The sequence below is a fragment of the Camelus dromedarius genome, chromosome 12 (genome assembly GCF_036321535.1).
Source record: "Camelus dromedarius isolate mCamDro1 chromosome 12, mCamDro1.pat, whole genome shotgun sequence".
NCBI lineage: Eukaryota > Metazoa > Chordata > Mammalia > Artiodactyla > Camelidae > Camelus > Camelus dromedarius.
The window spans coordinates 12,319,823-12,380,770 of record NC_087447.1 but is presented as its reverse complement, the minus strand read 5'-3'; the positions used below and the strand labels follow the sequence as shown (position 1 = coordinate 12,380,770).

Sequence of the window (60,948 nt, the reverse complement as noted above, 5' to 3'; positions counted from 1 at the left end):
ATAGCTAATGGTCCATGGCAACTTCCCCAAACTATAGATGAAAATATCTAAGTCAGGTTCAAGGTTCAGCCTTTCAACTCGAGGTCAGTTATGTCATGGAAAATATTCTCTGACTTACCTGTAAAATTAAATATACCATTTCCAATTCCATGATTAGATAAATATTCAGAATGGTCTTACATTCTCTGCTCTTCTTTCTTTGCACCTTTTCAGCTAATATTTCATCTTTGCTACCCATGGAACAAAACAATGGCACCAAAGTCACTGAATTCATTCTCCTGGGATTTGCTGGTCAACACAAGTCTTGGCATGTCCTCTTCATAGTATTTCTAGTGATCTATGTGGTCACCCTAGTGGATAACATTGGCATGATCCTACTTACCAAGATTGAGTCTTCCCTTCACACTCCTATGTACTTTTTCCTCCAAAACTTGGCTTTTGTTGATCTCTGCTACACCTCTGCTATCACTCCCAAGATGCTGCAAAATTTTGTAGTGACAGAACAGTCCATCTCATTTGTAGGATGTATAGTGCAATTACTTGTCTATGGTGCTTTTGCAACAAGTGACTGCTTCATCCTGGCTGCTATGGCAGTGGACCGTTACGTGGCCATCTGTAACCCACTCCGCTATCCAACAGTCATGTCCCAGAGAGTCTGCATTCAACTTGTAGTCGGCTCATACTTCATGGGTTTCCTAAATGCTTCTGTAAACACAAGTTTTATTTTCTCACTGAATTTTTGCACATCCAATAAAATTAACCACTTCTTCTGTGATGAACCCCCAATTGTTGCCCTCTCCTGCTCCAATATTTACTTCAGCGTCACGCTACTAGCAGCCTTTGTGGGGTTTAACTTGATGTTCACTGTAGGCGTCGTCATCTTTTCCTACATATTTATCCTGGCTGCCATCCTGAAGATCTCTTCGGCTGCAGGGAAGAAAAAAGCCTTCTCTACGTGTGCCTCCCATCTGACAGTGGTCACCATTTTCTATGGGACGCTTTCTTACATGTATCTGCACCATAGTACCATAGAGTCTCAGAGCAAGAAAAAATGGCTTCTGTGTTTTATGGTGTTATGATCCCCATGTTAAACCCCCTCATCTACAGCCTGAGAAACCAAGACATGAGAGAAGCCCTGAAATGGGTTAGAAAGAAGTTCTTCTAGATTGAACATCAGTTACTAACTCAACGTGGTTCAACAAGCAAACCAATAGTTCTCTCTCATTTCTCCACCACAGAAGAGATGGCAAATATCTGTGGGTTACAAAGGCATTCCTTGATTTTATCAGTAGATCTGAAATGTAATGAAAACATCTTAAATGAGTAAATAAGTTTCTAATTCATGTATTTCTTACAGAGAAAGCATATGAAAAGGTCTTTTATATTGCTTTTGTATCCTTTGAGGAGCTCTCTTTTCAAATACCTGCCTTTAAAATAGAAAAGAAAAATAAAGGAATGTGTGCAATCAATGTTATAAAATACCCCCAACAGCTGTAGTGTAAATACGCAACAGAGCAAAAACTTTTCTGATTTCCCTTAAGAGGTACTGTTACTCTTGCTATTACTCTCTAAGCCATTTTAGTATTGCAAGGAATTATTTAAAGAAATTCCCCATTTCTTTGGAGAGAATGTACAGAAAAGAAAGTGGAAAATAAGAACAGTTTGATGGATTCTCAAAATGTTACGGAAAAATGTGTTACAGCTCCGTGTTACAGCTCAGTTGTGACAGCAACCTGGATCCAGGCGAGAGACCAAGCAGCATTCGGAGAATTGGAGAACTCAGGTTTATTACACCAGCGGGCCCAGAGGAGTTAACACTCCAAGCTCTGGACCCTGCTTGTAGGTTTACACGGGCCTTTATAGGCTGCCAGTTTTACACTTTGCAACATCATATGCAAATAAAGTATAACAGAAGTTGACCAACCAGGAACAAGCTTTGTAGAAATAGACCAATCAGGAGTGAGAGAAATAACCAATCAGGAGTGAGCTCCATGCAAATAAAGTACTACAAATGGACCAATCAGAAGTTAGGGAAGTGGACCAATCAGAAGTGAGAGTAATAACCAATCAAGAGTGAAGGAAATAACCAATCAGAAATGAGCTCAGGGAACCAACAGAATTTTAGGAGTAAGTAAGCCGTTTCAAAGGCAAAAAGAGATAAAGCCTCTGGGCCAGGGAACTGGATGGTGCTGGCAGGAGAGTAGTGGCCCTGCTTGGGGGTCCTGCCTGTCGTTTTTATAGGGCTTCCCGCTTCAATACATATTTGCACATTAGGGAGCAATATCCCTCCTTTCTATGCATGGTCTCTAACCAGCTAGAAAACTGGCACAGTAAGTAGGCAAATATGGATCATATCAATTCATTATCAGTAAAATTTTATTTTAAATATAACCCTCTTGCAAAAGTACAAATCTAATGCAGAGTTTGGTGCTACAGAATAAACTCATATATCTAGAATTGATGCTTTATTTCCCTCAATCTCCAAGAGTGGGGAGGGATGAAAGAATCCAAGTTAAATATGAGAAGTCATACCTGGGCTTGGACATGAGTGTTCTGTTGACTTGGGAGAAGATAGAATCAAGCACACACCCATCATATGGAAAGGCAGTGTTAACAAAAAGATTGAGGTCACATATATTTCTTCTCTCCACCTCACTAATCAATTAAACTGTAGGAAGTTGTGAGTGAGAGGATTGGCAGGATGGGAGTTCTCTGCCTTTCTCAACATTTCCAGAAGCTCCAAATAGATGGGCTGATGCCATATCACTGTGATTTAGAGCCAGTCATAACCCAAACAATACCAATAGAAACCAAGTCCATGCAGCAGGGTGCAGTACCAGAGAGGACTCCCAAAATTTGGTAACTGATTTTTCTTAGGGTTGCCAGTGACCTGCCCATATTTCCCTCTGCAGAAAGAGACTCCGTTTTCATTCTGGAATGTAAGCAAATCCTTTCCTGCGAGTGGAGGAGAGGTCTTCATCCTTACTACCCTGAACCATCCCTGGAGATGGGGACAGTTCTAACTTTCGCTATCCTCTTGTGACTCCTTATAGAATCATTCTAAAATGCACTGTCTATAAATGCCTTGAAGAGGAATTGGACTGTGCATAAATATGAATGGAAAAAAATATATGCTTTCAATAATATTCATAAAGTGAAAAGTAGGAAATACATGGATGAAGAAAAATGCAATAATAATAGTAAATTTACTTCTTCCAGTCCATGACAGATCAAATTGAGAAAAAAAGTTTTTAAAAAGTTACAGAAGATCTATTTGAGATAATTAGTGAGAACAAACCCACATACAGAAATTCTATATTATTAAAGCCCACCAATCAAACATGCCTGGAGTCGAAGTTTAGGAGACACAATTTTGCTTCCGCAACACACACTCCATAGGGGCTGTGGACAACTTAGCAAGAGGGTATAGGAAGGAGCTTTTTATAGGGTGTGGGCTTTGCTGAATGTTTCCAAGTATGGATTACAAATGCAGGTACTCTCTCTTTTGGATACTGTCAAAGAGCTGGGATAGATCAGCAACTTGGTATCTCAGTAAGCATTGCTCAAGAGGTGGAAGGAATAAAGTAGAAAAAATTATGTCATTGGCAAGAAGGAGTCTCAGTCACTTAGAAGAAGGAGTTGTTAGTCTTTTTATCGTTGCCTTGTGGACAAGGGAGGTCCGGTTAGAAACATTTTCTCATTGGCTTTTTGTGACCATTAACATCGTGTTAGACGTACCACAGTCTGATATATTGGCAGAACTGATTTTCATCTTCATAATAACTTGAAATCAGAAAAACATCTTTTTTCCTTCTCTTCTTTTTCTTTCTTTCTTCCATTCTTTCCTTTTCTTCCTTCCTCTCTTCCTCCTTTCCTCCTTCCTTACGTATTTTCTTTTTATTGTGTGCCCATGGAATAATTATAGAAATACAATAAATTGCAAAAGTCAGAAAGAGTGTATAAAATTTCCTCTGCTTCAAAGACCTAGAACTAGAGTTTAATAATAAAGCTTGCAAGTGAAAACACCTAAAATTCTACACCTTATAACTGAAAAGTCTGATTTAAACAAAACTTAAGTGAAGATGAAATAAAAATAATATTGCCAAATATCTATAAAACAATAATTCAGAACCATTACATAAATATCTATAAACTACAAGAGGTTTTCAAATAAAATTTTATAACTCTATAAATACTACTTTTAATAAATAGGAAATAATAATAAATTAATTAAGCATACATTTTAAGACGAGAAAATAATGTAAGGAAAGGAGAAGAGAGTAATAATTATTTTTACATTAACATTTAAAATCTCTTAAATTACAGAAATAATAAATCCAAGAACTTATTCTCTGAAGCTTAAATTAACAATAAAATATATAAATCATTTGCTAATTTATCAAGCAGAGTAATACTGGAGAACAAAGAAGTTTTTTAAATGAGAGAATACATAACAATATACAAATGTATTACAGAATCTGATGGAATTTTTCTAAAGGATCACTAATTGCAAAAAACAATTACCATTGAAGAGATTCAAGAGGAATTAATTTGTAAGGAATAAAGTAGTGAAAGTGCAACTCTCTCCCCAAAAAAACACCAAGCCCTGGAGTTCTATACAAATATTAAGAAATAGACAATATTTCTTACAAGAGAATGATGCTTGAACTGTTGGAGAACATGGGAAAAGAAGGAATGTTTCAAAATAATTTTTATAAACTAAGCAAACAAAGACAGCTCAAAAACTATAGCCCAGTGCCAGTCTCAAATATTAATATAAAAATTTATAATAAAAATGTCAGCACACACAAAGAAAAAATTTCAGCAGCATATTAAAAAAATAAGCCATAACCAAGTTTAGTTGTATTATAGGAGCACAAAATAATTTAATATTAGTTCATATAATAATGTATTAATTAATTTTTAAAAGATAAAGCATGAAATATGTTCAAAGATACTGAAAAATATTTGCTAAGAAAAACATTATTCTTAATCTCAGTGTTTAAGTAAAAGTTAAAATACCTCAACCCAAAGACTTGATTACATTTATAGGTAAACACTGAGAACATTCCACTTAAAGTCAAAAACAAACAAAATATGGTCTTGCTCAAAATTATCCTCAAAATTGTTCTGGAGCTACTGATCAAAGCACTTGGATTATAGAAATCAATAAAAATCAATAAATCAAAAAGGAGTGAAAATTATTATTTGAAGATGAGGATTTTTTTCTGGATATTACAGAGAATTAATTATTATAAACAACATAAGTCAATCATGTGGCTAGACAAAATTATTGTACATAAATCATTAAATTAATTAGAAAAACAATAAACTATAATAAATGAAAACATCAGTCTTATTCCTATACAACAGCAAATGTGGAAATGAATTTTTAATACCACTCACAATAACATCCAAAAGCATGAAATACATAGTGTTAAATTTGACAAAATATGTGGAGCATCTATGTGGTGATACCTCAAACGTTTCTGAGAACATCAAGAAATCCTGTATAAGCAGAAAGATATATCATGTTAAAAGAATTGGAAAACCCAATATTGTTAAAATGCCAGTTCTCACAGGATTGATCAATACTTTCGTGAAATTCCACCCAAAATGCAAGCAGGTTTTCTACAGAGATTGATAAGCTAATTCTAAAACTTAATTGGAAAAGAAAAAAACCTGGAATAGTCAAAAACATGTTTTAAATAAAGAGCAAAGTTGAATGATCTTTGCTACCTGATTTCAAGATTAACTAAAAGATGTAGTACATAAACCAGTCTTGTAAATCACAAGGAAGGTATATTGGCCAATGGGAAAATATAGAGTGAAAAAAATATATCAACAAATGCATGGCAAGTTAATTTTCAACAAAAGTACTAAGCCAATTCCATGATGATATTGGAAAAAAATAACTGTACAGTTGATCCTTTCTGCAATTTTCGAATTCATGAATTCAATCAACCACAGATAGAAAATACTATTTGACCCATATGGTGATTCCCTGGAAGACCATACTTGCAAGGCTGTCATTATTTGACCTAACTCAAAGCTCATTCAATGCAAAGAGACTTTTTTCCTGAGGGCATTTGTTAAAAACAAAATGATACAAGTGAACTAATTTATAAACCAGAAATAGACTCACAGACATAGAAACAAACTATGTTCCAGGGACATAAGGATGGTTCAACATATACAGATCAATCAGTGTGATACACCACATCTACAAAAGAAAGGATAAAAATCATCTCAATAGATGCAGAAAAAGCATTTGATAAAACTCAACATCCTTTTTATAATAAAAATTCTTACCAAAGTGGGTATAGAGGGAACATACATCAACATAGTAAGGGCTATTTATGACAAACCCACAGCCAGCATAAACTCAATGGTGAAAAATTGAAAGCTTTCCCACTAAAATCTGGAACAAGACAAGGATGCCCAATCATCACTTCTATTCAACATAGTATTGGAATTCCTAGCCATAGCAATCAGACAAGAAAAAGAAATAAAAGGGACCCACATTGGAAGAGAAGAGGAAAAATTGTCACTATATGCAGATGAAATGATATTATATATAGAAAACCCTAAAGAATCCACACAAAAACTACTAGAGCTGATAAAAGAATTTGGCAAGGTAGCAGGATACAAGATTAACATACAGAAATCTGTTGCATTTCTTTACAGTAACAATGAAATATCAGAAAAGGAAATTTTAAAAACCACCCCTTTTAAAATCACATCAAAAAATGAAATACTTAGGAATAAACCTGACCAAGGAGGTGAAGGACTTATACATGCAAAATACATGCATTAAATAGGAAATTAAACATGATTTAAAGAAATGGAAAGATGTCTCATGCTCTTGGATTGGAAGAATTAATATTGTTAAAATGGCCATACTACCCAAAGCAATCTACAGATTTACTGTGACCCTATCAAATTACCCGGGATTTTTTTCACAGAAATAGAAGAATTCTAAATTTATATGAAATTACAAAAGACCTAGAATTGCTAAAGCAATACAGAAAAAAAAAATGAAGCTGGAAGCATTATTCTCCAAGACTTCAGACAATACTACAAAGCTGCAGTAATCAAAACAGTGAAGTATTGGCACAAAAGCATATGGATCAATGGAATAGAATAGAGAGCCTCAAAATAAACCCACAGACCTAGGTCATTTAGTCTTTGACCAAAGAATCAAAAATATACAATGGAGAAAAAACAGTCTATTCAGCAAGTGGTGTTGGGAAAACTGGACAGCCACATATAAATCAATGAAATTAGAACAAACCCTCATACCATACACAAAAATAAACTCAAAATGGCTTAAAGACTTAAACATAAGACAAGACACCGTAAGCCTCCAAAAAAGAACATAGGCAAAACATTCTCTGACATAAATCATAGCAATGTTTTCCTAGGGCAGTCTACCCAGGCAATAGGAATAAAAGCAAAAATAAACAAGTGGGATTTAATTAAACTTATAATCTTTTTCACAGCAATGGAAACCATAAAGAAAATGAAAAGACAATCTATAGAATGGGGCAAAATATTTGCAAATGATGTGACCAACAAGAGTTTAATTTCCAAAATATGCAATTCATACAACTCAGTATCAAAAAAAACAAACAACTCAAGCAAAAAAATGAGCAGAAAACCTAAACAGATATCTCTCCAAAGAAGACATACACGTGGCCAAAATACATATAGAAAGGTGATCAGTATTACTAATTATTAGAGAAATGTGATTCAAAATGACAATGAGGTGTCACCTCACACCAGTCAGAATGGCTGTCATCAAAAAGTCTACAAATAAATGCTGGAGAGAGTGTGGAGAAAAGGAAAACACTGTTGGTGAGAATGTAATTTGTTGCAGTTACTAAGGTAAACAGAATAGGACTTCCTCAAAAAACTAAAAATAGAGCTACCATATAATCCAGCAACCCCCCTCCTGGTTATATATCTAGAAAAAGTGAAAACTCTGATTCAAGAAGATTTGTGCACCGTTGAAAACTCTGATTCAAGAAGATTTGTGCACCCTAGTGTTCATATCAGCACTATTTACAGTAGCCAAGACATGGAAACAACCCAAGTGCCATCAACAGATAATAGTTTAAGAAGATGTGGTATACACAAACAATGTAATATTACTTAGCCATAAAAAAGAATGAAATATTGCCATTTGCAGCAACTTGTATGGACCTAGAGAATATCTTACTAAGTGAAGTAAGTCAAGGGAGAGATAAAAATATTATATAGTATCACTTATATGTGGGAAATCTAAAAAAATAACACAAATGAATCTATGTAAAAAACAGAAACAGACTCACAGACATAGAAGACAAATTTATGATTACCAAAGGGGAAAGGAGGAGAGGCATAAATTAAGAGTATGGGATTAACAGATACAGATACAAACTACTACCACAAACTATAGTAACAGATACAAACTACTATACATAAAATAGATAAGCAACCAGAATTTACTCTGTATCACAGGGAACTATATTCAATATCTTGTAATAACCCATAATGGAAAATAATCTCTGTGTGTATGTATATATTTCTGAATCACTTTGCTATGCACCTGTAATTTTAAAAATATCATAAATCAACTTTACTTCAATTTAAAAAAAAAAAAGTATCTCTGTTTGCCTGAAGGCTTTGGCCACTGGACAGTCTAACAATGTGACTTATAATGGAGCTTTGGGTATCGGTTCCAACCTCCAGAGGGACGAGGGACTAAAGGTATAACCCTGAACCTCCAGGAGGGAGTGAGAACTAAAGATCAGAGACATAAGCAATGACATAGAGCCCCAAAAGGAACTGTGGACACTGAAGGCTGAAGTGAGCTTCCTGAGGTGGCCCACTCCATGCGTATTACCATATGTTGACACCCAGGTGGGAAATGCATCCCTGGGGATGATGGAAGCTTCAAGTTTGGAACCTCACAGACCTTACCCTCTAAGTATCTTTATTTAGGTGGTGATAATTTGTATCCAGTAGCTATAATTACTGTAGTGGTATGTGTAGTACATTCCAGACTTTGTTAGTAACTTCAGGCTCAGTTACAAATTACATAGATTAAGTGGCTTCTAAACAACAGAAATTTATGTCTCACAGTTCTGGATGTTAGACGTTTGAGATCAGGGTGCCAGCATGGTTCAGGTCTGGTAAGAGCCTCGTTCTGGGTGACAAGACTGCCAGCCTCTCATTATGTCCTCACGTGTTTGAGAAGAGCTGGAGAGCTCTCTGGAGGCTCTTTTATAAGGACACTTGTCCAATTTATGACATCTGCATTCCATGACTTAACTACTTCCCAGATGCCCCACCTCCCAATACCATCACACTTGTGGGTTAGCATTTCAACAGATGAATTTGGGAGGGACACAAACATTCAGTCCATAACATTGATTTATTATAGTGAATTATCAACCTGAGGGTGACTGTAGAGACCCCTAATTGTAGACAGGTAAAAATGAGAGCAATTTCTGGTGTACAGCATAATACATATATTGTTTTCATATTCTTTTTCATTATATATAAGATACATGATGTTGTATGAGCTATTTATATATTCTGGAAATTAAACCTTTGTCAGTCACATTGTTTGCAAATGTTTTCTCCCATTCCATAGGTTGTCTTTTTACTTTGTTTATGGTTTCCTTTGCTGTGCAAACACTTATAAGTTAAACTGGGTCCCATTTGTTTATTTTTGCTTTTATTTCCATTGCCTGGTAGACTGCCCTCGGAGAACATTGCTAAGATTTATGTCAGAAAATGTTTGCATACGTTTTCTTGTAGGAGGTTTATAGTGCCTTGTCTTATATTTAATTCTTTAAGCCATTCTGAGTTTATTTTTGCGTATTGTGTGAGGCAGTGTTCTAACTTCACTGATGTATATGTGGCCGTCCAGTTTTCCCAGCACCACTTGCTGAAGACACTGTCTTCTCTCCATTGCGTATTCTTGCCTCCTTTGTTGAAGATTAATTGACCGTAAGTCTGTAGAATTTTTGTCTAATATCTGAACTGACATCAGCCCTGTGGAAAATGTTCTCTCAGACTATGCAGTTTGCCAGACTCTTTGAAAGGGTTTATCCCAAGCAGCACAGAGAGGAGCAGGAAGAGTGAGGTACAGAAGGACAAAAGCAAGGAAAGAGTGAATAACTAGCTGCCTTACACCCTGGGACCTGGACCTCAATCCCACAGGAGACTTTGGTAAACTACGTAGAATGTCCCCACAGCTGTCCCTCTGAAGGACAACGGCTGAAGACAGTAATTTGCTTCCCCTCCCCCATTGCTTGGTGGTCACCCAGCATCTTCCACAGCTTCTGAGATACTCCTGAGGAGCAGGGAGCAGAGGTGCCACAGGAAGCCTGCCCCTGGCAGCACAGACACGGCCGCACACACGGATGCACTGAAACCCAGTAGCTGAGGGTCTGTGGTGCGGGACAGAGATTTCTGCTGCTCCGTGTAACACAGTTCACGCCAACGCAATGGAAGTAGAAGTCCACTAGATGTGGGCAAAGCTTTTGTCTTCCTGATCAAGAGTGTGCATGTGGTTGTCACCCTGTCCTCCTGGATCTTTACCTCCCGAACTCCTCTCACCTGCTTTGAAAGAGTGTGTGATGTCTGGCACCGTAGCAGACATGATAGACTGTGAGGCAACCAGCATGTGGGAGAGACCAAGCACATCACAGAAGTGCGAGTCCTGACTTCCAGGCTGTGGCTATGAAGGAAAAATAAGTCCTTGTTTTTATAAAAATAACAGCCAAAGTTAAGTTGGGTTTTTCTTTATTGCAGTCGAACATATTCCTAACTAAGACGCTGGTCATGCAGGAAGGAATAGTGAGTGTCAACTCACCAGACTTTTAACAATAGCTCTCCTTCACAGGTATACTTGTTAATCAAAAAGTTACAGACTTGGTTAAACTGCTTTCTCCTTTCACTGATTGAAGGTTTAATCCTCGCAGCATTATAGCCAAACAATACTCAAGATCTCTTTCTCCACAAATGACCAAAATATTCTGAAGCTGTAAACTCTAACCAGAAGAAAAGGTGTCTTTATCCAGGGACGGTTTTTTTAAGATACACATTTTTACAAAAAGTGAAGAAGGGATCAAAAGTAAATTTTTTCTTCAAATAAATAAACAATGGTCAAAATGATAATAAAAAATATATTTAAATAGTAGTGACTTACATTAGGAACATAGGAACTTAAATTTAGATTAGCTTTGGATTTCTTTTTTCCAGATAGCCCTATTTGTTGCTGATTATGGTGACAAGGTAGATTTTCTAGACCTGAACACAAATTTTTAGACATAATAAAAATTGCTCAACCTGATTCATAACAAGAAAAAGTTTTAAAGGAGTTATTCTATAACAAGGCCACACAGACAACAAGAAGTCCCTGATGACAGTAACATGATTAAATGTATTTCTCTAGAGAAAACTTAAATGTTCTTCAGCTGAAAATAACTACTGAACATTGTTTATTCCAATTCCATTACAGCCCCTGGAAGCCCAGGTTCTCAAGGGAGCAAGTATTGATCCCTCAGGCTCCAGCTTTAAGCTCCCCAGTTAGAAGGAAGCACACAGAGAGCCTGGTGGCCATCAGCCTGTACCAGTTGCAGAAAGAAAATCTGGATGCAGCCCCAGTGTAAGTAAAACAAAACACAGCCCATTTTTCAAAATGGGCCGTGTGCCCTCCCAGTGTGTGCTGGAAACGGTGGAGCAAAGGGGTCAGAGACAAAGTTCTAGTAAGTTTCAGCCAAGACCAGGGGTAATCACTTCTCCCTGGTGACAATAGAAATGAATGGATGAATGAACGAATGAATGAATGAGTATTCTATGGCTTTTGTGTGTTATTTGTAAGTGTTCTGACCAACTTTGAGTTCCCATTCAGTGCCTGGCCCCATGCTGGGGCATTTACATAAATCACCTCACGGCATTAAGAAGCAGACTTTACTTGTCTCCCTTCCTCTTCCTTCTTAAAACAATTAAAGCTATTTTAAAATGAAAGGTGACAAAGTTTACAAGTTTAAAGAATTTCTCTCCCTACCCCTTTGCCCAAGGATAACCATTAGAAGTTTGGCATGAATCGTTTCAGAGCTTTTTCATGGATAATTAAAGAAAATGAGGAAAAGAGAACACGGAAGTAAAAGAAAATTTTATTTTAAATGGGTCCAGGTCTACATATTATTCTCCAACTTGCTTTGTTCTTTTGACAATATGATATGAGCTCCTTTCCATAAGAGCATATTATTTATCTTGTAGTTTTTGGACTACGTATTCATCCATAATATAAATCCACTCTGACTTATTTAACTCTATTTCCAAACTTTAACTATTGTACACAGTGTTACAATGAGCATTGTTACCTTCTCATAGTTCTGTGACCCCCATTTTGTAGAGCATGGAACTGAGACCAAAGGGAGTTACATGCTCTGTCTATATGAGGTGGTGCAACCAGAATCCAAACCCAGGGCAGTCTGTTTCCCTTCTGCTGCACAGTGCTGAATATAAATGAAGCCCCAGAAGCACAGGGTTCAGTACAGGATAAGCACGTTCAAAATGCTGGGTACTTGGCTTGAGTGCATGTGTTTGTGTGTGTGTGTGTGTGTGTGGATGTGTTATGTGCCTTGTACTGGTTTTCTTTAAAAATGCCCCATGATGTCATACGTTTTATTTTAATTCGAAAGGATGGTAAATTACCTCATCAAGATTCTAGTTTAAGTGGACTCACGACCAATGCTAGCTTCCCCTGACAAGTGTTTTTACCCACTGAGTGGAAGCCTCCTTGAAAGGATTGCATTTGCTCTGTTTACAGCGAATTTACTTGAGGAGGCAACTTATACTTGTTGGCCCGTGGCCATCACTAAATGTTGAAAGAAGAGAGTTGTTTCTTGTTCTGGCACCACAGAGTTAACCCACTCTGTTTATTTCTCAAGATGTTTGAAAGAACCAGATTGCCCACATCCCCACAGGTGTGTTTACCGTACTCCCCACCACTAAAGGCACCTTCTTATCCCAAACTGACCCTCCCGTCCATGGAGCTACAGCTCTGCCGGGAGTTACTGACATCAGAGTAAGGAGATGTCTACTGATGCGTAGGAGCGTGGTATTTTTCTTTGTGACAAAGCATTTAAGGTGCATAAAAATGTATTTAAAGTAATGTATTAAACATTCGCGTAGCCATCATCTAACTTCTACAACTTGCTTTTTATTACTCAACATCCTCTGAGATATTTGTCCCACAGATGTTCTAGCACCAGTGTACTGAATTCTCACTGATTTATTTAATAGCTTATACTTTTTCTCTGTTCAAGAATGCTGCTGTGAACCTTATATGTATATATTTACATGTACACATATTCATAAAAATACAGGTGTATGGATGTGTATGTGTGTCTGTGTATCCTTGTTCATGTGGTCATAGATTTATCTAGAATGTGTACCTATAATGGAAATTTGGGACCATAGTGAGGCACATATTTAATTTTATTAATATTTCCAAATTTGTCTCCAACATGACTGCCTAGTTACCATTCCACCAGAAATATGTGAGTTGACATTCTCACTTAAAATTTACATTTGAGACTGAGGAGTATAAAACTACATTTCAATGCAGTATTAATATACAGTTATGTGATTACTAATGAGTTGTGTGTATCTCCATATTTCTATAACCATTTAAGTTTTTCCTTTTATAATTATTCTGATTGTATCTGTTGTGAATTTTTCCCTTTGGGCCATTTATAGAAATTACTTAAATGTACTGGCCACTAATTCTTTCACATTTATGTGTTTTAAACAAATTTACCCGAGTAAATTTCCAGTCAGTATCTGTTCTTTCTCTTTTTTATAATGTTGATTTTTTACTTCAGATACAGTAGAATTTTCAGTGTTTTCTGTTTTATGTACTCACGTCTTATTTAAATTTGTTTCTGCATAACTAGATTATAGATACTCTGCTATGTTTTACTCTCCCAGCTTTACAATTTCATACTGTGATCCACTTGGAATTGTAAAATACAATATAGTTTTTTCATATGTATGAGCATTTTTAGCACCACAGTTTATGGGGCCATTTTTCATGGATGTTCATGCTACTGCTGTTATACATCAACAGTCCAGAGACTTGTGGGCCTGTTTCTGGTCTTTCTCACAGTTCCATTGACCTGCTTGTCTCTCCTCACACCAGTGCCACACTGTCTCTATTACTGTTGCTTTATAATAAGTTCTGATTTCTGATAGGGCAAATCCCCCCACTTGTATCCATTGAAATTCTCTTAGCTATGTTTAGCTCTTTTCTCTTCCATATAAGTTTTACAAGTTTGTGAAGGTGTACGTGAAATTGTCCCAAGCATTTCATTGAAATTACATTGTAAATTAATATGAGGGGAGATACCATGTTGGTACAACTTGGTCGTGACTGCTGCTGGAGAATACTTTTTCCCTGCTCCTGCTGTTTCTTTCCTGTAAGCAGAGCTCAGTCTGTGTAATCACGGCCACCCTGTCCCCATTTTATTCACTTGGTTCCTAGAAAGGTGGAGGGGCTTATCTGATTGTTAAATCTGAGAACAACCTGGCACGCCCTGCTCTGCCCTCACCCTCAGGAGCAGAAAGGCTGTTGAAGCCCACGGGCCCCTGCATTTCAGAGGTGCTTCCCCACAATGTGCAAGAGGGCTGCCCCATCACTGCCACCAAGACTGGGTGGATAAGCCTGTCTGTTTATGGTGTTCATTGGGAGCAAGCAACTTGATTAATAAGCTTGAAGTTTTCCCCCAGGTGTCTGAAGGTGATATAATGGTCTCCATATATACACGCCATCTTTTATTTCTCAACTTGTTCAAATCCTGGGAAAGGAAGAAAATACCTATTCACTGAAGCGTCCTTTGAAACCCTAGCATTGCTTGTTTATTGGATGGATGGACTTGATTACTGAATGTGTATTTTCTTAAAACTGTTTGCATCTGTTTCCACAAGTGAAATTGGTTCTAATTTTGTCTCAAACTTTACTTAATCAGGTGTCAAGGTTGCACTAGCCTCATGAAATGAGTTGGAGAATGTTTTCTTTTGAGACTTATAGGAAAAGGTTGTATAATGTTAGAATTATTTGTTCCATAAGTGATAGAACTTTCCTATTACATAATTGAGTCAAGTGTCTATGTGTAAATTTTTAAATAACAAGTCAAATCACTTAATGGTTTAAAAATATTTAATATTTTGACCAAATACCCACTGACTACTATACTCTAAATCTTGTCAGTGTGCTTTCTTTATTAAAACATAAATATGGAGAAAACACAAACAACATTTATCAAATTATATGTATAATATAAAATGTGATAGTGCCACAGATACCACACGCCAGCAATTCAGTATAAAATGGAAAAAAGAGTTTTATTACTGCTTTTTACTATATGGAGAAATAAACTCAGGAAATAAATAAATGTTATTCAATTATTTTTTTCAAAATAACAAACTAGAAGGCCAAAAAATTGAATTACAATACAAAATTTAAGGATTTCTATTCTATGAAGGCTATCATAGACAAAATTAATAAATGATAAAACATAAGAAAGATTTGTTAAGTCAAAAAATTACAAGAAACTCAAATTTTGGATAAACAAAGAGCATCTGCAATCAACTCAATACAAACTTTTACCCAAAAATGCTAACAAGGAATTTGCAAAACAATAGACCCCCAAAATTCTAAGAACTTTAGACAGTGATCAAATTTACTTTTGGTTAAAGGGGGAAAAACAAAAATAAGATAACACTTCATACCTATTTTTCCAGCTAAAAAAATAATTTGAAAATACCAATATTCACTAGGAAGTGAGGACTTGGAAACCCCATGCATAATTAGTAGTAGTATACATGGTACATCCATTATGGAAAGTGTTCTGAAAGAACTTGGTTAAGTTAAATGTGTGCACACCTCCAGACTCAAAAATTTTCTCCCTAGGAATATGCTGTAGAAAAAGTTCACACTGAGTTCTTTGTAGTAGAGACAAATTGTAGGCCATTTGCTATCCACCACTAAGAAAGCACATAGGTAAATTATGATGGACCGACACCCTAGAGCAGTGCTACTAAATGTGTGGTCCATGGACCAGCTCCAGTCCTTGGACTCTGCTTCCATCCTATGATGGTATAACTACTGAAAGTGAGATTGAGCATTTAAACTATCACAAAATTTTGACAATTTAGAGATCTTTTTATTGCTTATTACAAACATACTGGGTCACAACAGATTGGAAATTTTACAAGGAAAATTATCCCTTATAATATATACTTTGATAAATACTTGCATAAACAAGTCTACATATCCATGAGTCCACCATGGCAGAGAAGTGTTACTAAGGAAGGAAAAAGGATAAAATGAGAATATGGAGATAAATGGGAGCAAGATCACATAGAACTTACTGGGTATGTCAAAAATTCAAATATAGTGTTTAGTATTTAGGCAAATTAGGATCTATAATTAAATTATATACAGCAAAAAAGAAAGCATAATTACAAAGTATATTTTTAAGTATATCCCATTGCTTCCTGAATTGATAGATTTATGATATACCAATCACTCTGGACCCTGAGAATACAGATACTGATCCATGACAGCTTCCCCAAATTATAGATGAAAATATCTAAGTTGGGTGTCAAGGCTCAGCCTTTAAAATCTAAGTCAATTATATCACAGAAAATATTCTCGGACTTACCTATGAAATTAAATATTATGCCATTTCTAGTTCCACAATTAGATAAAGGATCACAATAGTCTTTGATTTCTCCATTCTCTTTCTTTGCAACTTTTCAGCTGCTATTTCATCTTTGCTACCCATGGAACAAAACAATGGCACCAAAGTCACTGAATTCATTCTCCTGGGATTTGCTGGTCAACACAAGTCTTGGCGTGTCCTCTTCGGAGTATTTCTAGTGATCTATGTGGTCACCCTAGTGGGTAACATTGGCATGATCCTACTCATCAAGATTGAGTCTTCCCTTCACACCCCCATGTACTTTTTCCTCCAAAACTTGGCTTTTGTTGATCTCTGCTACACCTCTGCTATCACTCCCAAGATGCTGCAAAATTTTGTAGGAACAGGACAGTCCATCTCATTCGTAGGATGTATAGTGCAATTACTTGTCTATGGTGCTTTTGTAACAAGTGACTGCTACATCCTGGCTGCTATGGCGGTGGACCGTTATGTGGCCATCTGTAACCCACTCCGCTATCCAACAGTCATGTCCCAGAGAGTCTGCATTCAACTCTTAGTTGGTTCATATTTCATAGGTTTCCTAAATGCTTCTGTAAATGTAAGTTTTATTTTCTCACTGAACTTTTGCAAGTCCAATAAAATTAACCACTTTTTCTGTGATGCACCCCCAATTCTTGCCCTCTCCTGCTCCAATATTTACTTCAGCGTCATGCTACTAACAGTCTTTGTGGGGTTTAACTTGATGTTCACTGTGGGGGTCGTCATCTTTTCCTACATATTTATCCTGGCTGCCATTCTGAAGATGTCTTCTGCTGCAGGGAAGAAAAAAGCCTTCTCCACGTGTGCCTCCCATCTGACAGCAGTCACCATTTTCTATGGGACGCTTTCTTACATGTATCTTCACCATCGCACCATAGATTCTCAAGAGCAAGAAGAAATGGCTTCTGTGTTTTATGGTGTTGTGATCCCCATGTTAAACCCCCTCATCTACAGCCTGAGAAACCAAGACGTGAGAGAAGCCCTGAAAGGGGCTGGAAAGAAGTGCTTCTAGATTGAACATCAACTTCTAACTCAGCATGGTTCAACAAGCAAACCAACAGTTCTATCTTATTTCTCAACAGCAAGAGATGTGGCAAGTGTTGTAACATACAAAGTCATTCCTTAGTTACATCAGTAGCACCTGAAAAGTATTGGAAAATGTCTCAAATGATTAGATAAACAATCTTTTAATTCTTGTAATTCATGTGTTTCTTAAAAAGAAAACATCTAAAAAGAAGATCTTTGATTTTTTTTGTACATTTTGAGAAGCCCTCTTCAAATACTCAACATTAAAAAGGAAAAGAAAGAAAAAGATGATTCAGATGTACAATTTTATGAATTTTGATAGCTGTATACACCAATGAAACCACCACCAAAATCAAGATAGCTAACATTTCCATCACTCCCCAAGAGGTGCAAGTTTCAAATTCCCAATTTACTCCTTCCAACCCCCTTTCCCCCCTGGTAACCATAAGTTTGTTCTCTGTGTCTGTGAGTCTGTTTCTCTTTTGTAAATAAGTTCATTTGGGTCCTTTTTTTTTTTTTTTAGATTCCACATATAAGCAATATCATATGATATTTTTCTTTCTCTTTCTGACTTACTTCACTTAGAATGACAATCTCCAGGTCCATCCATGTTGCTGCAAATAGCACCATATTACTCTTTTTTATGGCTGAGTAATATTCCATTGTATAAATATACCATAGCTTCTTTATCCAGTCATTTGGGATGTTTCCATGTCTTGGCTATTGTAAATAGTTCTGCTATGAACAATGGGGTGCATGTGTCTTTTCTAATTATATTTTCCTCCAAATATATGCCCACAATAATGAATGCCAGGGAAAAGGATAATCTGATTTCCTGAAATGCCACATTATATTATTTAAAATGTTCAGTTTTCCACAACAACAAAAATATATTTTGACATGCAAAGGAAGAAATATGAACCACACACGAAGAAAAAGATAGTCAATGAAACAGTCTGAATAGCACAGATGTGAGAATTACTAGATAAGGCTTTAAATCAGCATTTTGAATATGTTTTTAAAACCTTTTTAAAATCCTGAAGTACTAAAGGAAACTGTGAGAATATATTCCACCAAAAAGAGAATATCAATAAAAATGGAAATTCTGGAGTTAAAAAGTAGAAGAACTGAAATGAAAATTTCACTAGAGAGGCTTACCAGCAGATTTGAACAGATAGAAGAAAGAATCAGTTAACTTGTGGAAATACAGCAACACAGTCTTAATCAATGGCCAAAAGAAGAAATCAGAGGAAATTAGAAAATACTTTGATGAATGAAAGCAAAAACACAATATTACAAAACTTATGGAATGCAGTGAAATCAGTGCTCAGAGGCAAAAGAAAAGAAGGAAATAATAAACACTTGTCATTTGATCCATCAATTCCACTCCTACTTATTTATCCACTAGAAATAAGAATGGCGGGGGATAAATTAGGAGTTTGGGATTAACAGAATCAAACTACAATATACAAAATAGGTAAACAGCAAAGTCCTACTGTATAGCACAGGAAACTATATTCAACAGCTTGAAATAACTTACAGTGAAGAAGAATATATATATAATGTATAACTGAATAACTATGCTGTATACCAGAAACTAACACAACATTGTAAATCAACTATATTTCAATAAAAAAGAGAAAAAATAAGAAGTGAAAATATATGTTCACACAAAGACTTGTATAAAAATGTTCATAGCATTTTTATTCATTATAGCTAAACATGGAAACAATCAAAATGTTCATCAGCTGGTGACTTAAATATAAAAACAAACTGTAGAATATTCATTCAATGGAATACAATACAGCAATTAAAAATGGAATGTACATACAACATATGGCTACATATAGTATATACAACAATATGACTAAATCTGAAATCAGATCAGTGGTTACCTGAAAGAGTTAATGACTGGGAAAAAGCCCAAGATTTTTTTTTGGATGATGAAAATATTTTATATTTTCATTTTAGTAATGACTACATGAATATAAACACTTTTCACAACTCAAAAAAATACACTTCAAATGAGTATGTTTTATTGTATGTAAATTATACCTCAACAAAGATGATTCTTTAAATATCTTTATTTTAAAATGGCATGATTCTTTTCTAGAACACCCAGAGAATCAACTGTTACAAATAATAGGAAAATTCAGCAAGGTGACTAGATTAAAATTACAGCACATAAATTAATAATAATGTTGAAAACAACAAATTATGTTAGAATGTAAATAAATTTCTCCTTGGAAAGACCTAAAAATACACTTAGCAAGAAATGTGCAAGATTTCATCAGGAAATCTATAAAAAGCAGACTTCAGATAATCAGAATACTCTTCCATTCTTTGACAAGGCCTCATATGTCAATATATACATTTGATATGAACTCAATAAATAAGTTAATAGAATATTTTGTTGGGTGGGTGATAATATATTATAAATTGGTTCTATACTTTCATACAAAAAAAAATGACAAGCAGTTGTGGTCAGAAAAATTTCAGGGATAAAAAGGAATAATATGGTGAAAATAACCCTGCCAGCTACTAACACATTATAAAGCTATAGAAAAATTGTGTGGTACATAGGAAACAGGAAGATTAATACAACAGATATGAAAGTCCAAGAATAGGTCGAAATCCGTAAGATGACTTATTATGTGATAATAGTAATATTGCAGTCATGGGGCATAAATGGACAATGTAATCATTGAAATAATGAAATATTGACTATTTGAGGTGAGGTAAAACTGGAAACTTACCTCACAAACTGCATAAAAATGAATTTAAAATGGTTCAATGACTTTAGTTTAAAAATTAAACTTTAAAGACAGTAAAAGAAAACACTAGATTTTTTTAAACTTTACAGTGAAGAAAGCCTATAAAAATATGACACAAAACAAAAAATAAATTTGCTTCATGAAAGTCAAAGTTTTCTGCAGAGCAAAATACACCATTAGCAAAGTAAGACAATTAATATTGAGAAATAGATGTTTGCAATACTTATAAGAAAATACCAATATAAAAGCATACAAAAATCCTTTTTAAGAGGGCAACATATATCAACAGATATATACTGATTTTTTTTTTGTGGAAATATGGAAGGATGTTCAACCTCACTCATGGAAGAAAAAGGCAAAAGAAACTAAAATGTATTAATTACACTTCAATTAAAAAAAAGAAAGAAAAAAATGGTTTTTTTCCTAATATGTTTTTACTTATCATGATGACAAAGTCTAATAAAAGTTTCTCAGCATTGTGTTGAAGATTCGGAGAAATACTCCTTCTGGAGCATTTGCTAGAAGTGATTTAAATTGATAGAGCCTCTGTCTGAAAGGCAGTTAGGCTACATCTATCCAAATATACCATGCCATCCCCTTTAACTCAGATTCCTCTCCTAAATATCTTCTAATCAAAAATATATATTCACAATTATGCACACTAATATATTTACTATAACATTGTATTGATTAGTAAAGATTGGATACCATAATTGTCAAACAGTACTGGGGTGGGGCCCTGATTAAACAATGTAAGGAATGCTGCTATTCAATAAAATATAATACAACCAAGAAAAAGGGTGAGATTCCCTTTTCCATACTGATCACCCAGAAATATTAAGTGAATGTACACTGAGGAACCATGTGCATAGTATGCCGTCATTTGTGGGTAGGAGAAGAAAGGACAGAAATGTTAGCATATTTACAATGCAATGCACAGTTTATATCTGGAAAAATAACAGATGATAACAGTGGTGATCTTCAGGGAGGGAAACTAGAGATTGGGAATCAGGGGATATAAGGAGACGGGTTTTACTCCATAAATTTTTGCACATCTGAATTTTTAACTATATGACTGGTTTGTTATACACCCCCTCCCCCCCAAAAAAAAGAAAGCAAGGAGACAGGAAGGGGGAGAGGCAAGAAGAAAGGAATGAAAAGGGAAGGGAGGGAAGAAAGAAGGAAGGAAGGGAGAAGGGGGAAAAGGAAGAGAGGAGGAAGAAGTCAAGCAGGAATGATAGGAAGGGAAGCAGGATAAAAAGCAATTTGTCAGAAGCAGGACAACTGTCAAAACTGAAAGCAAGAAGTCCCTAATGACAGTAACACAAAAATAAATGTGTCCCCTCCGGAAATCTGAATTTCCTTCAGCAGAAAATAACTACTAAATGATGTTTTTTCCAATTCCATCTCAACCCCAGAACCTCAGGCTCCCAAGGGATCCAGTATTGATCCCTTAGGTCCCAGCTATAAACTTCCCGATAGGAAGGAACCACACAAAGAGCCCTTGGTAGACAATCAGCCTCCATCAGCTGCAGAAAAAGAATCTGGGGTCAACTCCCATGTAAGCAAAGCAAAGTAACTCCCATTTCTCAACATCAGCTGTATAACTTCGCTGTGTGTCCAGGAAGTGGCAGAGTGGAAGGGCCAGAGCCAAAATTCCAGCTGCCCAGGGACCAGAAGGAATCACTTCATCACTGGTAATGTAAAGGGAATGGAGTAAGAGAAGTCTGTTGGGCTGAAAGTTGCCCAGATAAGGACATAAATGAGCACATAACTGAATGGCTCAGTCAGTAGGTCAACCAAACAATATTAAATGCCCTTAATGTATTGTGTGTATGTATTATTATGGTTATTTGATGAGCACTAATTCACTATCTAGCCCTTAGCTGGAAAGTTTGCATAAATTTGCTCACTTGACCCTCACATAACTGCAAAACAGGCTTTACTTTTCCTTCATTTTTTTTAAGTTTTATTTTGAAATGAACATGCATTCACAGAAAGTTGCAAAGATAGTACAGAGAGCTCCCATGTATCCTTCACCCAGTTTTCCTTCAATGATTATATCTTATAAAATTATGTTATTTATGGCATTCAAGCAAGATATTTTTTATTGGTGTGTATGACTGTGTGTGTATGTCATTTTATCACATGTGTAGATCTGTGTCACCACCACTACAATCTAAAGACCTATTCTATCACGGATGCCAGCTATCGCATAGATCTCGCTCATGCTACCCCTTAGTGTCACACCACTTCCCTCCCTACTACCCTGACCCCTGGCAATCCTTTCTCCATCTCTATTTGTCATTTTGAGAATGTTAGATAAAAGGAAACACGTGACACTAAGTGATCTTTTAACATTGTCTCTTTTTCACTTAGCATAACGCTCTTCAGATCCGTCCAAGTTGTTGAGAGTACCAATAGTCGGATCCTCTTTACTGCTGAGCAGTATTCCATGGTATGGGTGTCCCAGAGTTTCTTTAACCCACCACCTGTTGGAGGACATTTTGGTTGTTTAGTTTGGAGCTATTACTAGTGAAGATGTTATGAAATAATTTTTTGGTATTGTCACTTTTTTATTTTAGCCATTCTGTTGGATGTGTAGTGATACCTCATTGTATTCTTAATTTGCATTTTCCTAATGCCTAATGATGTTGGACATCTTTTCATGTGCTTACTTACCACCTATGTAGCCCTCTTTGGTGAACTGTCCACGTCATTACTCATTTCCTACTTTGTTTTTTTTAAAGTTGAGGTTGAAAGCTTTTTATATACTCTAGCAATGAGTCCTTTGTCAGATATATTTCATCAGTTTGAGTAAATGTAGAGACCTTTTTACCGTTTGCATCCTTTACTCTTCCCATTTGTAATATACTGGTCTTAAATATTTCCTCCACACTATACTGAGAGCCACATTAGACAGGGTCAAAATTTTTGCTTCAAGTGTCAAATATGGTTTAGAAAACTTAAGAGAAGTCAAGTCTATTGTATTTATCCATATTTTTGCTCTTTCCATGCTCTCTCTTCTTAATATTCCAAGAATCCTCCTTTTAATATCAGTTAAAAGAAAGAGAAAAAAAGAATAGCCATTATCTCAAAATGTATAAGTCTTCATGGCAGAGAAAAAAGAGAAAACTGGAGTGTTTGCATCAACAATTAAATATTTTAAGCCTGAAATCATTACATGAACAAGTCCTGGGTAGTCTGATGAAAGATAAGAAACCATATGAACCAAAGATGAGTCAGTCCAATTTCCCTAGCCAAAAATCTCAGGCGTATGAATGAACCAGTTGAAAAACAGCAAAGCCAACCACGGAGCTGACCACAGAGACACAAGGGAGCACTTTTGAGAAAAAAAAAAAAAAAATCACCCAGCTGGGTCCAGACTAAATTGTCAATTCATGTAATCATGAACTAAGTAAATATTGGCTTAAGCCAATAATTTGAGGCAGCTTGTTTCACAGCCGTAGCTATAATACATGTTCAAACCTAGCTATAAAAGAGGCAGTAAAAGCAGTAACATATTGTGCCCAGAAGATGGAGAGCAAGAGAACTTTGGCAAATAGCTCTAAAGACTACCATAAAAGAGCAGTGCTCAGCTCTTTTAGGATACAACAAAGTTTAAGACAGAGTTTCCATGCCCTGGAAGTTATATAATATTGATTGAAAGACAATGAATAGTGAAATATGATATGAAACAATATAATATAAGGATACATAGAATTATCCAAATTGAACAGGAAGCTGGATCCACTTTTTAGAAACCTTTCTTTACCTATTCTTTAAACAAGTTGTCTTAGAGTTTTCCTTCATCTGAGAATGTTGTGATATCCCTTGCATTCCAAAGGGATATTTTTTGCCAGATATAGAAAATGTAATTGACAGTACTTTTCTTTCAGCTCTTGAAAAATGTTGTGCAACTTTTTCCTGGACTCTGTGGTTTCAGATGCTAAATTTGCTCTCATTCTAATTGTATGACCCTATAGGTAAGAGTTCTTTTCTGGCTGCTTTCAAGATTTTTTCTTGGTCTTTATTTTTCAGAAGTTTAATTATGAAGTGGCTTGGCATGAATGTCTGTGGATTTAGCCTATTTGGGGTTCACACAGCTTCTCCAATCTGTGAGCTCAGCTGCCCACTTGGCCTTGCTGACATCCGGGCAGGGAAAAGAGGAGTGCTTACTAGACCCCACTGGCCCTGCCTTCTTCAGTCTTGTTGAGGCTGAATGGGGCAGATGGGAGATGAGCTCACCTCTGCACCCGACTAACTTTACATTGGTGAGGGAATCAAAGGACTCTGGCTACTACCAGGTGGGAGGTGGAAGATCAGCTCCCGGCCCTGTACTCCCACTATCCCCTCCCCAAAACACACTATCCTGGACGGGAAATCAGACCTCCATATGGTTATACCAGGTGGAACATAGAACAGATACCCATGTGATCTACTGATATCAACTGGCAGGGAAATTGTAGTACAACACCTGCATCAGTGGGGTGAGGAAAGGGAGAGGGTTGAGTGGAAGATCTAATTCTCTCATGGCTCAATGAAATTGCATGGGTGAGTGTGGTTTTTCCTTAGGGGTTTGGCTAAAGTAGGGAAGATATTCTTTAAATTTACATGCCAGGACCCATCAGTTAACACTTACTACAAGTGATGAGGTCTTCATCATATTCTCTACGTTGAGTGACAAGGTTCAGCCGCTTGCATGTTTGCCTTTAAAATTTGAGTCAATTATGTCATAGAAAATGTTCTTTGATCCTGCCATGAAACCAGATATTATGCTGCTTCCAATTCCAAAATTAGTTAAAAAAAACACGACGGTCTTAGCTCTCTCTGTTCTTTATTCTTTGATTCTTTTCAGCTATTTCATCTTTGCTGACCATGCAACAAAACAATGGCACCAAAGTCACTGAATTCATTCTCCTGGGATTTGCTGGTCAACACAAGTCTTGGCATGTCCTCTTTGTAGTATTTCTAGTGATCTATGTGGTCATCCTAGTGGGTAACATTGGCATGATCCTACTCATCAAGATTGAGTCTTCCCTTCACACCCCCATGTATTTTTTCCTCCAACATTTGGCTTTCGTAGATCTCTGTTATGCATCTGCTATCACTCCCAAAATGTTGCAGAATTTTGTGAGCACAAAACAATCCATCTCGTTCATCGGATGTATGGTGCAATTACTAGTCTATGGTATTTTTATAACAAGTGACAGCTACATCCTTGCTTCTATGGCAGTGGACCGTTACGTGGCCATCTGTAACCCCCTCCACTATGCAACAGTCATGTCCCAGAGAGTCTGCATTCAACTCTTAGTTGGCTCATACTTCATGGGTTTCCTAAATGCTTGTGTAAATGTAAGTTTCACTTCATCACTGAACTTTTGCAAGGCCAATAAAATTAACCACTTCTTCTGTGATATACCCCCAATTCTTGCCCTCTCCTGCTCCAGTGTTTATTTCAATGCCATTTTACTAGCAACCTTTGTGGGATTTAACTTGATGTTCACTGTGGGGGTCGTCATCTTTTCCTACATATTTATCCTGGCTGCCATCCTGAAGATCTCTTCTGCTGCAGGGAAGAAAAAAGCCTTCTCCACGTGTGCCTCCCATCTGACAGTGGTCACCATTTTCTATGGGACGCTCTCTTACATGTATCTGCACCATAGTACCATAGAGTCTCAGAGCAAGAAAAAAATGGCTTCTGTGTTTTATGGTGTTATGATCCCCATGTTAAACCCCCTCATCTACAGCCTGAGAAACCAAGACGTGAGAGAAGCCCTGAAAGGGGTTGGGAAGAAGTGCTTCAAACTTGATCCTTGATTTCTAATTCTCTACACTTGTACATAACCAGACTGAAAGTGCCAGCTTTTAGGAAATCAAAACAAATAGCCAAATAACTTAGGAAAAGTTGCTCAATTTACTAATACGGAGCTGCAAATTAAAGTTGCGAGATACCACGTTGCACTAATATGACTGGTGAAAATTAGAAAAGAGTGATGATGCCTATTCATATCTGTGATGTAAGGAAAATTATCCTCTCACAGATTGTGAGGAATAGGAAATTGAAGTGTTACTTCACTTTAGAAGGAATCTGGCAATACCTTTTTAAAAAGAAAAAAATCTTCACTCCAGAATTTCAGCCTTGCAGATTAATCTATGGAAATAAAAGTTTTAATCAATAAGGAGATTATATATATATAAGGATGTTTATTGTAGCATTGTTTAGAAAAGTAAGATCAAGAAAGTAAATATTGCTCATGGGGAGATAAATCTGTATTGTTGCCATTCTAAATTGTGTCTGTTGCTGTATAACAAATTTCCACAAGTGTAGGAGCCTTAAAAACACACAATTATTATCTTAAGAGGTTTATGGGCCAAGAATCTGGATGCCCCTTGACTGGATCCTCTGAGATGCTATACTCAAGGTATCAACCAGGATTGAGAACTCATCTGGAGAATAACTGGGGATAGATTTGCTTCCAAGCTTCCTCGTTTATTGACAGAATTCATCTCCTTGCCATTGTTTAAGCCAGAGATTCCTGTCTTCTTGCTGGCTGTCAGAGCTCTTAGAGGCTAATTCACAATTCTTTGCCACAAGGTCCTCTCCACAATCCCTGTCATAGCATGGCAGCTTACTCATTCTAAGCCAGAAACCCACACTTGGTTATTCAGTATATACACCACGCGGAACAACATACCTTCACGTGCGCAAATCCTACAACCAATTCAAGAGTCAGTCTCTCCCTGAAATTTTCCTAGCTCAGTATTTGTTTCCTGACAACTTCCTGCCCCTGGAAGTAATTTCTTCTTCCACTGAATACCCATCACCCTTCACTTGCATCAGTAAATATTATTTACTACTTATAACTTCCTATCTAAATAATTTATTTACATGTAAGACCTTCACTATCATCTATAAAGCTGTTGAAATACATTTTCTTTCTATGACCTTATAACATCTGGTATAGAGCCTTGGACACAGTAGGTAGGCTATAAATATTGAATGAATGGATAGATGGATGGTTATTTAAAAAGAAAAAAACAATAATATGGGCAGCTTTCTAACTGGAAGTCATGGGACTACATAGCTACACTTGTGGTCTCTAAATACCAGTCTCCAGACAGCAGCATTCAAATGACCATGGAAAATTTTTTAACGTGCAAATAACTATAGTCTAGCCCTGGAGATACTGATTCAGTAATGTTAAATGCAGCTCAATATCTTTAAGTATCTACGTATGAAGAATGCTGCTTTGATTGCATGCTCCACTGGAAAATACTTTTTAAAAACACAGGATTTAGAATCTTTTAGAATGTGGTGTATGCCCTAACCCTGCCACTCCCCAGCGGTATCTTTTTGGAAGTTAATTGCACTTTAAAACCTTATTTTTCATAATAATACATATCTCATGAGATTTTTTAACGTGTTTGTTTGCTCGTTTGTTAGAAACAGGTAAGATAATGCAAGAATATCATAGTGCTTGGCACTAATAAACTCTAGATAAATGTTAATTAGTAGTAGTAATAAGGATTATTTCAACATGGATGTGACAGGTATTTCGAGAACCTCATCACTCACACACACACACACACACATATACACACAGTCAGTCAGTCTCTTAAGATTCGCAACATGAAAACTTTCCCTTCTGGGAAGCTCCTCTCTCGTTCAACAGAAACTAATAAAACTTGTTTTCTTTGATCCAGTATCAGCACCTAGAGTCACAGATCCTCAAGGGAGCAGGTAGTAATCCCACAGAACTCGGCTGTGCACTCCCTCCATGGAGAGGGCATTTGATGGGCAATCAGCCTGCACTAGCCTGGGAAGAAAAGCTTAAACACAAATCTCCTGTAACTAAAACAAACTGCGTTTTTTTTTTCCATTCAGCTGTGCATTATTCTGGCATATAAGGACCACAGTAAAAGCTTTAAAATTAGAGCCGATATGCCAGCATCATTAACTTCAAGGTTGGATAGAGTCATCTTATCATCAGCAAAACAGAGCTATAAATGGAGAGAGGAAATTATTGATGGTGGGGAGAAGTTATAAATGGCCCTGGAGATGACATATCTGATATCTGACAGACCTGATATATTAGCTATAATGTTCCCAACTGAATATAAATAACTCTTACAGAATACGAGCAATAATTCGACAAGGCCACTCCATGACTGAGATGGGACAAGATAGAAAAAAGGCCACTCTGTGAGTTGTCTGAAATAAGACAGGAACCAGGACTCTTAGCAACCAAAAAGAAAAAGAGCTACGCCTTCTCCTCTTCCAGCTAAAATGAGTAAATTCTCCTTCTCTACCTACTTCAATTTTCTCACCTCTTGGGTGTAAATTACCAAAATATTCAATCATTGAATTCCTGAAAACACTCAAAACAAAACTTACCTTCGCCTAAATCTTTCTTATTGGCCTTTCCAATCTCTTCTTGTCCAACATTCTGCTCTGCTGGTGTGTGCTCTTCCTTATTATGAAATAAGCCTGACTTTGCTTGACTACGTATATATGTGCTCCTGGTGCTTGTTGGCTGTTGGGCACTGTGGAATGAACGGTGCCAGGGACATCTATTATCTCGCTTGAACTTTGCTTCTTTTGTTATTCATTTTTTATTGCAAAAAAAATTAATATGTGTCCATTATTTTTTGAATACAGTTGTTTTTAAGGTTAAAAAAGAGATTCTCTGTTTTCCTCAGTCCTGCTCATTAAGTTAGTGTTCATATATTCCTTCTAGCTGGTGTTTTCTTCATGTAACTACACACACACACACACAGATTTTCTTAATTAAAAATCAGTTCACACCCCACTTGTTTTTCTGCAAAATGCCTCACTCACTTAACAGTATGTAATTAACATTTTTCCTAAAACTACATATAGATTTCTCTCATTATTAGGTGCTTCATGGAAGTACAAACTATAGATTAACTCTGATTTGTTTTAGTGTTGCCCTACCTATTGCCCACATTTTGCTCAAAAAAACAAAAAACAAACAAAAAACCAATATGGCATAGAACCCCTTGTGTTTAAAGTTAATTTTTTCCACCTCATTTTATCAAGGATTAAACTGAGGTTGAGGGAACTTACATCTCTTGCCCAAAATCAGATTACCTATTAAATGGCAGGTACAAGAGTCAAATCGAGATCTTTCCAAGTTCAAAGCCTATCTGCTTTTCATTGCAGATAATATAAAATAAAGTTTCAAAGTGGATTTGAATACAGTATAATTGGATACAATACAATTTGGGCAACTTAAAAACACAGGTATTATTCATGAAACTAGAAGTCATTTCCAGAACTTCCACTTTTGCCCAAGATAGAGAACTAGAGATTGGATTTACCCTCCTACCTAAAAAAAGAAAAACTGGACAAAATATATGAAATACTAGTTTGCAAGATGTACATTAGGCAATAAAGACAGTGGCTCCTGAGAGGCAAGAAACAAACGAGGACTAAAATTGCCCCAGCCTTTCTGTCTTAAGAAAGCTTCTAGACCACAACAATGCAAAGAGTGAGTACTCAGGAAATGGTTCGTGGACCTCCTAGAGGAAATGGAGATGAAAATTTGGAAAGAGCAAGGCAACTAAAGTTTGCAGGACAGAATACTGAAGACAGGGAGTTTTGCAAAGAAAGAACCCCAAGATCTGCAGAGGATCCTCCTCAGTTATTTGGCTCTGAGCAGCACCCACACGAGGAACCAATTTGAGGGAGAGAAGGAAATACTGAAGAAACTATAAACAGTACTTGATACTCACACGAGGCTGGGAATGGTTCCTGTTCTAACCAGCCTGACTAGAAAACTAGAAACCAAGATTCATGATGCATTGAGTAGAGTGCACAGGAAGGACTTGCCTCTGGTGGAAATGATCAGCCTATGCTAAGCTCTGCTCCAGTTACAACTAGCAAATCTACAAAGCAAGACTCAAAGGGATCAGACAATTTCCAAGTAACTTAATTGTTCACCAGAACAAAGCTCAAGAATATTTATAAGTTAACGAAAATACCTAGCAGCAAATACAGTAAAATTCACAATGCCCGGCATCTGATCTGAAATAACAACACATGCAAAAAGCAGGAAAGCATGATAATGAGAAAAAAAAAGAAAAAAAAAAAAACCAATGGTCAAAACAGACGAAAACTGTCAACAAAAAGCAGAATTAGCACTGAAGGACATTAAAACAATTATTATAGCTATGCTCCATATCTTCAAAAAGATAAACAGAGATGGGAAAGACAAGCTAAAGACTATGGTATCTGATGGTTTAAAAAAAAAACGGATGGGATTAACTACAGATTAGACATTCCAAGAAAAGTGATTAGTAATCTTGAAGACATAACAATAGAAACTATCCAAAATAAAAGAAAAGGGAATCAAAAAGATAAATGAACAACACATCAGTGAGCTGTGGAACAATATCAAGAAGTTTCTAGATGCCTAATTTAAAGGACAGGAGAAACAGTGTTGATGTAAAAATTTTTTTTAAAAAAATAATGCTGAAAATTTTGCAAATTTGGCGAAACTGTAAACCCACATATTCAAGAATCACAAGAAATCCCAGACAAAGCAAACATGTAAAACTACACCAAGCCATATCATAATCAAATTTCACAAAACCAGTAATAAAGGGGAAATCTTAAACATATCCAAAGGGGGGAAAAAAGACACATGATGACTAGCAGAACAAAAATAAGGATAAAAAAAGATTTCCTCTCGAAAACAATGCAAGTGAAACCACAGTGGACCACCATCTTAAAGTGCTTAAAAAAAAAATGCTTTTATAATAAGCTAAAGAATCTCATATCCATCCTTTCCTTCACACACACACATACACGTGAATCCTTCTGACTTTGCAGTGAACTTGAAAAGTGCCCATCCAATGTTAAATCACTTTTCACCTTTTATTTAAGTTGTTCAAGTGACTTAATTTCAGAATTGTTAAAGACAGTATAAGACGGTTTAAACAAATCCAGTCATGCTGGTATATCGTCTTGCTCTGCTTCCCACTAGATTCAAAACTGCTTGAAGGAAGAGACCAAATCTTACTCATTTACATTACAGACTCTCCTCAAGGACACATCTTGCATAAAGATTGACTTAGAGTGAAATTGTCGCTCATTTTCTTGCTAAAAAGTTACTTGGCTGTGAGTCTCTATTTATCAAAGGATTTGAAAGAAACAGAGATGCTAAGACCAGACGACTTAGTTTGCATTATGCCCCATTTACCATAGTCACATTCTGACTTTACCTTAATGATAAAGCATCAGTTACAAGGTTTTTGATGTTAATGAAGACAAGACTTCTAATGATATACCAAATCGTTGTATTGTTTTCTTATCTACAGGCAACCTCTTAAGCTGCCCACAGAAACCCTAAAGCTATCCCTAAGGCTGGTCAGAGCCAGACAGGAGAAGCTATGAGTGTGGTCACATTCAAAAGCTTAACAGTTCCTACAACAGTGCATGAGGATTTAAATCATCATAAAAATAATATGTGAAAGTAATTTTCATGTTGAAAGACCCATTTAATAAGTGAACATAAACTTCCTAGTTGGGGCAAATTATTCTGCAAAACTTCATCATAGATGATCATAAATTGAGGCAGCAGTACGTACTGGCACCATAATCCAGTGACTTATATAAGAATGAAATGTGAGGACAGCACCTCCTTGATCCTTGTGGGTTTTAGGCAAATAGTGAGCATAAAAGGAAGAAGGAAAATTGGCAGGAAAAAAATGGGACCTTTGCCCTAAGGATTGTAAAGGGAGAAGTTGGAGTGAATCAAACATTGGAAGGGTCTCCTGCAAAATCATTTGATGGAAGAACCCTTGAATCACCCTAGCATCATTCTACGAACAAATGCCATGTATGGTCTTCCTTCATGCAAGAAAGTTTATCATAGGCCTGGAGAAGGAATTAAAATTATTATTACCTAACATTAGTATAGGCTTTCTAGGTGCCAGCATATAGAAAGTGCATTATCTCAGTGAACCTTGACAAAATAGTCCCCATTTTTAAATTATTAAAAATTTGTAATCCCAATTTTCACATTATATGACTCAGGGCAGTTAAATAATCTATCAATCCACATATCTAAGTGGTGGAACCAAGGTTTTAATTAAATTTTACAACCTGTACTCTTGACCAACACAATACACATTTTTTTTAACTGAAGGAAAAATAATTAACTGGAACATTTTAATCTGACTATGGGCTCCACTGTTTTAATTCTTAAATGCACATTTCTTTCATGGTTTAATATTTCTGATGTTAGGATTATTTTAAAATCATGTGTACATTTAACAGAGCAATGAAGCTATAAAATTGATGGTGAATTGTTCAATCTGTCTAAGATAAGATAGGAAATGCATTTTAACAGCTTAGAACCCATGTTCCCTATATAGTATAGTTTGAAAATACCTGTTTAAAAAAAAAAAGCTGGCTAAGTGTTTTATAAAAGTAACTAGAGTGAGCAGATTATTAAAATACTAGAAAACATCATTTAAAGAGTATCGTCAGCTCTAAATAGAATACCACATTGTATATCAATAATCAATTTTCTATTCAGTCATTAACCCAAGTGCTTTAATGATTTTTACTGGGAAGCACGTCATTTACCCTGTTCTAGTTTTTGTGGATGGATATTAAATGTCTTTATTTCTTTGAAAAGTATCCAGTGATTCAGGCTGGCCATTTCATACAATCTACTTATTTTGGTGAATTCTTAGTCCTTGAAAACACGTATTACTGTCATTATTTACTAGCTTTAATATGAGTCAGCTTTCTCCCTCGCCTAAGGGAAGTGAACCTTGTAAACACTTTCTGGAATCCCAACTCATGTTTACCCAAAGAGTGGAAGTGAAATCCAGCTGTGATCTACTTAAGTTTCAGGAAGGCTTGGTCATGCCTACGCATCACCTCGCCCTGACCATTCCGTCCCATCAGGGTACCGCCAGTGGCCTTGACAGAGCCAGTGTGTTCCTATCTGTATTCCTTTGTCAGAGCCACTGTGACAGTGTATCACAAACTGGGTGGCTTAAACAACAGAAACTTATTGTCTCACAATTCTGTAGGCTGGAAGTCCGAAATCAAGGGATTGGCAGGACTGGTTCATTCCGAGAGTTGCAAGAGAAGGGGCTGTTCCGGGCAGCCCTCCTTGGCTGGCAGATGGCTGTCTTCATCTTCACGTAGTGTTCTCTCTGCACATGTGTCTGCCACCAAATTTCCCCTTTTTATAAGGACACCAATCATATTGGATTAGGCCCCACACTAGTGACATTTTAATTTGATTAATCTCTCTGTAAAGACTGTATCTCCAAATAAGGTCACATTCTCAGGTACAGGGGGTTAGGACTTGAACACATGACTATTGAGGGGAACACACTTTAACCTGTAACACTGTCTAAAATAGTAAAGGGCACTCAACTCTTCAGGACACCAAAAATCTTTTTTTCATACAATTTTTAAAGGTTACTTTACATTTGCATTTATTTTAAAATTTTGTCTCTATTCCCCATGGTGTAGAATACATCCTTGAGTCTATCTTATACCCAATAGTGTGTGCCTCCCACTCCCCAACCCCTCACTGACCCTCCGCCCAACTAGTAACCACTGGTTTGTTTCCTGTATCTGTGCGTCTGCTTCTTTTTAGTAGTATTCACTCGTTTGTTGCATATTTTAGATTCTACATATAAATGATATCGTACAGCATTGGTCTCTCTCTGTCTGATTGACTTCGTTAATCATAATGCCCTCCGAGTCCATCCATGCTGCTGCATAGAGGAAAATTTCATTCTTTTCTGTGGCTGAGCAGTATAAGAACCTTACAAACATCATCTGGATCTAAAGCAAACCCAGATCAAGCCTATATTTTCTCTTCCTTTCTTGATAGACGAGTCTCTGCCTGGCAGCTGGACCTGTCATGGCATTCAGGAATTATAGGAATTGCATTTTCTCGTCGCCAGGATGCCTCTCACACCCTTCGGAAGAAAGTGAGCTCTGGTTAAAAAGACCAAAACTGGATACTAAGAGAGAACTGAGCCCTGATGTGTTCTCAGGGGTATGACAAGCATAAGGAAGATAGTAAGAAGGTAAGAGATTATTATTATAAAAAGCTCAATTTCCAGTTTAATCACTACCTTCAATGGCACCAAACCTGAAATCTAAAATTCCACAATAATAACAAATAATAATGATAATCATAACAGCCATTTATCAAGCAGTTACTATGTGCCTGGAATAGGTTCTTTAGTGTGCATGATTTTACTTAATCTTCACTACCACTGGATGAGGTTGATTCAATTTGATATGTAAGTAAAGAGCCTTCCACAAACTCTGACACAAGGTATGTGTTTAATAACCAAAAGTTAATGTACTTGCCCATTTTACAGATGAAAAAACTGAGCTTCAGAGACACCTAGGATTACACTGATAGTGAGAGATGTTGCTTGTATTTGAATCTAGGTATGTTAGACTCCAAAGCCTGAGATCTTATACACTAAACTATGCTGTAGCCCATTTCTATCTCTATCCCAAAAGTTCAAGATTATATAAAACTCTGGAACCATCATGTCCTCTGTCCTCTCTGAGTCACTGAAGACTTTTACAGCTGCCCCTATTTAGTCCCCAGAGCTTGAGAATTACTGTTTTAAGATTAAACTAGGACTTCAGAAATGGGGTTTGTGAGCTTCGTCTTTTTCCAGGGTCCCTTTCTCCTTCTCCACGCAGACACCTAGGTAGTTCCAGAAACTCACTGTAAGCACCAGGAAGGGTCCCAGCTATCTTTCACGCACTCAGGTGGTCTATGGCTCCTGCTTCCCAAGAGCTAGGTGGCTGGTGAAGGAGACCATCCCCTGACACAGAGAAACCGAAGTCACTATTTCAACTGCATTGCTTTCCTCTTTCCCAGCATCTAGCAGTCCTGGGGACTACAGACCCCAGCTCTGTGCTTGCCCCATAGCTCAGTTACCCGAGCTCTTGAACCCAAAGTCAGCATGATCCTGGAGTCTTCAAAGTTAGTTTGTAGGAGTTTCTTCAGGTTAAGAGAGCTGTCTCAGCAGAGCCTCTTCAGTCAGAAAGGCCAGCATATAATGTGGCCTTTCCCCCCCATCCCCAAGGCCCCCCTAAAACTCTCATCATCAGTACAGGAGACACTATGTCCCAGCGCAGCACAACATGGGACACTTTTGAAGATGCATGCTCTTTACTGTGACCTCAGCTGGTGAATGTACCAGATAAGACCTTAAGATCTCCCAATAAATGAGTCAGCTGATTGAGGAAGGGCCCTCTACTTGGCTAGTTTCTACATCAAATGCTCTTCTTCAACTCACTTTAGAATTACCATTTCCTTTTCTCAATTTCTGCACCAGAGATATGTACAGTGTCCAAAACTACACAGAGCACTTTTACAAAGTACACCATCTTATCTGACCTTCACAGCAACTCTATGAATCCACTTTGTGTCACTGAAAAAAAATGATACTTAGGGGAACCAGATGGCTTTCCAAACCCCTCAGCCAGGGAATCTCAAGCAAAGATGGGCATTTAGAGGATTTTTGGTACAATTCTACTTTCTCTCCACTATAACCTATTGCATCTCTGATTCTCAACACTCCTCTTCAACTCTAATGTCAATGATTACCTTACAGAAGTCTTACTTTAACCATCCAAGCTCAGTTTTCAATCTTACTTGACATTACCTAATCAATTTTTAGAAATTCATTTCTTCAGCAAATGTTTTTGGGATGGATGCTCCATGTCAGATTCTGGGCTGAGTAGGGGCATAAAAATGAGCAAGACAGACATGACTTCTCCCTTCATGAAGTTCTCAGTCTAGCGTTAGTGTCACAACCAGTCCAGAACTTAGCTGAAGATGTCAAAATCACTGTATCAAAGAAGCTATGGTTCGACCATACTCAAGACCAGGGATAAAGGGCCTTTTACAAGGAAAGTAAAAGGAAGTCAGAGTTTAATTCCTGAAAGTGTTCACCAGGAAGAATTTGGGTACTAGGAGAAATGATTCAAGAGACTAAAGGGAACCATCTTTAAAGAGGATACCTAGCCTTCTGATTGCAAGAGTTAAGCAAGTGTGTGGAGATGAGTTCATTAGGAGAACATTCTTATCTTCCCTTTTTAACATGTGAAATTCTCAAACTGAATCAGACAGAGGAGGTCTGGAGTCTATGTTTTTATAACAACTTATTCATAACAATGATGAGAACCAGAGTCTGTCTGACTAATGCAGCTAAAGCACTGTCTACACTGGGGAATAGGCCCCAGGCTACTGGTGTCTGGAACCCTTGTCAACAGGCCTGTATCTTTAAATCTCACAGGGTGGTCATGCTCTCGTCTGTAACATGGGGATGTAATAACCTGTCAGAAATGATTGCTGGAGAATTCTTTGAGAAAACGTAGTCCATTGCACTATGAAAACTCTTCTTATATATCCCTCCTAAAGGCCCTGTCTTAAGACGTTTCCTAAGCTCAAAGAAGGACCATTTTAGAGTAATAAGGACGTTTCTGCCATCTGGTTTGAAGAATAAAATTTGCCTTTGCAAGAGTCTGTTGTTTCTGGAAGAAGCTTTTTAATTAGCACATTTAGTTTTGCTGATGTTAGGTGAGCATTCATTCATTGTTTGTTTTTGAGAGGAAGACCTGAGTGGAATCACTTTAGATTATTGGCTCAAAAAGACAAACACTCCAAGGACTGAACTGGCTTCCATTGCAGTTTGATCCAGAGGCTCAAATAATAGCGTCCAGACTTAGTTTCTTTGCATCTCTCAATTCTGCCTCCTTCATGAGTGGTCCTCAGCCCCGAGCTGGTCTCCTTTCTGATGGTAAATGGCTGTAACAGCTCCAAGCCTCACAGGACCAAATCCAGTGGTGGAGACAAAGCCTTTTTTTCCAGGCACCTCCCCCCTCCACAGAAAATACCTCCTCGGAGCTCACTGGCTCTGCTCGGATTGTGTGCCCCTCTCTGACACAGTGGCTGAGGGGAGGCATGATCAGCTCATGCCCCTGACTCTGGAGATGGAGCCAGTCATTCCCAAGCAAAAAGACTAATGTAAGACTTTCAGCCTTGACCGACAGACATGGCCTCCTCTTCCCCACCTCTGGGCCTCTGTTCGTACTCCCTTCCTCTTGGAATGCCCTTCCATCCCATCCCTGTTCCGCTCTCTACATTACCCTCTCCTCCTTTCAAATTCCATTTTAAATGCTGTCTTCCATCGGAAGTCTTTCCTAATCTCTCCGCTGGGAATGAGACAAGCACCTCTGAATTCCCACAGCACCCTACCTCTGCTACGTCAGTGATGAGAAAGTATTCCGCTGAAAGAGATCTCTGCTCAAACCCTGATCCCTCCATGACAGTCAGCCTCATTCTGGACCTTGCTGAGAACTGGGCCTGGTTCATGCCTGCGTAAGTGACAGAACACTACGATAATGTCCAGTATCAACAAGGACTTTTCAATCTCTTTCTGTACATGTGGTAGGCAACCTCTGACCGTCTCCAGTGAGCCCTTCTTCCTGGTATGCATGCCCCCTGTTAATTTCCTCTCCTTGACTCCTTGAGCATAAGTAGGACATAGAGACTCCCATATAGTGAATAGAATATTGTAAGAGTGATGAGATGCTGCTTCCAAGATGAGAAAGATTAGAATTAGGATACAACTCTGGCTTCCATTCTCAGTCTCTCAGTCTCTCTCTGTCTTTCTTCCACTCTCCCAATAAGGGCAGTCAGCTGCCATGTTTTGCATTTCCCTATGCAAACATCTATGTGGCAAAAAACTGATGTCTCTGGCCAACAGCCATGTGAGTGAGCTTGGAAGAGGATCTTCCCCCAGTAGGTCCCTAAGATAAGGCCACAGATCTGGCTAACACCTAGATAGCAGCTGGGAAGAGGCCCTGAGCCAGAAGCACTCAGCTATCCTTGAGACCCAGAGCAATTGTCAGATAACAAATGTTCCTTATTTTAAGTCATTTCATTTTGGGGTAATTTGTTATACAGCAACAGATAACTCATACAGTGACTAATCAGACATACTTTTCAGAATCCTCCTTTTTTTTGGAAAAAAATGTCTTTGTTGCCCTATATCCATCCCTCACTCCACTCTTTGGCATTTATTATTCTTCGAAAAGTCTATTATTTTCCAGGCAGTATGCTGATCTAGGGAATTAAGCTCGGAATTTGATGATTCCCATGAAATTGGCTCTTTTCCAAGAGATGGTATAGGTATCCAAAACTTCGAACAATCCTTTCCTGCTAAAAATGTCGTCCCTGAGATGTTATGATAAATTATTTTATGCATATATATTTCCCACATGATTACATCAGTTCAGATAAACACATATTTTGTACTAATAAGCCTGGACTATGAGAAGAACAAAATCCACTCAAATGTCTTGAAACAGCTGGGCAATGAAACCTTCTTATGAAGCCAGCAGACTCCCAAGTGAATCACTCTGGGGTCATCAGCTGACATTTTTAACGTCCTTTTCACCTATTCATCATGTCCCTGCACAAGCCCCAGCATGACCATCACTGGTGGGTGGCTTCAGTAGCTGAAAAGCAGGGGGCCTAGCCCCATAGGAAGAGTCCCCGTGGTGGTTCTTAACTCTTAAAGGTCACAGCCGCTGCTGGGAGAAGAGATACTATTCTCACTGAAAAGGAATCTATTAATATTTTATCAAAGTCCTTGAGGCTTCCTTCTGTGTCTGAATCCCTCACTGGTTTGGTATTAGATGAGTTCACTTCAGCCTTCCAATTCTTAAAAATTAATCCATGGATTTTTAGTCGAATCAACTCTAAAAACATTTCTTGTGTCTGCTGGGTGCAGTGGGAGTTGGGGAGAAAAGAAAAGTGCAAAGATGACTAAAACAAGAGGTTGTTCTGACAAGTTTAGAGTCTGTACAAAGATTCAACAATAGCTTTACAATCAATGACCTCAAATAGCACTGAAGTAGGGAGCTGAAGACCAGAGCAAGAATTCCAGCTGTGCCAGCCTTGTTTTTTTCATCTGCACAACAAAAACTTGGACTAGACCAAGGCTGCTATACTAGGCAGAATGCTAGGAAGGCTTCCCAAGTTTGCCATCCCCTGATGCACATGCCTCGTGTAATCCCCTCAACAGTGTGGGTGAGATCTGTGTATGTGCTGGGACCTCACTCTTGTGATTAAGTTATAGTGCAAGGAAGAAATGAAGGGATTTTTTTTTAAAGAAATAATTAAGGTCCCAAGTTAATTGGTTTTTTAATTAATCAGAAAGGAGATCATCTGTCTTAATCAGATGAACGTCCTTAAAAGAGGTACCAGGCCCTTGCTGAAAGGAGAGATTTTTCCTGCAGGCCCAGAAGCATGGAGCCGCTGTGTATTGCGGGAGCCTGTGAGTCGACCATGTGACCAGGACTGTGTACACCCTCTAGAGCTGAGAGTGGCCCCAGCTGACAGCCAGAAAAAAAAAAATCTCAGTCCCACAACTGCAAAGAAATCAATTTGGCCGACAAGGAGGACCTGAGCCCCAGGAAGGAACACAGTCCAGCCAAAGCCTTGATTGCAGCTCTGTGAGACCCAGAGTTTCCAGCCAAGCCATGGAAACTGTGAGATAACAAATATGTTGTTACAAGCCACCAAATTTGTGGTAATTTGTTACACAGTAATGGAAAACCAACATAGATTTTTGAGTTCCATCTTGCCTGCTAACTGCAGTGATTGAAAATGTCTGCCTGCAGCACCATTTGGAAGAGGATTCAAAATCTGCATCTAAGCTCAGCCACCAAAAGCACCATAACTGATTAGTAACATCCACCATGGGTATCCATCAGTTAGGACTCCTCTGGTTGTAAGCAACAGGAAACACCCCACAAAGTGGCTTAAGGAGAGAAAAAGAATTGTTAGAACTGGTATTTATTCAGGAAATTCTTAGTGAACACTACTGTGTGGTGGCGAACATGGTTCTAAGCACTGAGGTTTCCAAAGAAGTGAAGTCCTTGCCCTCACAGAACTCACAATGTAGTCACTTATTAAAATGAAGAGTCCAGGGGTAGAGTTAGCTTCAGGCAGATTCTGGAGTTCAATGTATAATGTCCATGTTAGAGCTGCTTTAGGCTCCAGGCTGACATTCTCTCTGCTACACATCAAATGGGAAAAGATTATTCTTAATCTGGCTACTCAGGCAGATAGCCCAGGATTCCCTCTTTATTGGTCCTGATTGAAAAGGCTTGGGTGACACATCCATCCCTAAGCCAATCACTGTGCCCTGGAAAGAGTGGTGTCCTACAGGGTCAAGCTGGATGTTATGGACCACATATCTGTGTCCCCCTCATCCCCACCAAATTCATATGTTGAAGTCCTAACACTCAATGTAATGGTATATGGAGGCGATCCTTTGGGTGATGATTAGATTCAGATAGAAGCCTTGAGAGCTGGGTGCCCATAATGGAATTAGTGTCCTTATAAGAAGAGGGAAGCAGACCAGAGATCTCACTCTCTCTCAGCCACGTGAGGACCCAGCTAGAAGGCAGTCATCTGCAAGCCAGGAAGAGGTTCCTCACCAGGAGTAAAATCTACTGGCATTTTGATCTTGGACTTTCCAGCCTTCAGAAGCATGAGAAATAAATATCTGTTGCTTAAGCCACCCAGTCTATGGAATTTTATTATACAACAGGCCAAACTAACCAAGAAATGGGGTCAAATACCCCTCCCTGAGGGGAAAAACAAAGTCTGCTCCAACCAATGCACCTGGGACTGTGGGAGAGGGGATTCTTGAGCAGGAAATCAGGGTGCTGCTCTCAGAAAAACAGAAAATAATCAACATCCAGCAGGAATAAGGAGTGGCTCTAAGTTCACCACATATTTGATCTCTGGATAAAAGGTGATCCCTAAAGTCCTCTAAAATTCTAAAATTGGATGATACTTATCCTTCTATTTTACTAAATGTTATCAACCTGTAATGTTACATGAAATAAATGTTCAATGTAATAAAAGAAAAATCAAAAGATGCAGCAATCTAAAAAGCAGAAGGCACGTTCTTCACGAGCCTCCTTAACTGTTATCTTCACTCCTCCTAAAAAAACCATCCTGAAAACCTGCCTTCCCTCCTGGTGACATATGTCTACACACTGCATGTATTTGGTTTTGCTGTGCATGTAGACTTCTTGGCTGGGAGAGGGAGGGGAGGGGAGATAAAAACTCAGGTTTGGGAAAAGAGACTCCAAGCCTCCAGAGTCAAGATCATAGAGAAAGTCACAGATCATGGAAGAACTCCCCTAGGGCACATCAAAGCCAGAAGAACCCCTACCTTTCCACCAAATGCCCATCAGTTCCCAGTAGATTTAATGACTCAGAGTGGTGAGGACCTCAGACTCTGCATGCCCTCTCTGGTAACCATATGATATGATGGAAGGAGCATGGAAGTTAAAGTCAGTCAGACATGAGTGCAAATCCTAGCTTTGCCACAAACTCTGAGATCACAGAAAATTTACCGTATTCTTTGGATCATCAGTCTCCTGGTCATTAAAAGCCAGGATTACCCACCTACTTCAGTGTGTGACTGAGTGAGAGAACAGCTCTCATGGCAACACCTAACACATACCTAGTAATGAAAAGAATGCATAGAGACTGAGCCTTGAGCCTTCACTGTGGCATGGAAAGCCCACTGAACCGGGAGTCCTAGGCAGTCTACAGGCTGTAGAAGTGGGCACTTAAGACCCTGGACCCAGACCACCTCCATTAGAACCCCAGCTCCGCCATTTACTAACTGGGTGAGGTCTTTGAATTTTACAAGTTACGTGAACTCTAAAGTTACCTGGATGTGCCATGTCTTAGTTTCTCTTTCTGTAAAATAACAAGGAGACTAATCGTCTCTCATTCATAGGGTTGTCGTGACAAATGATTCAATAAATATGGAACATTTAGAACAGGGTCTGACATAGTTTGAATTCAATATATGTTAACTATTATCATTATTACTTATACATTCAACACACATTTGTTGAGAATAAATGTTCCAGGAGCTATGTTTGGTGCCAGAACTGCAAAAATGTATGTACGTTAGTCTCTCCCATGGAGAGCTCAACACAAACAGATGGATTTTTTTTAATTGCAAAGTGAGATCATTATTACAGTAAGAGAAAAATGAAAATGCCTCTGGAGCCCAGAAGAGGGAGCCTGACATTGGAAGAATGAGGGAAAACTTCCCAGAGAAGGGAATATTTCAACCACACCTCACCTTAATGAGCCTGGTAAACAAGAAGGCCAAAGAGAATCGGGGAGGTAGATAAAGCACTAGCAAAATTAAAAACAGCTATATCTGAGAAACAGTGGGGAGAGTGAAAAAATACAAATGAGATTTATAACACTGAACAGTTTCTGTAATATAAAGACTGGGACACAAAACAACAACCGACATTTTGCAAACACACACACACACACACACACACAAAATGCTCATGAAACATACTGCATGGGATTGGAGAATTGGGACATAAAATCGTAAATAAAATTTTTAAAGGCAGATAAGGCAAGGTCATGAACACTCAATGGTGATAACGTACCATCAACTAAAAACCAGAGAGGGGGGCAGGGAGAGTGGGGTCAAGGGAAGCAAAGAGACCAAACACAGAGTACGTGGGGATTTGCCAGTAGTATATTGCAGCTGAAATTCTAGAAGAATCCTATCACTGCTGGTAGAATAAGGTCTCGGGTTATTTGATCTGAATTCTCAAAAGTAGTATTACAGGCAGTGTTCACATGCACGTGCACACAAACGCACACTCACAAGTTTACATGTGCAGAGGAGCCTGCGCTAGCCAACCTGGCCCTTTTATGCAATTGAAAATAGGAGCCTCTTCCTTGGGACAAACACAGACAGGCACAAGCTGGATTTTAGCACCACTCATACCCTCATCAGGGCACCCGTGTGCAGGATTCACCTACACAACCCTGAAAGGAAGTTACTGCCTTTCATCAAGCCTCCAGAAAAAAAAAGACAGAACAGCCCTAAACTACACACAAAATGAGGAGGCAAAGGCACAGAAGGTGTAGATAGTGAAAGTTCCCCCTATTGGCAAATTCAAGAGTGCTGAGCAGGAAGGTTGCCAACTTCAGCCTCCAGCATTAGAGCATCCCCTGGGCTTGGGAAAGGCTGTCTCTTACAAAACAAGATAACATTCCATTTTGTTCAAATGGAACGTCTACAGTGCTGCTTTAGGAATGTCCAGGTCAGCACATGACTCTTTAACCTCAAATTATTTTCCTTCTGGCCAAGACAGTTAGACCCCAATACTTCCTTTCTTTCTCTGGTGTGGGATCCCACGGAGAAGTTCTAACCTGTGAAGAATGGGTGGATATTAACATGCGGCAAAGGGAGAAAAGAGTAATGGAGGATTGGATGAATTAATAGTAACAAGCAACCTGAAGTGCTAAAGAACAAATCATAATCAAAGCGGTTTATTTACTTGAAAAAAAAAAAAAGAAATTCAAAATTTGAAAAGGAACTTTATATCTGACAACCATGTTAAAGGTACAGTCAAGAGCTTTTACGTCTATGAGTTCACAGGCTCTTCACAACAATCCTGTAGTTGGAACTAAAATCGTTAGTAATGCTGGAGGAGAAAGAAGCTGGGGGGCATCACACAGGCAAGGGGTGGGAGGGTTCAAGTCTTAAGGTAGGGAGGCCATGGCAGACTCCTTACCAGAGGACAAAGCATTTTTAACTGTAGAAGGACATGACAGGCAATATAACATGCGTATTAGGTCATAGAGTTTGCAGACAAATGGATCTGTATTTTACCAACTAGAGGAGACTTGAACAAGTCCATTCACTATTATAACCTTATTTTCTTACTTGCAAAATTGAATATAATAATAATACATTATAGGATTGCCAAGAGGGGTAAATATTTATAAAGTGCTTAATGGAATGCCTATCACATAGTAAGTGTTCACTAAGTAGAAGTTGTTACTCATTCACGTATTCGAGAAGTATTACTGAGTGTTTATTTTGAGACAGTCACCAATCCAAGCCCAGAGGTACAATGTTCAACAAAAAAAGACGTGGCATTTGTGCTCATGAAGTACACAGCCTAGTGGGGTAATAGGAAATAATGAAATAATCACCAAAAATACAAGTTGTGAATTATTCTAAGTGCTATAAACTCACACAATGACAAAGGATTGTAAAACTCAAAGCAGCACAGAGTGAAAGAATCTGAGACTTACTGGTCCAGGGGTATCTAATCTAGAAGGGGTCAGAAAGCAAAGCAAAATTTGAGTTGAGCCATGAAGAGTGGATAGGCACTAACAAACGTGTGTAGGAAAGTACTCTACAGAGAAGAATCAGTGCCTGCAGTGGAAGAGGGCATGACGCAATCTCCAGGAAATAAAAGATGAGTGTGGCTGAAGTAGTGAGATAGAGAGAAAGAGGAGTGTAAGATGAAGCTGGGATGAAGAGGGCTGAGTAGGCAGGGGCCGCACCTTGTGGACCGTGATGGGAATCATTGAGAAGCCACCAAAGATTTTCTCTTTATTGGAGTTGGCTTGTCAGGAACATGAGGAAGACTGTGATAATGTGTTCACCAGAGGCTTTGATGACATGGCTCTTGCAATTTATGTGGAGACTAGATGAGAAAGAAAAGATAGAATGGATACTGGGAAATTGTTTTGCAGTAATAGTGGTCCAAGCTAGAGATGATGATGGCTTGGGATGGCAATAGAGGAAATTGCACAAAATGAAGGATCCTGAGATTTATTTAGTAAATTGAATTGACGGGACTAAAAGATGGACTGGGTATGGAGGGTAAGGAAAAAAGGAAGAACCAAGAATTCCTTGCAAGTTTTTGGAAGAGCCAGTGGCTAATATCAGGAACACTAGAAGAAGTTCCAATTTGACAGAAAGATAGTACATGAATTTCTTTATGGCTGAGTTGAGGCTAAAATGCCTTTGGGATATCCAGGTAGAGATACTATACAGCTGTATGTTTCTAGAACTCAGAGAGATGTCTAGTTTGTGGATATGTATTTAATTGTCATTGGCATATGAAAGGAGTGAATGAGATCATGGAGGGTGAGGATATAGAATATGTTTAAAAAAAAAAAAGTGGCTTTGGACTAAACCCTAAGGAATCCCAACATAATGACTGGATAGTGGAAGATAAGTCAGCAAAGGAATGTAAAAAAGGAGTATTCTAAGGTAAGAAGAAAACCAAAGAAATGTTCTGTAATAGAGCCTAGGGAAGAGAGAGTTTGAAGGAGTCAACATTATTCAGTGCTGCTGAGAATTATGTAAATTGAGTGTCATAAATCACAGGTCTATTTGTTATCCAACAGTGTAAAATGGCACTCTTTTAATCAAGATTAAAAAAAAATCAAAGGCTCAAAAATTATTCGCCGAAGTTTTTGCAGCCAGAAGGTGGTGAGCAGGGTTTCAAATCCAAATCTTGCACCATGGCCCATTCTATGAAGGTTCTCTTGGGCCCTACTGACTTCCCTGGGGATTAGACATAAGGATTACTCACCACGGCACTGTGATTTGCAAAACTAGAAGAATCTGGCACTTAGAACTTGGCAGCAACATTTGCCTCCTCTCCTCCCAATGACTGCACATCTAGATAGAAGAAAATTATTTGTTGTCTCTACGTAAGTAAGTAGAGAAGAGAATGGCCAAAGAGACATGATAAAAGTTATAAGGAGATTGTGGTGTGTGTTAGGATTTAACTCGGTTATGTAGCTGTGATTTCATTTTGAACGTAGACTGGAGTCAAGTGCATCTGGGAAACTGGTAGACCTCCCGACCACAGTCTTTTGTCACAGCAGCTGTCAAGAATCCATAGAGAAACCTTTAAAAGACAAGAAAGATCCCAGCCCAAAAAACAACTCAGAAACAAAGTAGTATTTACCAGGAAGAAGCCACAATGCTAGTTCAGCATAGTTGCTATTACTCAGATTCATTCCCATCCCAACCTGCTAGATCCCAAGAAATGACCGGATGTCAAGAGTGAAAGAACCATTTTTTATCAGTTTTCCTCTCCTTTCAACACTCAGCTTCTCTCTCACCCTCTGCCTTAGGGCCATTAGGACCGTATTACTATGATTTTATCCTTTTCATATCAGCCACCCCAAGAAGTCCAGACTCCCAGCTCACCCCTGTACACTAACTCGAATGTCTGTATCGTCTGTCACATTTTCTGAACTCATCCTCCACCCTTCTCCTTCTGAAATCATTCACCGTGACTCTGGAACTCAATGTCTCTCATCAATAAACTTCCCTGTCTCCTCACTCTCTTCTGATAATATTCCCTTTCAACTTCTTGCTGTAAGTGAAACCTGGTTGAGGTTTCTGTCCCTGAGAACACTGCAGCCATCTCAAATGACGGTTACTTTCTCTCCTACTTCTGGTAACACTGGAGCTACGGTTGGGGAAAATACCCTCTTTACTGCTTCATTGATGCTTCCAGATCATTCTTCCTCCTTCCTCATCAAAAAAAAAAAAAAAAAAAAAAAAAACCGAGCTTTGACTCTCGCATCATGAAACTGCCTACACTACCCCTTTAGGTTGTGGTTACTTTCTCTCCCCTCCAATCTCAAGTCACTACTCCTCAGTTCTTGAAGATGTTAGCTCTTGGTCACTGTCATTCTCCCCAACACAACTCCTGTCATAGGTCTTATAGGTCAGTCTCCCCAAAGAAAATCCTTCCCATATTCCAGCATCTTGGAATTTTGACCTCCTCTCCACCATCAATCCTGTCTTCTTCTAGTCCTACTCTAGGCCTCTCATTAGCAATATTTGCAACCCTTGCCCAACCAGTAATTCAACCATTCCACTCTCTACTGCCTTCTGAGCCCCAGCCTCAACGGTTCTTTGACTGCACCTGAACCTTCAATCTACTTCAATCTATTTATCTTACCACTTTTTCACTGTCGCTTGTGTCTCTTTCTCTCCCTATCTTCCGTGATCAGTCATCGTCATCATCAGCCCCTTGAAACATCCTCAATTCCTTGTCTCCCCCCTACTTTGTCATAGTTACTTGGCTAAATCAAGGTTCTAATTCAGTCCAACTCTCTGGCTTCTCTACAGTGGTATCCATTCAGCTACTAAAAGGACATGCTTCCAAGCTGGCTGATCTCGCTCTACCCTCTCATTATTCTCAAAGCTCCAGTTGCTGCTTGGCAACCAGACTAAGTTCCCTTAGTCCATCTACTCTCTTGGACAACTGTTTCACCCTGTCTCTTCTCTCCTTAAACCCCTAACACTGCTGCTCCCTCCTTACTCTTCTTCGCTAATGAATTTAATGATTTCAACTAGAAAACTAACAAGAATTTCCACAACTTTTCTTCACCACATCTACCCACCTGCCCGATCTTGTGCCCCCCTGCTTCTACCCTCCCTCTCACACTCCTGCTCCTATTGAAGACCAACCCCCCATTTGTATTCCATACCCCTCTCCTGTGCCTAGTCAAGGGCATTGCTCTTCCAATTTTCCCTTCTCTTTCTTGCAGCTTCAGCTTCCCCTTTACTATCAGCTCATTCCCATCAGCATACAAATGTTTTCCTTTCTCCCAATATTAGCATAACAACCACCCCAAAAAAAATCCTTCTTCTTTCCATTCCTTTTCTTCTCTTTAAAGCAAAACTCATTGAAAGAGTTGTCTAAACTCACTGTGTCTAAATGTTTTCCTCCCATTCTCTCTTAAACCCACTCCAATGAGGCTTTTGTCAAAACTGTTTTTCTCAAGGTCACCCATAACCTCCACATAGCTAATTCCACTGGTCAATCCTCAGTCCTGGCCTTACTTCACTTTTCATTAGCACTTAACAGAGATGATGACAATTTTCTCTCTCAAACACTTTCTTTGCTTGGCCTCTAGGACTTCACACTTGCCTGGCTTTCCTCGGACCTCTCTAAGGCTGTTTCTCAGCCTGCTCTGCTGGTTCCTCCGTACGTCCCAGAGCTCTAAATGAAGGAGAGTTCTAGGGCTCTGTCCTTGAACTTCTGTTTTTATCCATATACACTAGGGCTTTAATAGCATTTAGATGCCTATAACTTCCTAATTCATACATCTAGCCAGGACTCCTCCCCTTTAGTCTAGATTCCTGTACCCAATAGCCCACTCTGTGTCTCTACTTGAATGCCTATTAAATTTCTCAGATTTAACATATCTATTACAATTCCCCAGATATCCCCCCTAAAACCTGCTCATCCCACAGTGTGTCCAATACCATTTAAGGGTGAATCCATCCTTTCAATTGTTCAGGTCAAACACACTGGAGTCATCCTTAATTCCTACCTCTTCTCACATCCAATGTGTCAGCAAATCCTCTCAGATACAACCTCTTCTTTTGTCTATATCTTCAAGATACATCCAGAGTTTTATTGCTTCTCACCATTTCCACTGCTGTGACCCTGATCTAAGCCAACCTTCTACCATCACTCCCCTGTATCATTGCAATAGCCCCCTAACTGGGCTCCCTATTTCTGTGTGTGTCCGACAAGCTATTCCTCACACCAGATCCAGAGGATTGTGTTAAAACATAAATCAGATGTTGTCTTCCTCTGCTTAAAACCCTTCAGTGGGTCCTAAGCCATAATGTGCTCCAGAGCTCTGCAGGGCTGACCCATCTCCCCTCTGACCCCAGCACCCACTACTCTCCCTTTCCCACAGTCTGCTTCAGCCATGCTGGCCTCCTTGCCGTTGCTCTGACACGACAGACTTGCTTCTGCTTCTGGAGCCTTGCCCTGGCTGTATTCCCTCTGCCTGGAATTATCTTCTCCCGTATTCTGGCTATCCTCACTCCTTCACTTCCTCCAGATCTTCGCCAAATGTTGACTTCTCACTGAGGCTTGCCCTGAACACCTTCTCTAAAATTCACCCTCACCCACACACATTTGCTAGCTCCTGTGCTTTCTTCTCATTTTCCTCCTTGAGAATTGCTACCACTTGCTGTGTATTTCAGTTGTATTAAACCGTGAGCTTGATGAAAGCAGGGAGTTCTTATCTGTTTCCTTTATTATCATCTCTCTGGAGGCTAGAACGGTGTCTGGTGCACAATGAAGTTTGAATGAATAAGTGAATGAATAAATGAATGGACGAGGAACCTGAGTTTCCAGAAGGCTTAGTGATTTCTCCCCAGTTATGAAATTGGCAGCTACTACATGTCAAAACCAGAACTGAAGTCTCATTTCAGGACCCCTGTGCTTTCAAGATGGAGACCCACCCAAGCCAGGCTCAAAGTACGCTCCCTCCCTGGGGAGCAGTCCACCCTAGGTTTTCATTCTTCCTGACTTCCTATAAAATATTCATAATTCCACGAAATAAGCTTTCCCAGTGCCCTTGCTGGGACTTCCCACTCATCTCTAATTTGATGAATCCAAGCAAACAGGACAGAGGAGGGTTTGCTACCCTATGAGTAGAGAAGCAAGTAAACAGCTTCCTAAATTTCACACTGCAGTTAGCAATTCCAGAGAGCAAAGGGCTTTTAGATAAACCCAAATGGCCATTATTGGCCCTGCTACAAGTATTAAGCCCACTAAGAAGACTATGCCTTATCTCAACTCCCAGGGCTGCTGGGAAATAAAGGCCCATTTATGGAAATTGAACTTGATACAACCTTCTCCTTCGGGGCACAATTACCTAGAAGCTCAGTGTTCTGATTGGCCTGGAAATTTCATACTCAAACTAATAAAATTTACACATTTGCTGAGCACTAAACCGCATGCAGGGCATTCCCCTCTGTTGAGAGATGAGTGAAAAGATAAAAATAAAAAAAAATACCATTTGTTGAACTTTATGACATGTTAAACTTGAATTAAGAGCTTTGCAATCAGGATATCATTTAACCCTTACATCAGCTCTGCAACAAAGTATAATGTCCACGTTATGACTGAAAATGCCAGTTTAGTCCATCTTCCTAAGGCAGTGGGATGAATAAATAACATCATGGAAATTATGATCCAAGTGCCTCTGACTCTAAAGCTAAGGCCCTGAACCAATGTGTCAGACCACCTTCAGTTAAGATTAAATTTAAGAAGGGGTAAGATTCAGACTCACTCCTTGTCTCCAGGAGCTGAGATTTTCAGAGGAAAAATGGAAAAAATATCTTAACTCCGGTTTAAAAAAAAAATATGCTGATCACTGTAATGACAGATGCTGGTAGGGAGAAATTTATTCTGAAAAGCGGTAGCTAAGAATCCTCTTGTATAAGGCATTCAAATCATGTTTAAATTATAGGTAAGGCTTAAAAGGTTGATTTGAGGCAAAGGGAATTCCAGGGGGAAGAGATTTTTATTTGAAAAAAGATCTTAAATCAACTAAAGCAGCAATTGTAGTAAGTACAAGACTCTGAAGCTACATTAACAGCCTCATTCTGCAGGAGAAATCAATAAATAAACCCCAAAAGGAGGACTCAGACATTCAACTCGCACTTATGTCATCTTTTTGGAGTTGTTACAGGAATGAAGAGAGGGTCTGCCCCAACAGTCCTCCTCCTTTTGACCTGAAGAATTCCATCTCCTTACCTTAACACCTATGCTTCTGAGAGACACTCAACGGGTTAACAACTTACTTCTAAAAGCTAAAAGCCTGTAGGAAAATTACAATCTATAAATCACACCTCACTCTGTATTGATTTACTCCCTCGGCTTCCTCCTAATTCAGCTGAGAGCGAGCATGTGATGCACAAAGAGTATTGATGGGAAGGAAGGAGAGGAAAGGAAGAGGAAGAAGTAATTCTGGAACATGGGGTAGACAGATCTCAAGGGGCAGGTCTGAATGAAGTCCTGAGGCTGAGCTGTCAGTCAGTAAGTGCTTAGACACAGGAAAGAATGAAGCCAACGGTAGAAGGAGGGAACCGTTAAAACAGACAGAAACCCAACTCAAACCAGCTAAGCAAATTAAAGAATTGATTAGATCCTGCCCCTGAAGGAAATCCAGGCAGGTTTGTGCAGGGACTAAACTTGCAGACTCTGTCACAACACCATCTGAGCTCAGATCCACGCCCAAATCCTCTCTCACGGTAGGACTTGAGCATGTTACTTAGCTTCCCCGGGCCGTACTTCCCTCATCAGGATAAGGGTGTGATGATAAAAATCATACCTACTTCATAGATACTCTATGGGAATTGTCAGTACATGGGTTATGGGCTAAATAATGTCCCCCCAGAATATACGTTGAAGTCCCAACCCTCAGTACCTCAGAATGCGACCTTTTTTGAAATGAGATCTTTGCAAATGTAATTAGTTGAGTTAAGATGAGGTCATACCGGAGCAGAGTGGGCCCTTAATCCAATATAATGGCCGTCCTCATCAGGGGAGAAGAGACAGAGAGACACGGGCAAAAGGGGAGAATGCCAGGTGACAGTGGAGGCAGAGACTGAGTGTGGTAGCTGTAAGCCAGAGAACGCCTGGGGCGACCAGAAGCCATAAGAGGCAGAGGAGGATTCTCCCTCATGGGCTTCAGGGGGACTGCAGCAGTTTGCCTGGGCTACCAAAACAAAATACTATGGACTGGGTGGCTAAACATTAAAAATTAATTTTCTCACAGTTCTGGAGGTTGGAAGTTCCAGCTCAAGATTCAGCAGGCACAGTCACTGGTCAGAGCTCTTTTCCTGGCTTGTAGATGGCCCAGGCTCACTGCTGCTTCACGTGGTGCAGAGAGACATAAGAGCCCTCTGGTGTCTTCTTCTTAGAAGAGATCCAAATCCTATCACGAATCCTATCAAATCAGGGCCCAACCTTATGACTGTTTTTAACCTCAGTTACTTCTTTATAGGCCCTATCTCCAAATAAAGTCACATTGGGGGTTAGAGTTTCAACATATCAATTTTAGAAGGTGTTGTGGGGGGACACAGTTCAGTTCATAATGGGGAGCCCAGCCCTGCCAACACCTTGAATCTGAGCTTCCAGCCTCCAGAAGTATGAGACAATAAATTTCTGTAGTTTTAAACTTCCCAGATTATAGAACCCACAAACTTTTGGTCAACTAATCTTCGACAAAGGAGACAAGAATATACAATGGAATAAAGACAGCCTCTTCGGCAAATGGTGTTGGGAAACACTGGACAGCAGCATGTAAATCAGTGAAGCTAGAACACTCCCTTACACCATACACAAAAATAAACTCAAAATGGATCAAAGACGTAAACATAAGACAAGATACAATAAACCTCCTAGAAGAAATAGGCAAAACATTATCTGACATACGTCCCAAAAATGTTCTCCTAGGGCAGTCTACCCAAGCAATAGAAATAAAAGCAAGAATAAACAAATGGGACCTAATTAAACCACCCAGATTATAGTACTTTGTCACAGCAGCCCTAGAAACTAAGACGACATGTGAAATGCTTACACCAGTGCCTGGCATGCAGAATTTAATACATGTTATTATTACAACTCAGGCACAGTTCAATCCAGATCCCCAAGCAACGTGTTCAGGAATTTCTTTCTCTTCATTGCTCAGCTTTGCTTTCCTCCTTATGGGCTCACCCTCAAAGCTCTCAGGTCAGTGGCCCCAGGGAGATCCAGCTTTATATGCTACCAGCTTGGCAGCCCCAGCAAAAAGACACATCTCTTTCTCAAGGGTTCCAGCCAAAGTCCTGGGACTGAATCTCATTGGTTGGGATGAGGTCACATGTTCACCCCTGAACCAATCGCTGTAGCCAGAGAGAATGCAGTGCTTTGGCCAGACTTGCCCACCCTGCAGCATGACTGGCCTCCACTCCACGTGAACCACATGAACTGAGACTGGAGATGGGTGGTTTGGAAAAGGAAAACCAGTCAGTCTGCTGGCACCAGAATAGGTACCAGGGGTGCTTAGGGGGCATGAACAACAGACCATCATTGTGTAGCATTTCAGCAAACTGAAGTTCATGAACACCTCTGAAGTTCTCGTTACATTCAAGATACTATCCTAGTAAGAATTATTGGTTGCAAATAACAGCAACCAGGATTCATCAACTTAAACAGAAAAAGAATTTTCTGGAGAATCTCTGGTTGTTTTCAAAGCTGAAAGGAAGGCTGGAGAATCAGGCTTGGGCATGAATGAGCAATGCTAACCCTGTCCAAAGTCTTCCCTGTGTTCTGCCAGTCAAAGGACAGGAGAGTGGATTTCCTCAGCCCTCGTCCAGCTTCTGTGGCAAGAGGCGGGACTCTTCCACCTCCCTGTCTAGAATCCCTCCACCCCAGGCAAGGAGAGTATTTGGACACTGAGCTGGCAAAGACAAAGATGCTCTGTTGCTTTCTACTTATGGACAGTGTGGACACAACCATGAATCAAACAAGGTTTTAGAATCTTCCAGAACTTGTGATCAAGGTGGGAAGACACGTCTTTAAAACTAACCAACACTCGGAGTGCAACACCAAGCCGGTAGAATGAGATTTACTTTGGCTTGGGGGGGGGGCCAGAGAGAGCTTCATGAGAGGAGTAACAGCAAGCCAGCAAGGATGATTTTGACCGGAGGGGAAAAGCAGGAGTCAGGGAGAGAGGAGCATCCTAGGAGACACGACAGCCTGAGTAAAGGCATGGAGGGAAATAAGATCAGGCGAATAACATAAGACTTTTCTTGAATTCAAGGAATTTGCTTTTTCAGCAGCATCTCAGTGCCTCAAAGATTAGCTTTGAAAACAGCTGTTACCCAACAACTACTGAAGGCTGGAAATAAGGAAAATTTTCCCACGCCAACCCTGCACTCAAAATAGACGCTGAAGGGATACCAGAATACCCGGGCCACTGGGGCAGTCTAGTCGAAGCTTTTTAGGGAACAAAAAGCTCCATGGGCTCCTGAAGGCCTCGCTCCTCCTCCTCAGGCCATTGTTCTGTTTCTGCCAAGTGCCCACAGCCAGGGTGGCAGGGAGGGACCTAGGGCCAGAGCCAGCCTCCAGTTCCCCTGCACCCGTGCGAGCGGGCTCATCCCAGGAACAGCCACAAGAAAAGAGCAAAAACGTGTGTCTAGCATTTATCGTGCATTTAACAGGCCTAGAGCTATTCTGAGGGCTTCATGCCAGTGACATCCTCTACAACAACCCTTTTGGAAGTAGAAGCTGCTCCAGTCCCCTTTTACAGATGAAGAAACTGAGGCAGAGAGAGGTTATGTCATGCACACAAGGTCACTTACGATGCCCTACCATCCTGCCCCTCACACTGCACAAAAGAGGACTGACTGAGAGCATCTCTCAGCATCTTGGAGTTTTCGAAGACCGAGATAGCAGAGGGCCATGAATGAGGGGAGGGCAACTGCTGAACGTTATTACGCCTTGCAATGTGCCGGATTTTGTGCTGGGTACTCTACACAGTCTGGGAAACAAAAACGAACTTAAAATCTGTTCAGTAAATGTACAATGATGTGAATGTACTTAATGCCACTGAACCGGACATTTAAAAGTGATTAAAATGGGGATTTTGATGCTATATTTATCACAATAAAAAAAGATCCATAGCGGGGAGGGTGTAGCTCAGTGGTGGAGTACGTGCTTAGCACGCACGAGGTCCTGGGCTCAGTCCCCAGTACCTCCATTATAAATAAATAAGTAAACCTAATTACCTCCTCACCTCCTCTCCCCCCAAAAAAATCTGCCAGGTAATACTCTGTGGCAGGCTAGTGCTCTCCAGCCATCAGTCCACTTAATCTTCTCAGCAGCCCTAGGAAGCAGATGCAATTTATTATCCCCTGTTGACAAATGAAGAAATAGAGGCTCCCAGCGGTGAAGTAATTTCCTTGGTTAGGGTCACCCAGCTAATGCACTCTTTCAATTCCTTTACCCTCTGCTTCAGGTAGTACTATTAGTAATAATACTGCTAGTGCTGTTAGTATTAATTAGAATTATTAATTACTGATAGAATTATTCTTAGAAATAATATCGTTACTAATAGTACTCTTAGTATTATTAGCATAAGCTTTAGAGGCAGCCAATGTGGTCTTGCATCCCAACTGTATTAGTTACTAGCTGTGTGATCATGGGCAAGTGACTTGACTTCTCTGTGCCTGGCGGCCCATTCATAGAAGAGAGACAATAATGGTGCCCCTTTCATAGGGTCATCAAGTGGATTGAAGTAAGATAATCAGATAAAAGGGCTGAGAGCAGTGCCCAACAAATAGTAGGTGTTAAATAAAAAATTATTGCTGCTGTTAAGCTTTTCAAGAGGTAAATTAAGCTAAGGGAGCTGTGAAATTTGCCTGAGGCCATGCAACAAATAAAAAAGTGGAGAGTCTCACACCTCTGCTGGCCAAGGTGGACAAAGGTGGACAAGCAGGGAACAGCATGATACTTCCCACAGCCATCAGTGACCGTTACGGAGCGGTTTCTGGAACAGATCTTAGATCAGTGACGACTCAGACATCTTACTGGCTAAGGGTCTCTTTGATAAATCTGTAAAAGTTTAAAGCTACAGACACTCTCAACCACAAAAATCCAACATGTGAAATGACAAAAACTTAGCAAAAAAGTTCCCAGATTCTTGAGTCCCTGAATTCCCCCTCCCCATCCAGGGAGCTCTCCGGGTAAGGACTCCTACCCAGAAGAATCCAGGCCGAACCCCAGTCCATTCACACTGATTTAGAAAGAGAGCTCCCAAAGAAGTCATGGTGGCAGTTCCCATTTCGGTTTCTGGTTCCTTAGTCTGATGTGGGATGCAAGAACATAAATTTTTAACTCTTTTAAATTTTCCCAAAAGATTCTGCTGCAGAGAACCATTATCCAAGGAGACTATAGATTTATGTGCCTTGCCCAAAGTCACCAGATAAAATGAGATTAAGACAGTATTAGCCCTAAGACATGATTCCACCTGAGGAGTCCAGACTCCAGCCAGTGCTCTTTCCACTTTCTACGCAGCCTAAAAATATTTTCAAATGAATTCAGCTTTTTAAAGCTTTCAAAATAGCTATGTAAAGGAAAAAATTCTGCAGAGAAAGAGAAAACTAAAATGCAAAACACCAAGATGTTTACAGTAGTGGAGACTGAGAAAATGAAGTGAGATTTTTTTTTCCCCTTTCATTTACTTTTAGTATTTTCCAACTTTTGCATAATAATATGTATTCTATATAATAAGACATCTTTGAAAGTAAACCTCCTGTTTAACATGTATATTTTTATATCTTAGTTTCCTAGACATTTAATTTAGAACATTAATGCACTTAATTTATATTTTTCCTGGCTTCTTACTTTCAAAAGAAAATTACAGATGGGTTGCGAGCACTGCCACGAATTTACTTGAAAGGGAACCAAAGCAAAGATAAGAAGGGAAAAAATGTGCTGTTTGACGAGCTACTTATGTAAAGGATTACAGATGCAGACCTCAAATTTTTGGACTATTCTATCAACCGTAAAGAGAAAAAGAAATTAATAGTACAGCCCTGCATGATTTAATAAGGCATATGTTTTCAGATCTTTGGTGCTTTTATAAGAATGTCATTAGGAAGAAGAAGGTCAGGAAGACAGAAAACGCCTGCATCCTGGGAGTGTGATAACAAAAGAATAATGATGGAGCCTTGCATGTGTCTAGCCCTTACCAGTTCTCAAAGCCCATTTATAATAATTAGCGATTGGAAAGAACCCAAATGGCCAACAATAGGGGACTGGCTAAACAAACAGTGGTCGATTAACTGGATGGAATACTTCATAAAGAGAGACAATGGTGAACTCTCAGACTGAGCTGATTCTGGAAATGTCTGTATGACCTCATGTTAACTAAGAAAAAAAAAAAGAAATACAAAGTAGAGCCTTGGGACTTCGGTAAAGCATTTTGAGAGGCCTGTTACATTAGCTTCTTAGACAAGATGGAACAGTGAGGGCTTCCTTGTTAGAGAAAAGAGCTGATGTCAAATTTTGGCTCCACCAGTAGCTAGCAGAGTAGCACACATTGGTTAAAGGCAGTCCCCTATTTATGGAGATAATGCACTTATGTCTTCAAAACTTTTTAAAAGCTAGAGTTGGGAAATTAACTTACATGTCATAAAGAGGATTCTTCTAAGATGAAAAAAAAGGAAAATCTCTAATACATTTTGCCTCCTTGAGACCATCTTTTCGGATTTACTTTTGGCAATGTATGCAATCTTTAATTTTATTCTTTTCTTTCCGATTGAACCTGAAGTCTGAAGGCTTAAGCCCAAAGAGAGTACACTAATTTTGACATTCCGAATAAGTTTTATTTTAGTCTCAATGTGCGTTGAATGTGAAATTGTAAGTTCATTCTTCACCAACATTAGAACTTAGATCTTTTCCAGTTTCCACACAAATTTAGCAAACTGCGTGTCAGCTGTGAGAGTCTTGGCCTGGCCTATGAAACGTTTCTGTTTCAAAGGTTCAACGAAGAATAAATTCCAATGTATGTAAAAGGTCTTAATGTGATGCCTGACACATAATTTGTTCTCAGTAGATGTACCAAATTTTATTCTGGATGTGAGTAAGAGGATTCATGACAGTGAATAATGGTGCAGACAGAATGCAATCTTAAAAGCAGAACAGTGTATTCCTGGAGGAAGGCCTCTGATAACAAGCACCAAGCTTTGCTCACCATAAAACTTTTGTCTCTGCATCAAGCAGTGTTATAGAAGCTCAGAACATCAAATTTGTGAGTGGGAAAAGCCAAGAAAGGAAGCAAATATCTTGGATCATTAAACAAAAATCTGAAATAATTTTGCTAAATTCTAAGGTATCGTTTAAGCATACCAAGATGAAAGTTAATGAGAGGATTAAAAGACTTTCCGCTTATATTCAGAAAGACTAATTGCCCAAACACAGATTGAAGAAGAAATAACGTACTCTGGCATGTCTGGAATGGCTTTCGGGAATTTGGCTAACAGGAAGTCTGCTGTGAGTCAATAGTATAATTTGACTCCACAAAAACTTAGTATGACCTCAGGGTGAATGTATAGCATTATGATATTTAAAATGAGGGACAATTACGCACTGAGAGTTCTGAGCTTAGGTCTGCACAACTTACCTTAAGAAGGAAAAAAGTAGAATACGGTTTTGCTTGGAAAAGAGTGACCAATGAGAGGACTCTCAACCTTATTATCTTCAGAATTTTTGAAAGATCTGGTCCCCCCCACCAAAACAATGTTTCTGGGAGATGTAATAGCCTGCTTCAACTGCTACTTGCTGTGGACAAAGAATGAGCATTTACTGTGTGGACCGTCAGGGTAGGGCCAAATGGCAGAAGGTGAAGTGAGATATCCCAATGGTCAGAACTTTCTAGAAATGAATCACATTGGCAGATAGCAAGTTCACCATCAGTAGAGGTGTTTACGCATAACCTGGAGAATCACCTGGTGGAAAGTAGTAGAAATGTAGTAGAAATGGTAATGAGTAAATGTGCCCTTGAAAAGATCCCTTCTAATCTTTTTCTCTATTTTAATCTTTCATCTGTGAGACTTTGAATTTAAGTATGTGAAAACAAGTGTGTGCAAGGCTAAAATCAGAAGCAAATATGGAAAGATGTGAGCAATTGACAGTTTAATGTACATTAAGTTCTTTCTTCATTTATTCATACTCCCTTCTTCATACCATATAAGAAGTGTATGTGTGTAGATAATAATCTAGACCAAGGAAAATATAAATTAGAAAAGGTCAATTCTGAGAGCAAAGAGTGAGGAACTATATTAGACTGCAAGTCACTTAAGATTCTATGCAGTTACTAAGTGAGCCATGGATTTGGCATTGAGCTTCCAGGTTGCCAAAGCGAAAAGAGGAAATCAGTCACATGATTCTCAGTGTTCCCAAAAAGAAAACATATCAGATCTCTGGCACAAGCAAAACTTCCCCTGGCAGCCCCTTCCCCAAAAATTCCCCTAAGCCCTGAAGGGAACTGTTCTTGTGAGAGCACTAATTAATGTTATGATGAGTGTCCTTAACAAAACCCCTGCAGCAAATAGAATAATGTTAGCCTTGAAGCTGTTTTTTTGACAGTGTTCCTGAGAGAAAACCCAAGGGCACAATGGAGTGAAAACAATTCACACAGACCAGGAAAATATGGTTTGAATTTTTTATAGTCTAGAGAAATCTAAAAATTGATGTCTAAACTCTATTTTTTAACTTGAGTGGGTGACAGCTTTCAGGCAATCCTTTATAAATATTACTTCTCTAAACCAATCATAGAGTTTGAGCTTATTCTCTGCAATAAGGGATCAATCCTTTCTAAGTTTATAAACATTTGCTTTTGCTTTAACTCTTTTCTTTGATGTCCAAAATATTAGGCAGAGTCTTTCTCTTCTGCCAGGGCTGTCCCCCATCCCCAGACTCTCATCTATAGCCTCTATATACAGCTCACTTTTCCCTTTGTGGTACTAGGCAGCTTGTGTGACATGGATCCTCCCACTGGGAACTAAATTAAGGCATCAAAATCTTGTCACATCAGGCACCTAATAATCACTAGTTGTTTGCTAGCACTGTTCATTTGGGATGAATTCAAAATTCCGATCCTGAAAGAAAGCTGCCAGTTTCCATTAACAGTCAATTCAAATATCTTAATTGGTAGCTAAGGGTAGAAAACTCATAGGACAAAGGGCTAATGGGACTTCACCTGTACCTTGAACTAGTGATCTAGCATTTAAGGATTGGTGATCCTTTCCATTAATATCCACTATGTATGAGCAGCTAAACAGAAGTCCTGGAGAGGGGAAAGAGGCCTCAGTAATGACCTAGACATTGTTTTTGCAACCTACATTAATGGTACCAACCATGCCTGGTCCCTCCCTCCCACTATCTCACTGGCCTTCTTTCTAATCTTATCTTTCCTCTTTGTACTTGTGAATGGTCCTCCCCCTCCAATTATAATGTAAAATCTTTAAGTGCAAGGACCTTGTCTATCTTATTATCTCCAGGGACCAGAACCATGCCTGGCACTTAGTAGATACTCAATAAATTTGTGCTGGGCTGGTTGAATGAATAATTGAGTAATTGAAATTTCCCAGCTGGATGAGTGATGGAGGTGAGTCATTTTCCCTCTATGGGCTTTGGTTTCTTCCTCTTTAGAAAGAGGGGTTGAGGCCAGTGTGGCTGGGATTGTGGGCTGTCCATCAAAACGTGTTCTTCCATGGTAGAAGAGCTAGCTGAGCACGTGACTGCCCAGCAGTTGGGCATGTAGCTAAGTTCCTGCCAATGGAACATGAGTGGAAGGGATGGAGCCCTTAAGACAATAGATGCGCTTCCTACATAGTCTCTTTTCTTCTTTCCTACCAGCTGTAACTGAGCATAACACCTACCCAGCTTCTAACAGGCAGGCAGTGGAGATACCCAGGAAGATGCCAGAGTTGTCCAGTCTGGACAACTGCTAGCCTGGACAGAGGCCAACCACTTACCTCAAAGGAAAATGAGCCATCGCATTTGGGGTCTCTTGGTTACAGCAGTTCAACATCCTCCTTTAGTGAGTTCAACTAGATCATCTCTGGGGACCCAC

The 60,948-nt window shown here is 39.0% G+C and overlaps 2 protein-coding genes and 1 pseudogene across 2 annotated transcripts; all 3 read left to right on the top strand.

Moving 5' to 3' along the window:
- The first annotated feature begins 236 nt into the window (after positions 1-236).
- On the top strand, positions 237-1,219 carry LOC116155218 (putative olfactory receptor 5AK3; annotated as a pseudogene).
- Positions 1,220-16,851: 15,632 nt separating this feature from the next.
- Positions 16,852-17,781, top strand: LOC116155217 (putative olfactory receptor 5AK3). The gene has a single exon (XM_031459340.1). It carries the CDS (start codon positions 16,852-16,854, stop codon positions 17,779-17,781), a length of 930 nt encoding a protein of 309 aa, XP_031315200.1.
- A 7,661-nt stretch (positions 17,782-25,442) lies between these two features.
- Positions 25,443-26,389, top strand: LOC116155477 (olfactory receptor 5AK2). Its single transcript, XM_031460707.2, has one exon. The coding sequence runs from the start codon at positions 25,448-25,450 to the stop codon at positions 26,387-26,389; it is 942 nt and encodes a 313-aa protein (XP_031316567.2). The 5' UTR covers positions 25,443-25,447.
- The last annotated feature ends 34,559 nt before the right edge of the window (positions 26,390-60,948 follow it).

Bases quoted from the DNA above. Each gene is read 5' to 3' on its own strand.
- LOC116155217 (XM_031459340.1), top strand. From the start codon at position 16,852: ATGGAACAAAACAATGGCACCAAAGTCACTGAATTCATTCTCCTGGGA.
- LOC116155477 (XM_031460707.2), top strand. From the start codon at position 25,448: ATGCAACAAAACAATGGCACCAAAGTCACTGAATTCATTCTCCTGGGA.